This window comes from Acartia tonsa, chromosome 5 (assembly GCF_053477335.1).
Source record: "Acartia tonsa isolate MP-2025a chromosome 5, ASM5347733v1, whole genome shotgun sequence".
Lineage (NCBI taxonomy): Eukaryota > Metazoa > Arthropoda > Copepoda > Calanoida > Acartiidae > Acartia > Acartia tonsa.
In genome coordinates this window covers 3122627-3194715 of record NC_137264.1, presented here as the reverse complement: position 1 = coordinate 3194715, position 72089 = coordinate 3122627, and the positions used below count along the sequence as shown (strand labels likewise).

Here is a 72089-nt window from a genome sequence, read left to right as displayed (position 1 = left end):
AGTAGTGTTCTAACCTTTCGACTAATTACTCTAATCAACAGAAGGGTTAATCATTGGTTATGGTTATATATTTATCGTCCATTGTCTTATCCCATAAGTTTCCTTGCTTTAATATTTATTTTTTTCCTACTTAATACTTTCCCCCGACCACAACCAAGGACAATTATCTTGAGGAAAAAGGGAATTTACCATAAATATAAAGGCAGGGAAATAACTGAGTTGCTAAGTTGTAGGCAGAAATAGAGATTGTTATTCACCAATTTTAATTTTATAATACTTGTGTGCAATAATGGTAGCACCTATGGGTTTGTCTGTCCGTTTGTCTGTCTGTTTGAGTTGCAAATAAGTAATTTTTTAAATAAAAAAATCTGTTTTGACAGTCACTTCATAAAGATACACAAAAATAACATAAGAATACCATTGCAACGTTTAATTTACTTACATACATAACATGATTATAATATCTGAATATCTGTCACTTGCTCCTAGTTGTAAAGTAGTGAAAACTTTCATTGCGTCATCAATTTTCTATATAAATAGTTTTACAAATTATTTTTAATGCCTTGGTGCTTCGGTAATATAATTAGAGAAACAAGGAAGACTTTGTCCATTGGATAGCATATCTTACAAAGCTATTGAATATCATCATATTTAATTCATGTACTATATCTTAATTTTTTTTGGGTTTTGGCACTTATATTCTTATTGTCATAACTGTATTACTTTCTTATTTAGTAGCACAACTACTCTTCAGTATGTCCATGAGTCAAAGAGGTATTTTTTGGCCTAGACTCAAAGCCATGACCGTTTGACAATAAGCAGATGCACTTTGTGTCATGAAACAGTTGATTTTAAGGAACAGCCTTCAAGTAGTTCCTAAATTCTATAGGTAAGATTATCAGGTGCCATTTTCTTTCATTTGATGTTTTTAAGCCATGGAAAGGGATAAAATGGTTATAAAACTTTGGATACCATTGTAATTTACAGTCCATTGCCCCCTCCCTACCCCTTGAGTTAAGAGTTTATTATAAATAATATTTTGACAATTTGATAAGGAAAGCTAAAATAAATTATCTATTTTTACAATAAATGTGCAGTGCAAATTATTTATTTTAAAACAAAACAAAACATTAATAATGAAAGGACTTTAATTAACAACAAAAAAGAATATTACCATTAAAACATTGTTTGCATTATTACAGACCAATAAAGAAACCAGAAAAGTAGATTTTTACCAGAATAAAAAAACCTTACCTCCAACATAATTATTGTAGCCATTATTATTCCATGATCCATATTGATGCATGTACAACAACTGTTTGTACTGCCAGTACCTATAATATTTGATATATCTATTATTACAATTCCATGATCTATAGATGCATGTACAGCAACTGTTTGTACTGCCAGTACCAATAATATTTGATATATCTATTATTATAATTCCATGATCCATAGATGCATGTACAACAACTGTTTGTACTACCAGTATTTAGTATTTATAGTATTTAATACGTCTATCATAAATCCATGATCAGTCTTGATGCATGTACATTGTACAACAACTGTTTGTACTGCCAGTACCTATAATATTTAATTCATTTAATATTACTACTCCAAGATCCATATTGATGCATGTACGTACAGTAAATGTTTGTACTGCAAGTACCTATAATATTCAATAAATCCATTTTTATAACTCCATGATCAGTATTGATGCATCAATAGCAACTGTTTGTACTGCCAGTACCATAATCCAAGATCCATATTGATGCATGTACAACAATTTTTGTACTTTGGTTGGGCCGGATACCAGAAATCCGGCTGATTTCTAATGCTGGATATCTAGTATCTGGCTGGAGAAATGATAAGTAGGATTCTTTAATAAACGCAGGAAGATTTTATTCTTCAAAAATGTTATGAAAATTTTAAAAATGCCTACCTGTGATAAACACTCATGGCTGCAACACTGCCTGCAACACCTAGAGCTGCTCCTCCAAGAAAACCAGCACCTACAAAATGATGAAGGTTGAGTTCTGTCTATTCAGGAAAACAATGAAATTTAAACATTAGGTAATTACAGAGATCTTAAGGGGTAGGATTATTAATGATAAATTGATACAACTCCTATTACGATAATCAAAATTAACCCTTATGTAGATTTAAAGATGGGAAGGGGTTATGGATTAGATACTTTTCATAACCATATATAAAACACAAAAGAACAGTACAAGTGTTAAAGCAATAAAATTTTGCATGTAAGTTGTTTTAATGAGGTAATATGTGTAACATTGGAAAAACAGTGAAATTACCGCTGCCGCCAAAAAAACACTTTTGTTTTCTTCTTATAGGGCAGAAATTTTTTATTTTCCATTTACACTTCAAGAAAGATGTATAAAAAGAAAATTTTATAAAAACTCATATTACATCACTTTTAGAAATATTAAAAGTTGAAGGTTTCTTTACCATAAATTTTTTAAATATTTGATTATAGATTTGAGAACTTTTCCAAATGTCAAAATAGATTATGAAATAAAATCATGCAATATTTTATTTTTAATTTTAATAACTCAACTGATTTTAATACTTATTATAAAAATCTATACATATATGTACATAAAATAAACTTAAATTCTGAAGGTTGCACCCGTAGTTCTTCTTAGGATCGTTTTGGTAAGGTAACGAAGACGTTTTTTGTAAGGGACGGTATGAATGATAGGAATTTTAACCTGGCACCCAATAAATAGCCTAAAACCATAATAGACTGATCAGCAATGTGGTTACTGAGAACCTAATGGACAGTTAATTGGCATACATAGAATACAATAAGGTGTTTAAGATTAAAGAAGTTCAACAAAACGTATACAGAATATGTTACTTATTATGCATCGCTCTTTGATGTATGTTTATATATGTACATACTTGTTATGAAAGTTAAAATAAAGAAGCCAATTTGATATCATGTTAAATAATAAGACAGATGTAAGATTTCATCCATCATATTTGATGCATTCAGACACACATGTCTTAAAGGGAAAAAGTAGCTAGTTATTTTTTATTTTTTAAAGGTATTATAATAAAAAGTACACCGTTGTTCAAAATTATAAAAATAGTTTAATTTGCCCATTTAACTTTGCCATTTAATATACAAAAAAAAAGCTTGACATTACTGCATAACTTCATTTTGTTCCTTCTTAATCCCCCCATTAAGATTTTTTTTTTAAAGTCAATTAAAAATGTTTGGCATTTGTAATACTTAGTCAATGACGATTTTATTGGGAGACTATTATCGTAAATAGAAAAACAAGCATGAAAACATTAAAACAGCTCTGAAACGGGAGGACAAACGAACATTAACACTTGTAGAGTGTCAGAACTGAATAATCAAATAATAATTGTCGAAACAAAATGGTGAGTAAATTTGTTGAAAAACTGCTTAAATACAGGATAACAAAGGACATACTTACATTTTCACTACTTAATTATAGAGATGCTTCGTTATAACATTTTACTTTGTTGTCCTAGGATTCAGTATTCCAAAAATCAGATCAATCGGAAAATTTATCACATAAAATGTTTTGTTAAAAAGGTTAAAAATCAAAAGGTTCAAAATGGACGTACGGACATTCTGGTAATGATTATAGAGGACAATGCCTAAAACTATCCGTTCCAGGCGTACGGACGGACTGGACCTAATTATAGAAAAACTTCGCTTTTAAAAACTTTCTGGGAACCATATTGTTTCGACAGATAGATAGACATCCTATCTTTTTACAAAGTGATAATCATGGATTCCTTACCAACACCAAGTCCAAGCTTTTTCTTAGTTAGTCCAGATCCAGCAGATCCATATCTACCAACTCCTCCTGAATAAACAAATTATACGGGGGTGCTTTCACTCGTAGTGCTTCTTGAGCATGGATCCCCCCCCCCCCTATTTTTGAAATAAATTGAAAATAAAGGGGGGTGAGTGAAATAAGGGGGGTGGGTTGTCCTACAGTACACTAACCCTGCGGGGCTACCTACTCTTAATTAGACTTATTATAGATACCTACAGTAAACTAACCTTGCGGGGGTACCTACTCTTAAATAAAGACATATTATAGGGGGCTTTCACTCAAAGAACCTGTTGAACACTGATACCCCCCCCCCCTTTAATTTTAAAATTGATTGAAAATAAAGGGGGGTGAGTGAAAATAAGGGTGGTGGGTTGTCCTACTGTGCCTATAAATACCTACAGTACACTAACCTTGCGGGGCTACCTACTCTTAATTAGACATATTATAGGGTGTTGAACACTGATAACCCCCCCCCCCCCTTAATTTTGTAATAAACTAAAAATAAAGGATTGGGGGGTTGTCCAATGCATAACCTTTACGAGGGGCCTAAACATGTCGTGCACTAACCCTGCAGAGCTACTCAGTACCTAATTTAACCTAACCTGACCTGGAATAATAAACAAGCAAACAAAGAACTACCCCTTTACCTCATTTTCAATTTAATAGCATATAATGAATCAAACTAAATTATACAACTGTGTAAACATTTTCTTATGTAATCTTTTCAAAGAAAAATGCTTGGCAGTTTCCTTTAATTTCAATTTTTGACATTTAACTCAAATATCTTTCATGACGGCTGAAACTCTCCCCCCTCCTCCCTTAATTCAAACTTAAAAATAAAATTATATTTTAGCCAATGGAGTAAGGGAGGGGACAATGGGCAATTAATTCAATTTCAATTCAAAATGCCGCGCTGTGAAATATATTTGAGTTAAATGAAATTAAAGGAAACTGCCAAGCATTTTTCTTTGAAAAGATTACATAAGAAAATGTTTACAGAGTTGTATAATTTAGTTTAGCTGGATCTTTAAATCATTTTAGTGGTGAGCCAGATCGGGGTGAGCCGAATTTCAGCCAATCACAGCGCGGCATTTTGAATTGAAATTGAATTAATTGCCCATTGTCCCCTCCCTTACTCCATTGGCTAAAATATAATTTTATTTTTAAGTTTAAATTAAGGGAGGAGGGGGGAGAGCTCAGGTTTACCTGCAAAATTAGTTCCAAAGTTTGTTCCATAACCTGGAGCTGAGTAGCTGTACTTAGAAGCACTAGAGCCGGCGGCAGCACTACCATAGCTACCATATGTTCCTGGTATAATAAGAAAATAATATAAGTTCTACAAGACAAGGATGATAACATACATAAAATCAAAGTATGTAATCATATGATACAATTGCAAGATTGCCATTTCAAATAACAAATCAATACTGCTACTTAAAATATTATTTTTTTTTTTTGTCTGAAGCTTAAGATCGCAATAACTGTTGAAATTATTGAGTTCTTTTTTAAAGAGAAGATTCCCATAGGTTTTAGACTATTTTAACTTTAAATTTAGTCCTATGGATGGTGCTAGGCTATTATGCCCCTTCACCTTTGATAGTATTATGTATAAAAGTATACATTTTTAAATTTACGCGCTACATATTTTTATAAAAAATGGGTATAAATTGTTACTTTTATCACAAAAGAAATCTTGAATTACATATAAGATTTATAATTAATGCGACGATTATCATAAACTTGAATATATCTTACTGACGAATGGAAGGACAAGGATAAAATTTAGAATATTCTGTTTAATAAATACTTTTTAATAATTTTACCTGGCCTGGCAAAACCGCCACCTCCGATACCTCCAGTTCCATAAGAACCTTAATATAATTTAAATTACATATAAGCTCTCATCCACTACCATCTTGAAAGTTAAATTAATTATAATATGAAGTATGATATTCAAACAGGACCCATTTAGGGCTTCCAGGTTTATTGTATAGCTAACATAAGTACACCTGTATTTGAACAGTTCTCATATATAAGATTTTAACAAGATGCCCATGCTGTTAAAAAATAGTTCAATAGTTAATGCTATAAGTTTTACAAGTACTATAAATAAATAAAGATGTAGTTGTACGAAGTGCATTTAAACTTGAATTTAGTGAACTGCTTTTTTTTCTGTTCATAGCTTAAACTACATGTTTAAGAAATATATTTAAAAGAATTTCAATTTTCTACCAGGTAGTTTAAAAATATCAAGACTTGAAAATCATATTTTTTGAATATATGCAATATAAATTGCTGTCCTGTTTTATCAAAAACAGCATGATGACTATTTGAGTGGTGCCTCATTGTTTGCTATTTATTGTAATAAAAAATAAAAAAATATTAGATGGTATTCTTGTAACTTATGCTTGCAATCAAACTTGTTAAATGCACTTCGTGAAACTACCCTAAGTACAGTATTATGGCATATTAACCAAATGCCTAAAAATTCATGACTGTCAAAAGTACAACCTTAATATGAATGTTCATACATAAACGTCCAAGGCCTCAGAATTATAGTTGTCATAAGCACAAAATGTTTTTCATTGAGGTAAACATTAAAAAAAGTACATTCCTTTATCAGATATCAGCAAGAAAATACCAGCTTTTTTATCTGAATCATAGTTGATTTTGGTGCAGTTAAAAAGTAGAACAAAACTCGTTACAAACTGTTCCTAGGCTAAAACCTGCAATAACTATCATAATCACCTGAGCCGTAATAATTGCTACCATACTGTTGTTTAGGATAGCTGCCGCCTACATTGCTGCCACCCGCAGCTGAACCGCCCCACTGTTGTTTAGGATAGCTGCTGCCACCACTGCTGCCTAGTGTTAGTAAAAAATATTTTTTAAACATGCATATTTTATAAAACTTCTGTTTTAAATCTCTCCAACATTTAATTGACTAGGAAAGGAGTAAAACCACCTCAAACATTCATAATTCTACTATAATCATTCTCAAAAAAATCAACACAATAAAGCATTCACTGTACCAACTTAACAAAACAACCATTGAAAGATAAAGCCATCCATTAATATTAGCTCACTAAATATATTTAATTAAAGTACCTAATATTTTGTTAAATGTTGTAAACTGTACTTAAGCAAGCTGTACCATTGCTATATATTATATCATACATAGACTAGAATAAGTTTATTTACTGCTCTAGATTATAAAATTGTCCAAAAAAAACCTTATTATTTAAACAGTCACAAAAAAAACGTTGTAGAGTTTATGGTACAGTTCCTTTGTGTTTTAGGTACGTTTTTTACCAAAAAATGCTCCGTACATCGGGAATAGTCCCTTTCGTGGCAACGCCCCTTAAGGGGCGATTCGTCGTATTTTTAAAATGGCTTTTTATAGGTTATTTTAGGTTAGGTTAGGTTATATTTGGTTTTGCTAGAAATAGGAGAAAACCTACTGTGAAAAATACAAAGAATCGCCCCTTAAGCACGAAAAGGATTATACCCCATCCATCCCCTCACCCCATTTTTTTCTGGGATAATAAGTAAGAAGACATAGGACGATAAATGAAATTATTATTCATCCCCTATGAAAATAAACAAATTAACCCTTCTGTGGATTAATATCATTAGTTTAAAAATTTGGTACTAAACAGTAATTAGTAGCGAAGCTACTCTATAGTTCGAAATGTCCGTCCGTCCGTATGAGACAGAAAGGGGGAAACGTGATTTTCTCGGCTCCTATAAAAGATAGAGTTTCATTAAGATCTGTCAGTTGGTTGGGGTGCAAGATCGATTCCTACATTCTTAAGTTTTCATAATTTTCTAAACTCCTATTCAACAAAGACAGCTAAAATTTTAAGGGAATGAATACTTTTAATTCTGCATACTTTTATCAAATTTTATCGAGATTTACTTCTGGTTGGTGTGCTAGTTCAATTCCTAGATTTTTAGGTTTTCATGATTTTCTTTACTCCTATTTGAGATAGACGGCTGATATTTTTAGGGATAAAATAAGTTCACAATTTACATATCCCCACAAAGTTTCAATAATATTTGCTGAGGTGCTAGATCAATTCCTAGATTTTCACGTTATAAATCTTACAAGGTTTTGTGATTTTTATATTTTAATGTTTTTTATGAAACTGCAATAAAGTTCATTTTTTCCGGATACCAAATCATAATTTTTGAGCTTCGCTACTTATGGATGTTGTCATCCTTGTTTCATTATAAGTACCCGAAGTTTTTTTTAGCCAAAAAATAAGAAAACTTGGTTATAAAACCAGTAATACCAGTGTAAAATACATCCAAACGGTCCCTCCTGCCTTTTATTCTTCAATGATTTAGCTATGAATACGTTGCTGCGTTCTTGCATATAGCAGATTTAACGTCCAACTGAACATGAAACGAGTCAATAACCTGTTTTGATAAAAAAAAATATTGTTTACCTCCCGTGTTAGTTCCCCACTGTTGTTTTGGGTAGCTGCTACCACTGCTGGAAGCTCCCCATCCCCGGCTACTGCTGCTACTTGATCTGAAGTTAGAACAAATGTGTCAAATTATATAGTATAGCGTTAATAGCCTTAAACCTGCCTGAACAAATGCTAATAAGAGTGGAATAATAATACATGAAGATTAGGCTTTAATTCAAAATTTGACTTTTAAAATTTTAGAATATCAATTAGTTTGCAAATTAAAAATTGATAAAAATGAATAAAAAAGCACTACAACACGCAATCAAAATTATTCATGCAATAAAATCTTTTAAAAGATATATTAGAAAATAGATTAATTTACCTCTTTCTTTTTCCCCTTTAAAAATCTTATAGAATAGGAAAACCACAAGAGTTTGTTACATGTTGTATAACAAAAGATTTCTTTATAGCATCCCTGTTCCCTGGAATTTAAGGGATAGAAACTGCTTTCTCGTATTCATTCGAATCAAGTGGATAGGAACCGGTTCTCATCCATACGAAAAAACTATGTCTAGCATCGTATTATAAACCGCTTTCTACGAATACAAAAATGTACAATCATAAGATTAAAACCAGCTTTTTTAGCCCGTGCCTTCGGCACCTCGGGGCTAAAAAAACTGGTTTTATTCCTATAATTGTACATTCTTTATCCGCGGAAAGCGGTTTATAATACGATGAAAGAAATAACTATTACACCCCCACTCACTCCAATAAAGTATTAACGTTTCCTTATAATAAAGTAACAGGATGTTTATCCGCCCCGGCCACATTCCATAAAGAAAAAAATCTCTTCCAAATTTTTTTTTTACTTTTTCTTTTGAAATATAATATTAAAATTTCGAATTCAGCTCCGCCCTCCTCAAGCGCCCACTAAGGGGGGCGTAGCCGCTAGTAGATATTATTTGGTTAAACTAATTGGGTATAGTCCCTTTCGTGACATCGCACCTTAAGGGGCGATTCTTCGTATTTTTCACACTAGGTTTTCTCCTATTCAAACCCCTGCAGGGGGGCTCTAACCCTGCGGGGCCAATTACCTAACCCTTTGGGGCAATCAGCTAACCCAATATAACCTAACCTAACCTAAAATAACCTATAAAAAGCCATTTTAAAAATACGACAAATCGCCCTCTTAAAGTGCGATGTCACGAAAGGGACTATTCCCAACTAATTTACTATCTATTGCCCTGTACCTATAAAAATCGAAGTATTCTGAACAGTTTATTATTTTTAGATTTACCTGCTGCGGCTGAAAAATCCTCCAGATGAGGATGAGCGGCCAAAGCCGCCGCCGCCACCAGACCTTCTTGAGTCCACTAGACTGCTGCTCAGAAATATTCCCAGTAGAAGGGCAAAGGCCACATAAAGCCTCATTTTAATATTTATTTTGTCTGAAAAAAAATTAAATGCAATCCCAGAACCTGAAAAAGTAACTTTTTGAATGAAACGAATTTTTTTTTAGCAAAATTAAGTAAAAAATTATTTTAGATTTGCTACTTTGGCCCTAAAAAATCTCCGTTGATACACTGGAATTAAATGTTTTTCTTTAGAGAACAAGAACATAGTATGCTACTTTAGATGATTAGTTAAGAAATAGGGGCTGTAAAACCTAAAAAATACTTTTTTGTGGGTCTCACTGTAACAAACATCGACATTTGCTATTGAAAATCAGAGAAGCAACTACCTAGTTAATTCTTATCAATCTTATCTTTCAATAAATCACAAATTAATTTATCATTAATTATTAATGAGTAATCTAAGCTTTAATAAAAACAAGTCAATGGGATCTTTCAGTCTAATTAAAATGCACCTCTAGGGGCATAGCCGGTAGTATAATTATCAACAAAAGCTTCCCCAACTTTATTGATTAAAAGAAATACTGTAATTAGCAGAAAAGTAAAATTTCTTAAAACACAATTCATACATGGCAATTAATCTTAAAGGACACAAATTCAATTATCAACGTTTTTTAAGCATATGAGATTAGGATTATAACCTTTTTAGTAGCGAAGCTACTCTATAATTCACAATGTCCGTCCGTCCGTCTGTCCGTCTGTCCGTCTGTCCGTCTGTCCGTCTGTCCGTCCGTCTGTCCGTCCGTCTGTCCGTCCGTCCGTCCGTCCGTCCGTAATTAATGAATTGGGGGAAACGTGATTTTCTCGGCTCCTATAAAAGATAGAGAGCTGAAATTTTTTGACAACATTCCCATCATTAAGGAGCACAATTAACTATAAAACATCAATGGCGGTCGGACTGCTTTTTAGCAGGTTTAAGGCTATTTTTTATATTTTCCAAATTTTCCCCATATCTTTGGTGTTTATGGTCCGATTTTCAAAATTTTTTCAGTTAAAGATATCAAAATTAAATTTCCCATCATTTGAAGAAAACAAAAATGACGGCCAGACTGCCTTTTGCAGGTTTTTGGCTATTTTTATATTTTTCACATTTTTCCCCATATCTTTGGTGTTTATGGTCCGATTTTCGAAATTTTTTCAGTTAATGATATCAAAATTAAATTTCCTGTCATTTGAAGAAAACAACAATGACTGTCAGACTGCCTTTTTGCAGGTTTTTGGCTATTTTTGTATTTATCACATTTTTACCCACATCTTTGGTGTTTATAGTCCAATTTTCAAAAATTGTTCAGTTAAAGATATTAACATTAAATTTCTGGTGTTTTAAGAAAAGAAACAATGGCGGCCAAACTGCCTTTTAGCAGGTTTTTGGCTATTTTCATATGTTTGACATATTTCCCCATATCTTTGGTATTTTTGGTCCAATTTTAAAACTTTTTTGCATTAACAGTTTCAAATTTTTTTCCCCCATTGTTATGTGCATCTAGTATGTAATTTACTTTAACCGTCTTCATCATACAAAATAAAACAAGGTTTTGTGTTTATTTTCTCCAATAAATCTATTCTTGATTTTAATAAATACACTTTAAATCTACTTCTACGTATTCCCATCCACAATTTTTTGTGCTTCGCTACTTATGGATGTTGTCATCCTTGTTCTAGTTTGATATTAAAAAAAGTTGTGCGTCTAGGTTGATATTTGTAAAGGACACAAATTCAATTATCCACATTTTTTTTAAAGCATATGAGATTAGAATTATAACCTTTTTCTAATTAAAAAAAGTTGTGCGTCTAGGTTGATATTTGTAAAGGACACAAATTCAATTATCCACATTTTTTTAAAGCATATGAGATTAGAATTATAACCTTTTTCCATTTTGATATTAAAAATAATGTGCGTCTATGTTGATATTTGTAAAGGATTGTGTATAAAAGATATTTAAACATCAGCCAGGAAATGCCAATATTCCAAGACTGATCCTCCAGGTTTAATAAAAAAAAAATTTCAATCATGTCAGCAAACAAATTAAAATCTTTTTACTTTTTACAACGTAGCACAGCTACTTTTCAATCCTTATATCTTTATAATACAATGTATTATAATTTATAAATATAAATCCGAGGATAACAAACTTAGGATTCCTGTGATGTTGGCCCCGAGGCTGGGTCAACAAATTATTGGGTATGTAGACACGATGAAAAATGATATTATCTAAAAGATGTTTGGTCAAAGTCATATATTTAAGTAAAGGGGTAGTTTTACGAAATGCATTTGAACTTTATTTAGTGAACCGCATATTTTATCCTGGTTAAATGGTCAAACTACATTTATATGGCATATATTTGAAAGAATTTCAATTTTTCTACCATGTAGTTTTTGAAATATCAAGACTTGACAATCGTCTTTTTAAATTGCATATATCACAAAAAGACAATTTTCAAGTCTTGATATTTTAAAAACTACGTGGTAGAAAATTGAATTTATTTCAAATATATGCTATTTAAATGTAGTTTAACCCATTAACTAGGAAAAAATATGCGGTTCACTAAATTAAGTTCAAATGCATTTCGTGAAACTACCCCTTTGGACCAAAAAAAGGATTGAATAAAAGATGCTTAAAAACAGTTAGAGAGCCATCCGACAGCAAAAGTTGTTGTATTCTTGAGCACCTTCATAAACAAATGCTATTAAAACAAGGATGACAACATCCATAAGTAGCGAAGCACAAACAATCGTGGATGGGAATACTTAAAAGTAGATTTAAAGTGTATTTATTACAATCAAGAATAGATTTATTGGAGAGAAAAAACACGAAACCTTGTTTTATTTTTTATGATGACGACGGTCAAAGTAAATTACATATAAGATTCTCATAACAATGGGAAAAATTATTTAGATACTGATATCCCAAAAAAGTTTGAAAATTGGACCAAAAACACCAAATATGTGGGGAAATATGTAAAACATATGAAAATAGCCAAAAACCTGATAAAAGGCAGTCTGCCATTAAACGACGGGTAATTTAATTTTGATATCTATAACTGAAAAAAAAATTGAAAATTGGACCATAAACACTGAAGATATGGTGAAAAATGTGAAAAATACAAAAATAGCCTAAAACATGCAATATGGCAGTGTGGCCGACATGGTTGTTTTCTGTAAACGAGAGGAAATTTCATTTTGATATCAATAACTGAAAAAATTTGAAAATCGGACCATAAACACTGAAGATATGGAGAAAAATGTGAAAAATACAAAAATAGCCTAAAACCTGCTAAAAAGCGGTCCAACCGCCCTTAATGTTTTATAGTTAATTGTGCTCCTTAATAATGGGAATGTTGTCAGCTGTCTATCTTTAATAGGAGCCGAGAAAATCACATTTCCCCTATTCTGTCTCAGACGGACGGACGGGCGGATGGACGGACAGACGGACGGACGGACAGACGGACAGACGGACATTTCGAATTATAGAGTAGCTTCGCTACTAAAAATGCTGCAACGCATTAATCCCATATTTTTTTTATAAAAATTATGACTAACAGACAGACCATGTTATGGTGCAAAACTTGGTCTGATATGGTTGATTAATCACTAGTTTTTCTCGTATTCATTCGAATCCGGTGGATAGGAACCGGTTCTCATCCATACGAAAAAACTATGTCTAGCATCGTATTATATCCAGCTTTCTGCGAATATAAAAATGTACAATCATAAGATTAAAACCAGTTTATTTAGCCCGTGCCGTCGGCACCTCGGGGATAAAAAAAACTGGTTTTAATCTTATAATTGTACATTCTATATCCGCGGAAAGCTGTTTATAATACGATACGAGAAATAACTATTACAATTTGCGTCATCATCTCTAAAACTGGTAAATTACCAATTGAAAGATCTCAGTTTTTTGCCTGTAAGTCAAAAATTTCTATAATCTTAAAATGTAAGTATGTCCGTATAAATGTACTTAAGGATATTGTTTAATATTGAATGCTATTTTAATTTTCATATATATGCCAATGTGCTTCGCTTTTATTGATGATTTAATAGTTGTTTTAATAATCTGTTAGAAAATCAATTTTTACATTTTTTATCTATTGAATGAGTCAGAGGAAGTGATATGAAATAAATGATTTAATTTTAAACTGATTGTTATTATTCATACTGAAATTTAAAAATAATGTTTTCAGTATGGCTTCAAAACCGATTAATATCCGCTGGATTAGGACCAGTTCTCAGTCATACTTAAAAGTCATGTAAAGCATCTTATAACAGACAATTTTCTAGAATATTAATCATAAAATAATCATAAAACTTATAATTTTTCATTTTGATATCCACGGAAAGCTGTCTCTAATACCTTGCGATAAATAACTATTCCAAGGAAGGTGGGTGGGACCTCCCCCCGCATCAGGTAACGATTGGAGGGGACCCATCCCAGAAACAAATAAATCTATATTTCTATTTCTCGTACTCATTCGAATCCAGTGGATAGGAACCGGTTCTCATCCATACGAAAAAAACTATGTCTAGCATGTATCCAGCTTTCTACGAATATAAAAATGTACAATCCTAAGATTAAAACCAGTTGAGTAGATAGCGAAGCACGTAAAAATCATGATTGGAAATACGAACGAAGTGTTTTATATTACAGAAAATGTTCATTGCTCAGTTGACTAAGAAAGAGGATGTCTTTTATGGCATTACTTAGAGACTGTCAGAGCAAGTAAATGCTATACTGTATGCTCATTGGTGCAGAGAATCTTTACAAAAAAGTTCAGCTGTTTAGATAAAATAGCAGCCAAGAAAATCATAGTTTCCCCATCGCTCTAGAGAATGTTGGACAAAATGAATTATACATTAGCTTCGCTACTAAAAAGTATGTATTGTTCATAAAAAAAAGGATGACAACATCCATAAAAGCGAAGCCCTGAAACGGTAGGACAAACGGACATTAACACTTGTATAGTGTTAAAACTGAAAAATCAGAATATAAATGAAGCAAAATTGTAATAGGGGTACAATATGGAACTGTGAAGAAACGGCGGCGCAACCGCCGAAAACCGCCGTTTCCCGCCGAAATTTTTTTGCCTTTTCTCGGCGGTTTTCGGCGGTTGCGCCGCCGTTTCTTCACAGTTCCATATTGTACCCCTATAAAGCAACTGCCATGCAAAATCTCAGACCTGTAACTCTTTTTTTAGTTGAGTTCCTTTGACTTTTAGTTTTGGTTTCAAAAAGTGTCACTTTCGCCCCCCCCCCTTTGTTGAAAAAAAACTTCTTGATACAGGATAATGTTTATGGACATACTTAGATTTTTAGGACTTGATTATAGAGTTGCTTTGCTTAAAATATTGTATTTTGTTGTCCTAGGAATCAGTATACCAAATATCAGAACAATCGGATAATTAGATCACATAAAAATTTGTTGTTAAAAATGTAAAAATCAACATGTTTAAAATGGGCGTACGGAGTACGGACATTCTAGTAACGATTATAGAGTTGATACGCTTTCTAAATCGTACCTAACTGCTACAGGAATCACCATGCAAAAGAGGACTATCCACGAACAAGAGCATGTGATTCTAAGTATCTTCCAGCATTGATCCTGAGTATTTTCTGTCAGAATATAATAGGTCACTATAAATAAATAATATATTGACGAGAAAATTTATGTTTCACCACTTCAAGTTGAAGTAAAGTAAAGAAATGTCCACCATTTTTCATTAAAATTATATCAAACGTTTTGTTGAGTTCGGGGTGTCTTTAATTGTCCATGTTGTCAAATAATAAAAATAAAAAAAAGTCAAAAGCACATTTACTATATCTCATATGTATGTTTAAATTAATGCTAATATGGATTAATTTACAATCTATATAACACGAGTATTTGCATATGTATCATCAAATATCCATTTTATTAAAAGAATTAGCTTCATAAAATTTTTCAAAATCAATTAAAATACCTAAAAAAACATGGTGAAACATAAATTTTCTCGTCAATATATTAATAATATATGGTGTCCTATTATATTCTGAAAGAAAATACTTAGGATCAATGCTGGAAGGTACTTAGAATTGTGTGCTCTCGTTCGTGGATAGTCCTCTTTAAAATCGATAGGACAATTCTAACATGCCTAAATTAACGAAAAAAGATATCTGTTACAGACGTACGGACGGACCCTAATAAAAGAAAAGCTTAGCTTTAAAAAAAAGTAATTTAAAGGAATAGGCATTAATGCAATTGTAATAAATTGCGGATTTGATTGCTCATCCTATTATATAAAGTTGTAAGCGTTTATTGTCTGTCCCGAAGGATCTCGCTAACCGCTGAACCGATATTGTTCTCCTTTACAGTGAAGCTTCTTATAGGTCCTGGGAAGGTTTTAACTATTTTTGGGGAGGGTGTCTTCACCCCCTCCCCTACAAAAAATGTTTTTTTTAGTCTTTTGAAACTCCAATTTAAAATCGGATGAGGTCCACTTTTCCCCCTCCTACCTTAAGTGCCCCTAGAGCTCTAGGGGCGTAGCCGCTAGTGACAATATAAAACAATAAAAATCAACTTATGCGGAATTAAGGGTCCAACAATTTCGTCACTTAACATATGTTAGAACTAGTAGCTACCAGATAGTACGTTATCCGTTTAGTTATGTTTATACAATACATAATATTAGGCGGCTTCCCTCAAAATGCTTCTGAATCAAAAACATGATTTTTGTAAGAATTTTAGGTTAAGTAAAGGTTAAAACTAAGAACACTTAGAAATAACGTAGATTATGTAATAGCAGTTCGGTTTTAGCTTCCCATAAACAAAGTGATTGCGCTTTTAAAAATAATTTTAGCAAAATTCAAAAGAAATTTTGTAATCAAACAATGTTTTTTTTCAGACAAATAAAATTTTTTTTTCGAAAAATTTAAACAAAAAAGGCCTCAAAAATAGGTTAGCCTATATCTAAAGGATACGCATTTTTAGATTATTTGTCATTAAACCGTAGGTGTGCTATTCTACTATTTGTTGTCTGTATGAATGTATGTACGTTCTTGGTGTAGCAGGGCGACTAAGCAAGCGTTACGAAATAGTACGTATGTCCAATGACCTGACCACACTAGGGGTTTCACGTGCATTAACTAAATTAATAGCATATTAATATATAGAAATCTGAATAAAATTCGATCTTAATTTGTCTTTAACTTGCTTTAAAACGGGGGTTTAATATGGACGGTTTAAACCAATTGAAAGCTTACCATAAAATTGCTGTTGATAAACATCTAGCTACTATAAACATTTTTTTCTCTCTCAAAAATTCTCAAATGAATGATTATCTCAAATTTCAAACATGATTCTACTTCTAGTCAACATCTAAAAATGACTAGTAAAAGATTTTTAAAAGCAAAACTTTTCTATAGTTAGGTTACGTCAGTCCGTACATCATTGTTTTACAGATAATCCCCTCAATTTCTATAGTAAAAAAAGGTAACACCTTAGACTATGAAGTGTTGTAACTCCATAGTCTATTTTTACGGTAATTAAGCTAAATATTTAGATATTGAGAACATATTTTTATAATATAGAATAATCTCAAAAATTATCTTGGTGATTAATAAGACAATTAGGAAAAATAAGGAATCTCTATAATCTGAAATAGTAAGTACCTCCACAATTGAAAAAGTTTGCTACATCAAAAATCGTTTTATAGTTTGAGCTTGTAAGTTATATTCAGTTTCGCGTCTTTACTAGATATTGAAAATTCGCTTCGCTTTTATGTACAAGCTTGTATACGTGTCCTTGTTTTTAATTTGTTTTCACTTAAATAACAAATACAAACAATTAAAATCATTTATATGTTAATAACTACTTTATGTTGGCAAATTTTCATTAATAAGACTGAAAAAATAAATTAGTGTACAGAAGAAAGTTACAAAACAAACGTTTAATTCAGGTTTTTAATGCTTAATTTTTTGTAAACTTTTTGATAAATTGTAAAGTAGAGGCATTTTTACCTTATTTATCCATTTTTGAAAAAAAAACAATGTTATAAGTTAGTAAAATAACCCAACCCCCCTCTTATTTCTGTGGATTTCTTGGAATATTTTCGAAGATTTTTAATTAAAATGATTTTACAAAACAATATAATATCATAGACGCTATCCTTAATCAAATAAACGAGGTGGATTTTAACAAAAAAAAAAAAAATAAACAATGAATCACTAAAAAAATATTTAACATATGAATTGTGTAACAATTGTTAAACTATATAATTTTATACACTATACGTCATTTTAACAACTGGATAAAAATAACTAAATAAATATAGAATAAATCTATATTTATTTTAATAAAAAGTATATAAATAAGGAGAAAAAACGGCACTCCACCGGATAGACTGAAAGGTTGTTTGATACTGAATTATTTTTATTTTTGTAGTTTCCACTTACGATATGGTATTTAACAGTGGAATATTTTTAGAAATTTTAAAAAATGAGATAATACAAATTAAGATTAAGTAACAGATATTTTTTATCAACAGATCAAGTCAATAATAAAAAACCATAAAAGAAAGAATACTTTATTTAATGCAAAAATTGTTAGAGGTTAAAAATTAATTATCAAAATTAGACAAAATGTTTTTATTAACGAAGATGAGGGGGTGAAAATACTGTTTTTAAGTAAATAAATTATAAACAAGTTCTGTGTTAAATATAAAGAGGCAGTTAGCTAATTTTTTTTATATTTGTTATATTTATTAACATTAACATTAACATTAAAACAAAACATTTTTGGAATATTAGCTAAACAGTATAATACTACATATTAGCCATTTGCTTTGAATTATCAAAATCTATTTAATTGATCTTTCTACAAGAAACGCTTAACACACCTGAGGATTGTTTTAGGCCACTTTCCGGTCCCCCCTATCCTTCATAATCAAGCTAATATTTTAACAATGCTTCTTATTGTACTTTTAACAATGTTTTTAAAATCTCCAGCATATGAAATATAATTTTACTGTGCGCATAACACTAGTTAACATGGTTATAGGGTTTCCAGTATTTGGGAAAGCTGCTCCAAACTCGTACTGACGTATTTTTTTCATAATTTACATGCTTATGAAATATTATTTTAATGAAAAATATGGGGGGAAATTTTGAAATTAATAAGTATTAACACAAATTGTTGTCAATGTTTTATAGTTTTGTCTATTTCAGGAGTTTTAAGCATGTTTTTTTTTATTTTGATTTTGTAATAAACTGAAGAAGAAAAAAATTTCTAATCAACATATAGGGTAAAGAATTAATATAAAAATATATAATCTTCCAAATTCTATGAAAAAATTCATTTTCAATGGAAAGTCTATCTACATCACCTATCCCTATTATAATTTCCATGATTTTTTGGATCAAAGTATCACAATTCAATCACAGCTCGAGTAATAGGCTAATAAGATGTGGGAATTGTTTTTTAAATCGTTTCAGAACCATCCTTTTGTATGTGTGTGTGTGTGTGTGTGTGTGTATGTGTGTGTGTGTGTGTGTGACATGCTATTTTATCTACCTTGCTTTGTATGCTTTCAGTGCTACTATAGAAGGTTAAGGTGTGTGTGTGTGCGTGTGCGTGTGTGTGTGTGTGTGTGTGTGCCTTAGAAGAGCGTATAGAGGTATTTTGGGAGAAAACTTTTCTAGAAAACACTTGTTTACAAAAGTACTGCAGACAATTATGTCCATGCGTGGCATAGCAAAATACACTAGTCCTTATTTTCTTATTCGTTGGCTTAACAACTTTATGGACTATATTGAATTTTGATAGGTTGGTTCAAGGGGTCCAGAGTTCCAAACGTTTCAACCACTAATTGTATTCTACAAAAAGGGTTATTTTGTGTATTATCAATGATCATAGAGGATATTTATCAGCCATTGTCTTATCCTTTTAGATCTCTGAAAAACAGAACATTAAATTCTTCATCCCCCATGATGCTACACAAAATTACCCATTCTGTAGTTAAATTAGTGATTAGGATATTCAACTTAATGAACCAACCAATCAAAATCCAACAAAAGTCAGTCCGCAAACGAATTTGAACTTATAAAACTTTGGAGACTAGGGTAATAAACAGCCCAATGTCTCCTCCCTCCTTGCTAATTAACATGTTTATAAAAACTTTCATACTAATATCTTTCCTAGCAGCCCAGAAAATAACCCACAAAGTTACTTACAGATATATGGATTGAAGACAAAGTTAGTTAAAGAGTAGAATCACTTGTAATGAATCTACACATGTACACCATTTTGCACATCCTGTCAAATATTATAATACTAGTGGCTTCGCCCCTAGCCTCTAGGGGCTTTGCCCCAAGAGGTTTGATCAACCTTTTTTTTGTGTTATTTAAATTTAAAAAAGAAAAATATAAAGAAATTTGGAGTGGGGGAGGGTGAATTTTTTTTTCTTTTGGGGGGGGGGGTAGGAACTCGACCCGTCCTCACTTTTTAATTTTGATTTTAAAAAGAAAACATTTTTTTGGGGGGGGGTTGGGTTATTTTTAATTTTTTGGGGGGGTTGGGGGTGTCCCAATCCACAAGAAAATAGCTTAAAACCATCACAGGACCAGTAGGTATACAGACAGAGAAACAGACGGACAGACAGACATCGTACTACTTTGTATTATAGATATCTAAATTATGTTTTTAACATCAATAGGTTTTATACATACAGATAATATAATGTAATAATGTCGTATGGTTGAGTTGCACCTGGATTGAACAGCTCAACTTGTCAACCCAAGGCTAGACTCTAGGTCCTTCACCTCATACCCGTAGTAATGTACATAGCAGACAACCAAACCTTTGATTGCACGATCTTTTTCTGGAGATCCTAACTGTGCATTAAGAGATATAAGTTTTCCGGAATTTTAATGTAGGGAGCAGATTTGAAATCTGCATCAAATTTTAAGGATTTTTTATAAAATTCGTTTTTTGTAAAATTTTTTATCTAAAAGCGAAAATACATTTTAAGTTAATTAATTTTGACCAATAGGATAGGTGGATTTTAAACTACCTGCGCTCTAATTGGTTGAATGATGTACAACATCAAATCAGAGCGCAGATTTTTTAAATCCACCAATCACAGATGCCAAAATTAATCAACTTAATTTGTATTTCCGCTTTTAGATAAAGAATTATACAAAAAACGAATTTTATAAAAAATCCTTAAAATTTGATGCAGATTTCAAATCTACTCCCTACATTACAATTCCGGAAAACTTATATCTCATACTGTGCATGGGTGTGAGTTGCACCTGTTTGGGGCCAAGGTATTCCCTCTACTCAAACTTTTTGATGTCCTGTGCCGAACAAAGCAGGTAGGTACCATTTTTAACATCTTTGGTATGACGCGGATTCGAGTTTGCATCCTTCCCATCTATTCCCTTGACACTTTAATTAGGACTTGTGGGTAATTTACACGTCAACCTTATGAGTGGTGAGTTAAGGTTTCGTGATTATTTGTCACGATGTTATTGAGACTTTTTAGTGCAACCAAAGCACAGAATATTACTCCCAGTAGATGAACTAACAAGCGCCACTAATACACTAGATAGCTACTATTCAACAAGGACTTTTCAGTCAACCTATGGCCTAGTAAAGTTTTTCGTTCACTAGTGCACCTTTTAAAGGACCACACATACACGATTTAGGGACAAGGCTTCCCCCCTAAATCTCTAACGCCTGAAAGAGCAGCAATAGGTACTAATATTTACATCTTTAGTATTGATGCGGTCTGAGTGTGGTATTCGGCAACTGTGAGCCATGCCTATGGCAACCCTGACCTGGGTTCGGGGAAGGGCCGAGGGCCCTCCCCCGAGTCCTGGGGAAGGGGTCTGCCGACCCCCTCCCTATGCCTAAAATTAATGATAGATTCTGACAGCCTTATTATGGTTAAGCTGTATTGTTAATTCCCCCCCACCCTTTCCAGGGATGGGGGATCATTATTGCCCAAACTGACTATTGTATATGTATTATATTGATTCTGTTTATGATTATTTATTCCTATCTGTGTATTTATTGTTTGTTGTATATAACGTTAGTAAACCTTAGACCCTGAATAAAGAAACAACTGAATAGACTCTGTTTATTATTTAGTGATTGCTAGAGAAGTGTAGCTTCTCTATAGTATAGGTGTCCACGTCTGTTCACACTGCCGTAGTCATTTGAACTCTGGTGTCTGCCATTTATCCTAGGCGGATACCACAACTTTTGGTGACAGCTGTGTGAGATTACGGCAAACCACAAGTGTAGAGCAGACGCGCAGCTGAGGCTAAGGTACTCCCAGCAGTGAAACTGGCAAAACTGACACAAGCAACCTGAATTACCCACCCTGGATAGCAAGGTCTAACTCTGCATCCAGCAGTTGTGGAAGTGAAACCTAGCGAAAGACCACTAAGTGTGGCGGAACCCGAGCTGCGGAGAGTAGCGAAATCGGACGAGAGACTGCGGAGAGCAGCGAAACTTGACGGAGAACCGCGAGAAGCGCCGACATCTAACGGAGAATTGAGCGCTCAAGGGCTGAAACAGGCCTGCGGACGGGCTGAAACAGGCCAAATAAGTGCAAACGGCTGAAAATAGGCCAACATTTACTGCAAGAGATAGCAGGATCCGAACCAGCGGCGCTGCAGGAAGGGACATTCCCTGCCGCCACCAGCCGGATTCGGATACACGGCGCTGCAGGACGGGACATTCCCTGCCGCCGACAGGCTGAAACAAGCCAAATAGCTGCGAGCTGCGAGCAAACATACGAGTGTAGTGTACCAAGCAGAAGAAAACTACGTTAACTCCAAGTATCCTGAGAGGCTACAGCGCAGCCACCCATCTAGAAAAACAGATATTATATCACATTTTAGGGATTACCACCCTAGTGTGAAGGCTGAACAATAGATTTATGAGCAAGGCTTGGTAAACAAATTTGTTGTGTATTGTGATAAAACTAAAAATAGAACAGGCTTGGTAAGCAAATCTGTTGTGTATTGTGATAAAGCCAAAAAATAGAACCTAGATGTAATATAACAATGCATTGATAAACAATCTAACCCCCCAAGCCTTCAGCACAACAAATACACCCCTTATCCCAACGGAAGGGGAGGGGCCCACCATCAATTGAAGAAAATACAATCGAGGTGACATAACAATAAGCTCAGGATTAAGGAAAGGGCACAATTACCTCACCACACAGTTACTTCAAACCTACAGCACCCCCCCCTCCCCATAGGGGGGAACGGACGGTTTTACCCCGTCCCCTCACGCGCTCCCCCTTCCTACCCACACTTGAATAAGTCCGCCCACGGTGTGGAGATAGCGACCGGGAGAACAGAGCGCCATTTACGGGTCGCGCAGCAGAGCTCGGGACGCATAACAAAATTCAACGGACGAATAAGACAAAGCGGACCAATGAGAGAGCGGGTTGAGGGATAGGTGCGCGTTTTACCTGTGTGCGCGAATCTGCCGGTGCGTAAGCGCGTTGCAAGGAAAGGATATTTCACGCACACACACACACACAGGAGCGGAGCTACTCCATAGCATCCAACAGAGATATTTTTAGAAAAAAAGACTTGCAAGCTCCTCCCTCCTATCTATAGTGTGATAAGGAAAACCCAATCAGTTCCTGACAGCAGTTCAGACCCTCAACAGCTATCTACACCTACCAGCCTACTCTACAACTCAGAAACTAGTGACAAGTACTTTAGGTACACCTAATTTAAATCTTTGTAGTTAAACTACCAACCTAGTGATAAACAGTGTTGGCTGCTAGGCTAGAAAGCCTCAAGTGTAAACCATTTATAGTATTGACTTAAAACTTCGTGTCCCGCCGCTGAACCTTTGACCCGATGGAGCAGCCGCAAGCGCCAGGAGGCGACCAGCTCCAAGGATGGCTCCAGGATGATCCCCAGCCGGCTCCAGCCGAGTACCGCAAGCTGATGCTGAGTAACCTGCCGGAGTATCGAGGACCGCCCAAGCAATCCTGGAATTCCCACATCCGGAGACTCGAAATGTCATGGGCGGCTTACAGTGTGCCTCCCCATGACACACTAAACCGCCGCAACGCCCTTTTACTATCCCTGATGGGGCAAGCGGCGGAGATGGCCTCTCATCTGTTTGGCGAGGCAGGCCAAGCCTTGACATACGAACAAGTCAAGGCCGAGTGTGAAATGTTATTTCGTCCAGCCTTTGAATCCCAGACCCTGAAGCAAGCCTTCAGGGATTATAGGCAACACTCGACAGAACCTATACAAGCATACATATCCACAAAGTGTGCATTGTATAGGGAGGCCTATAGCCATGAGGACCTTGAATTGTTGATAGACGAATTAAATCGTGGCATTCGTAACGCTAATGTGAAACATGAAATGATGGGTCATGAGATCGCCTCGGTACCTGAGTACACGAGGCGAGCCATGTTTACCGTCACAATGATCACCAAGCAGCTGAAGGAGGGTGTGTGCCTAGTGGACGCCACCGACTGGCTCACAGGATCAGCCAGCGTCCAGTTGCCCCAATATGATGAGTCGGAGCCAATGGAGATTGGCGCCTTGGCTCCGGGTCTCCACCAGATGGGGAAGGTCGCCCCAGATGACAAGATTCCAGGTCGCTGCTACCGCTGCCATGGGAAAGGCCACCGAGTCCGAGACTGTCCGACGCCTATGGAGGTCAGCCTAGAAGAGAGACGCACCCAGCCACGCCGTGACCGTCCTGCCAATGCGACCGTTGCCACTATGCAGGCCATACGGAGGCCGAGTGCAAAGCCGACTGGGACCAGGTAGCCGGCCGGAGACGCGTCGCTGACAAGGGCGCTCCCTCAGGAAAGCCCAGCAGAGTAGCCAACATGGAAGGGAGCGCGCCCCCAGCAACACTCCAGCAAGCAGCCGCCCCCAACGCAGCGGGCTGAGCTGACGGAATGCCGCAGTTTGGAACCGTCCCAGCTAGGATCAACGTGCTGGGAGGAGCGGCTGAACCCAACCGGGTTGGTCTGGGCTTCAGCCTCAATCACCTGGGACCGGAGTTCGTGCAGCCCACCAACATTGCAGAGCCAGAAATCCTGAGGCCTCAACCCTTCAGCCTCAACATGATGGGGCCTGCCAGACCGAGTCTACCCAGCAAGAGTGGAGGGGCGCTACCCAGCACCACTGAGACGGTGTACGGGGCGGCCCTGGCGGCCGCTGAGCGAGAGAGGCAGGAGGCGCTAGCCAGCGCATCGGAGTCGATGTATGGGGCGCCATCCGGCGCCGCCACCTGGGAAGGACGAGAGGTGCGCCCCCGCACCCCCAACCTGATGTCTGGGGCGGCAACCGCCGCCGCCACCTGCGATGACTGGGGGGTGCTATCCAGCGCCCCCACCCTGGTGCCTGGGGTGACAACCGTCGCCGCCACCGAGATACCTGGATCCTGGAACGAGCCAGCAGCCCCAGAGGGAGGGGTGACATCCGTCACCCCCAGTCAGCCAGCGCCACCAGCCCGTAGGGAGAGCCCAGCCATACACCATCCAGCGCCCCCTGCCAGCCGAGGGAACCCAGCTGCCCACCATTCCCAACCGAGCCAGGATAAGTTAAATTTGACAAATGTATTGTATCCAAAGTATTGTAACCCTCCAGCCTTGCCTGTGCCTCCCGCACCAGAGGCTGGGGAGATTGAAATTTGGGGATATAAGGACTTGCCTGTGCCACATGCACCTGAGTTCCTAGGGCAGGGGAGGGACATAATCCAGGGCGAGCCTGTGCCACACGCACTCCAGCCCCATGCCACTGGGCATGCCATGGACAAGGGAAGGGACCCCTTGGGGCTAGGGGAGCCGACACCCAGGCAGGCGCCAGTCGCCTGTCAGTCTGTCATTGGGGAGGGTATCGGGATGCCCCGGGCACCCAAAGATAACGCTCAATGGAAATTTGTATCTAGCCAGGAGCAGCCTAGCAGTGTCCAGCCCCAAGAAGCAGCTGTGGCCCGAGCCGAGGATCCCCAGCCGCGTGCGCGAGGTCGATGGCTGTCTGGTAGATTCTCACACTGGTGGATGGTTCTGTGGGGACTACTGCTCGCAGCCGTGTGGCCTACAACTAGCTACGTCCTGGTAGGGTGGGACTGTGCCAACCCCACCCATATCACAGCCTACAACAAGGAGAAGATGTGTAGCACGGAGCCGCTACACCAGGAGGTGCCCTTGGGCCATGAGGTACATGTCCTGCAGCAAGTCAAGATTAGGGAAACAACGGGATATAGCTGTCAACTCACCGTGTCCCAGTGGACATTTAGGTGTGGAGTATGGGGCCACCTCAAGGTGACCTCGGTCCCCACCCTCATGCGGCCAACCAAGATTGATCCAGAAACGTGCCGAGACCTGGCCAGGAACCGAGTCTACACGCTGCCAGGCAAGACCCAGCCACTGACGTTTCAGCTGAACCATCCCCTGTTCTTCACCCTCGATATGGTGGGCGCCTTGGTCAACAGCCCCGAGGGGGTGGGTTGTGAAGGGGAGGACGTCCATTTCGAGGGCCAGCTGTACCGCAATGAATTAGTGCTCCAGGAACGACGGCTGCTGGTCAAGGAAGAGACCTATGTAGTCGAGAATGGACGGGTGGAGTCCCAGTCTGACCACCTGACCCTAGAGTGTCCCCATTCTGAGCTGTCCTGCATCACTGGGGAGGCCACCTACGTGTGGGACCACCTGGGGAGAGATTGCCCCTTGAGGCTGATCCGCAGCCTCCAGCCTAGCCTAGTGATGGATGCGTTTCTGGTTGACCATCAAGCCCAATTCTTCATCAACATGACTACCCCCACCTCAATAGTGAACTGCGACTTTGAGGCCCATGCCACCAACCACCCAGCATTGTTCGTGGCAGCTGACCCGGCCGCGGCAGCGCTGCCCAGAGTATCGGCCAGGGACGTGGATGTCCCCCTGCAGGCCCAGATACATGCAGGTTACATCGGATTTACCCTGGAGACTCGAATGAGAAGCACCGCAGCAGAAGAAGTAGCGGCCAATTGCTGGAAGCTCCAGCAACTAGACCCGGCCCATCCGGTGCGTGTCCAGGGGAGCACGTTCTCTGTGTTGAGGGGAGATGTACTGCTCCAGCTTACCTGCCAACGCAATAAATATGTAATGAATGTTGGGACAAGGTGCCGGTGGAGCCCACAGGATTCGTAGATGCCGTGACAAAGGTGTATAGCGGCCACGCCACCAAAATTCCCTGCTCCTCCACCTACCCCCTAACTGTGCACGCTGAGGAAGGCTGGATAGAGCTAACCCCCGCACCTAAGAAGAGGCCACCCCCGCTGGATACGCCCAAGCAGCTGCTGACAGAGCCCTTGGATGACTTTAGTTCGGGAGGCTTGTATTCGCAGGCTGAGCTGAACGACTGGCAGCAGCTGCTAGCGTTCCCAGCGTATAAGGCCGCCATGCTGACCGGCCTGTCGTATGGCTCATGCGTTCAGCAAGGTAGCTGTTCAGCCACCGGAGACCATGGGATCGTGTCCTACGATATCGACCGACTGGCGGAGGAAGGAGAAGCAGCCCTGGATGTCTGGGCTGGGTTCAGACAGGCTATTCACGAGTGGGGAGATGGCGCAGCCATACTGTGTTTGCTGTTGTTGATTCTCAAGCTGCTGGGAGACTTAACCATCATTTCCCTGGCAGCCGCACAAGGAGGTGTACGGGCCGCCATGAACGCGATGTCACAAGTGTTCCTGTACCACCCAACCTTGTATCGTAAGGCCTTGGCCAGAGCCAGACTCACCCATGCCAAGTCCCGGGACTTTTCAGTAGACTGGGATGCCATTCCTATCGGCCGGGAAGCAGCCGAGGAAATGGTGTCCATGCAATCAGCCGATAGTGGGAATGACCGCCCAGGCAGGCCTGGGCCACACTCTGGAAAGCCCCGCGGCCCCTCGGGAGGCCAGGCTGTCGCTCAGACGGTCAACCTGGTAACCAGTGCTCCAGCCGCTGCCAACAACAACCAGAATGCCCCGCTACTGACCGGCCCCGCAGCGGCTGTGCCCCACGCCAACCTGACACCTGCTGGCGCCGAGCTACGTGTCCAACAAAAGCCAGCCTCTACCTTCTATCCCACGTTGGGAGCCCATCAGCCCTGAAAATCACCACTAGGATTCAATTGAATCATTATCGCTTGTATATAAATTAGCCCTAAGGAGCGGGCCGAAGGCCTCAACCACTGTCGGAAGTCTGGCAGGGAGACCCCCTCCCAGCCTTCCGTGGGGAGAGTTGTGGTATTCGGCAACCGTGAGCCATGCCTATGGCAACCCTGACCTGGGTTCGGGGAAGGGCCGAGGGCCCTCCCCCGAGTCCTGGGGAAGGGGTCTGCCGACCCCCTCTCTATGCCTAAAATTAATGATAGATTCTGACAGCCTTATTATGGTTAAGCTGTATTGTTAATTCCCCCCCACCCTTTCCAGGGATGGGGGATCATTATTGCCCAAACTGACTATTGTATATGTATTATATTGATTCTGTTTATGATTATTTATTCCTATCTGTGTATTTATTGTTTGTTGTATATAACGTTAGTAAACCTTAGACCCTGAATAAAGAAACAACTGAATAGGCTCTGTTTATTATTTAGTGATTGCTAGAGAAGCGTAGCTTCTCTATAGTATAGGTGTCCACGTCTGTTCACACTGCCGTAGTCATTTGAACTCTGGTGTCTGCCATTTATCCTAGGCGGATACCACATGAGGACTCGAACCCGACACCTCCTTAACAGATAAGCGGACGTTGAACCACTGAGCCATATCTGCTGGTTATAAATATACAGATACAACAATTTCTAAAAGATCCCTAAGAAAATATATTGTATATTTCTGGTACATAATGGTAACATTTATTTGAAAATGGAAATTAAATTTTAAATTGCAAACAAAATGTGCTTGCTATCTATAATACAAAGTAGAACGATGTCTGTCTGTTTGTTTGTCTGTCTGTTTGTTTGTAGCGAAGGATATCGCTGAACCGATCGGGTTCTCCTTTACATGGTAGCTTCTCATAGGTCCCGGGAAGGTTTATAACTATTTTCTTGGGGGGTGGGACACCCTCAACCCCCCCAAAAAATGAAAAATACCCCCCCCAAAAAAAAAAAATTTTCTTTTTAAAACTAAAATTAAAATAGTGGGGTCGTCTACCCTCCCAAAAAAAAAATTTCTTCCCCCCCAAAAAAATTTTTTTTATTTTTATTTTCCTTTAAATCTAAAAGACGAAAAATTCGTTTGTTCAAACCTCGTGGGGAAAAAAAGCCCCTAAGGGCTAGGGGCGAAGCCGCTAATTACTATTAATGCAATACAAAAGTGAAAACAGTTGTCCTTCTCATCTCAATATTTTAAAATTATTTTGAAGGTTGTTTGTAAGCTCTATTAAATAGTTAATTGTACATTCTAAAACCTGTACTGTATCTTTTTTTTGAAAATTAAGGAGTGGCATATCAAATGATTAACAAAAATAAAATCTTCATAGATGGGCAACGTAAAATTGGGAAATTCAACACTTAAGATAGGAAGAAAAGGCTTTTATCAACAGCAAAAATTTTAGGCTTTTAAAACTGAAATATACAAATATAAGAATGACAACATCCATAAAAGCGAAGCTATGAAACTAAGACAAACGAACATTTTTAGGACTTGATTATAGAGATGATTTGCTTATAATATTGTACTATTGTTGATCTAGGAATCAGTAATTTAAAAATCAGATCAATAGGATAATTATATCATATAAAAACTATAAAAACTTGTTGTAAAAAAAAAGTTAAAAAGAATCATGTTTAAAATAGACGTACGGGCATTCTGGTAATGATTATAGAGTTGCTACGCTTTCTAAATCGTACCTAACTACTACAGGAATCAATCACTCTGCAAAGTTAAAAATGTATAGGATAATTCTAACATGCCTAAATTGCCTTAAAAGCTATCCGTTCCGGACGGACGGACCTACTCTAATTATAGAAAAGCTTCGATTTTAAAACATTTTGTAGAAGGTAGGCTAGGGCCGTTGACCATTCTTCCACAAAGTGATAAAAAGTCTGCTTCTTGGCATTATGAAGCTTCCTAGAAAAGCAGAGATAATATTTCAAAACTTGTATTTGCTAAAATTGTTTTTTGTGCGTTTTTACTTACTTATAAGAAAAAAAGATTTAAATAATTCAAGCTGTATTATTCTCTTCCTCTAATATAATATTAGAGAAAGCTAAAAATATTAATTCGCTAAAAGAAAGTAACATAGTTATTCTTGTTAGCTGGTCCCCGGTGAATTAACCTAATACCTATAGAGATGTAGCACATATAAAAATATCTAATTGGTCTGTTGAAACATGTTTTCCCGGGTGTACTATCACTACCGGTCAAAACTCAGAATAGACTGAAATTGATTTATCAGTTTATAAGAGACAAACGCACAATAACATTCATGTAAAGGATTGGGCTAATTATTACACAGATTTATGACACAATTATTGATATTGGAAAAGGGCAGGATTTAGGCTAATTGACAGAGTGATACAAATATTATGGAGATTATCCCCCCCCCCCTTTCCCTCACTAAAAAATACATCTTTCTTTGATGAGAAAAAATTACAAGTAGCACTCTTAACCTAAAGGGTGTGCAAAAAAAAATGCGGACATTTTTAAAATTTAGATTGCGCGGCTTGTGTTAATAGTAGAAAAACGTTATGCATATCATTAGAACCGCTATAAAGTCTATTTTTTGGAAATATAAAAACGATTCCTGTGCTATGTATAGTTTAGGAGCGATGTGGTAAAATATCCCAACTGCCTTAAAACTTGACTTGCAAAAAAATCATTAAAGATTAAAGTATATAAAAAAATATGTACCTTTTTAAAATTTAGATTGCTCAGCTTGTGTTAATAGTAGAACAACGTTATGCATACCGTTAGAACCACTATGAAGTCTATTTTTTGGAAATATAAAAACGATACCTGTGCTACGTATAGTTTAGGAGCTTTGTGGTAAAATGTCCTAACTGACTTAAAACTTGACTTGCGAGTAAATCATTAAAGATAAAAGAAAGGGTGTGCGGACATATTTAAAATTCAAACTGCTCGGCTTGTGTGAATAGTAGAAAAATGCTATGTATATCGTTATTTTTGGAAATATAAGTATGACTTTTGTGCTATTTTTAGTTTAGGAGCTGTATTGATAAATGTGAGAAAAGTGGAATTTTTTTTTTGAGTTTGAAGTCAGTTGGGACATTCTATCACAGAGCTCATTAATTATACGTAGCACATGAATGGTTCTTATACTTCCAAAAATAGAGTTTATAGCAATTCCATAAGTATGCAAACCATTTTTCTACCATTAACACAAGCCAAACAATTAAAATTTTAAAAATGTACGTATTTTTATTTGCATACCCTTTAATTTAATCTTCAATGATTTACTCGCAAGTCAAGTTTTAAGCCAGTTGGGACATTTTACCACATAGCTCCTAAACTATACGTAGCACAGGAATCGTTTTTATATTTCCAAAAAATAGACTTCATAGCGATTCTAATGATATGCATAACGTTTTTCTACTATTATCACAAGCCGCGCAATTTAAATTTTAAAAATGTCCGCATTTTTTTTGCACACCCTTTAAGACCTCTGGAGGAATAGTTTTTAAAAGCGAAGCTTTTATTTAATTAGGGTCGGTCCGTCCGTCCGAAACGGTTTGCTCTTTTCGTTTTATTTAAACTGGTTAGAATTGTCCTATCGATTTTAAACTTTGCATGATGATTCCTATAACATTTAGATACGATTTCGAAAGCGCAGCAACTAATAATCGTTGTTTGTCCGTACGTCCATTTAAAACAAGTTGTTTTTTTTGCTCTTTTGACAACAAATTTTTGTATGTTAAAATAATCCTATTCATCTGATTTTTAAAAGTGAAGCTTTTCTATAATTAGGATTGTTCCGTACGTCAATTCGTCCGTTCGTCTGTAACAGATAGCTTTTGTCGTTAATTTAGGCATGTGTAGTGAAAGTGCAGTAACTCTATAATCGTTACTAGAATGTCCGTACGTGCATTTTAAACAGTTTTTTAACATTTTTAACAGCAATATTTATGTGATATAAGCATCCGATAGATCTGATTTTTGGAGTTCTGATTCCTATTACAATAAGTTACATTATTTTAAGCAAAGTATCTTTTTAATCAAGTCCGAAAAATGCCAGTATGTCCTTAAACAGAATTCTGTATTTTAGAAGTTTTGCAACAAACGTATAATTTAGTCAAAACTTAAATATTTATATTTTTTGATCTGACACTCTACAAGAGTTAATGTTCGTCTGTCGTAGTGTTTTAGAGCTTCGCTTTTATGGATATTTTCATCCTTGTTATGCTATAATTGATTCTATAATTTTTAGTTTATAATATAATAGAAAGCTAAAAAGAAGAGCAATTTTTATATCTAGATCTTATACAGTTAAAAATATTTAATTTCCATTATATTGATTTTCAATTAAAAACATCTAATTTACATTCTAAAAAAACATTGTTGTTAAGATACTTAATATGTAATATAAATAACATACATGTTTAAAAAAAAATATTTCTTAAAGTTTTTTAATAAAAAAAACATTCATAACAAATCTATAATACTAGAGGTCGCGGGCTATTATTATCCTGCTATTAGCTAGAATTATTTAATGTTTTATTTTCTTTTTTTGGTTTTTCAATATGAAAAAAAAACTTTATTACTGTAAAAATCTTTTCTAAAATTGTACTTTTATCATAATACCCGCATATTATTGCATATTATCAGAGATAACTCTTTTATCAATGCTCTCGCTCTTTGCCTTACAAATTTTATTCTCTTATTCTTTAATTGTTTCATATTATTATTTCTTTTAATTGCTTATTCACATTTTTCTCGATTTTAATTTTCAAATAATATATTAAGAAGTCGTTTTGTTTATGAAGTGCGTATATTGCTATTATTTATTTTGTGTAAATTGTGATAACTTTCATTTTTCTAATTTGATATTTTCGCCCCTAAGGGGTTAAATTTAATAGTTCCCGTAGCTACCACAAAAGACTTTTGTCGCTCTGGTCTAATTCTTCAAAATATCCATTTCTTTAAAAATACAACATTATATACTAATATTTTTTTTAAATAGTCAAAATTATATTATTTAGGGCATTTACATTAAATTAAAAACTTTACCTAGTCCGTGATAAATAGTATAATTGGATTTAACTAAGCAGTCAATGCGAGTTATTAGAGAATGGTTTAACCACTATGAGTTTTAAACACTTTATATTTGGAAAACTTGAGCTCAAATATGGACATTTATTTCCTACTAGCGGCTTTGCCCCAAGCTTCTAGGGGCTTTGCCCTAAGAGGTGATCAAAAAAAAATTTGGCAATTTTCGTAAAAGGACCAAGGAAATCTTCAGCAAAAAAAAAGGGACCAAGGAAATCTTCAGCAAAAAAAATGGGAGGATTTTGTTTTTGGGGGGGTTGGGGGTGTCCCACACCCCAAGAAAATAGCCTAAAATCACCACAGGACTAGTAGGTATATTCCCTGAAGAGTTACCGAGTTCAGTGGTTACCAAGATCTTAAGGGACGGACAGACATCATTCTACTTTGTATTATAGATATAGATCTGACATGGATCTTGAAACAATGTAGCAGGCTGTTTTGTAAATGTTAAAAATTGGAATATTCTATAAAACAAAAGTTATTGCAAATATAGTATATACAGTAGGACAAATGAACATTAACACTTGTACAGTGTCAGAACTTAAAAGCAGAGTCTTAATTTATAAAACAAAAGTCTAAATAAAATTGTATATACATAAATATATTGCAAAATCGCTTAAATACATTAATTTTTAAGGACTTACTTATCATTTTAGGATATGATCATAGAGATGTTTTGCTTATAATTTTTTACCTTGTTGTCCTAGGAATCATTATTCCAAAAATCGGATAAATAGGATAATTGTATCATACAAAAATGGTTGTTAAAACCTATCCTGTATTACATGTAATAATTATGGAGTTGGTTTGCTTTTTATATTGTACCTAAATGTTATAAGAATCATCATGCAAAGTTTTGAATCAGAAGAACAATTATAACAAACCCAAAAATAAGATTCTTCAAATCTTCAATGATCTTTTATCTTAGACATGGATGTTTAAATAAAAAAAAATATTTTCATATCGCTCTTAATTTTAACGAAATTAGTTCTTCCTAATCTAAATCAATAATAAATTTAATGCGTTTGAATATAATTAGTTAGCTAAGAAACAGGAAGCTATTAAATTAGAAAAGCTAAAATATTTTTTTAATTGTGAAATCAGTAATCTACCATGGATAAAAAGTTTATCTGTACTTTGAGCTTTGTAATAATCCTAGCTGCTATTAACCTACCAATGATTTCTGGGACAATAAGGATAGTCAGCTACTCATTGTTATCATTGCCTAGCTTAGGTACTTCTGGAATGTTGTTCCATCACTACGACAGTGTTCCTGATACTCAGACTTCACTGATGACTACCGCTTGCAAGTCAACAATTGCCTGGCATATGATTCACACAGCTTCAACATACGCCTATGTGGCTGTGTCACATGTATTGGCAGGTGGAATGGCGGCTTTCTGGGAGATGGATAGCCAGCTCACGTGAACATTGACTCCATGGCTCAATGTTCCTTACTTTACAACTTCTTTAGTTGAATTCAAAGTAATGACAGCTCTGTTTGAAAAGCATCCTTACAGGTAGAGTTGGGCCGGATATCTGGCAACAAAAATCTCTGTTAACAAACAGTCACAAGCATTATTTCTTAAATTCTTAGTACTACAGCATGACCCTCAAAAAAGTATTTTTAAGCATCTGCAGCCCTTATTTCTCAATGAATTATTAAAAAATGCATATGTCCTTGTTCTCCAAAGTATTCCACGTAAGTAGATATAAAAATATTTTTTTTACCTCCATTAACACCGGAGATTTTTAGAGCTAAAGTTTTGAAAAAGTGACTGAGAAAAAGTATTTTTTTTGTTTCTCTTATTTATTGGATGGTTATATTATGTTTTTCTGGCAACTGAATAATGAGACACAAAGAAAAACAAGTTAACTAAATATTTCTTTTTTATTCCACCAAAAAATATAAATTTTTAATGGCAAAAAATACTACTGAATGAATTGATTATTTGCAAATTTTAGGTTATATATTAACCCTTATTTATAGAAAAGGATTAATTATGACAGTTGCTCCGCCTACTTTTCTGACATCTCAATTATTTAATAGGGGGTAAATTAAGCTTTTTAGACTAAAAAATCATTATGTTTATTTTTATTTTCTTTATAACTTTTTTGTTATTAAAGTTAGGATTGTGAAACAAAAACAATTTTCCTGCTATATTCATAGAGATTTATTTGGTTTTTTAATCTTAAACAATTTTGCCTAATAAGTAAGTTTTTCAAAATATCATTAAACTAAAAAGACTCAAAAAATATGTGTAAAAAAATGCTTTTTACTCAAAAACTAAATTTTTTATTTCATTTTTGTATAAAGTTTCTGCTAGTAACAAAAATAAAAGGATTTCTAGCTTAATTTTGCTAAAAAAGTCGTTTCATGTTAAAAGTTACTTTTTCCTCAGTCACTTTTTCAAAACTTTAGCACTAAAAATCTCCGGTGTTAATGGAGGTAAAAAAAATATTTTTATATCTACTTACGTGGAATACTATAGAGAACAAGGACATATGCATTTTTAAATAATTCATTGAGAAATAAGGGCTGCAGATGCTTAAAAATACTTTTTTGAGGGTCATGCTGTATATTATTGAACTAGCGGCTACGCCCCCTAGAAACCTCTAGGGGCACTTAAGGTAGGAGGGGGAAAAGTCGACCTCATTCGATTTTAAATTTGAGTTTCAAAGTAGTAAAAAAAAAATTTGGGGGGAGGGAGGGGGGTGAAGACATCCTCCCCAAAAATAGTTTAAAACCTTCCCAGGACCTATAAGAAGCTTCACTGTAAAGGAGAACAATATCAGTTCAGCGGTTAGCTAGATCATTCGGGACAGACAAAAAAACGCTTACTACTTTATATAATAGGACAAGTAACACATTATTGATATTACTTAATACACTTAATGGTTACTTAATTTTTAATTTTTAACCTTTTTTTATGTAATAAAATACAATTTATGAGGAAATCTTTTTTTCTACTTCAATATCCTGTCATCCGGCCGGATATCCAGTTTTATAAATCAGCTGGATATCAAGTATTATAAATCAGCTGGATATCTGGCATTAGCCGTATATCAATTAAGTATTAGAAAACAGACGAATATCCGGTATCTGGCCAAATATGTATCCAGCCCAACCCTACTTACAGATTTCTGACCTTAGTCTATCTGACATATTCTCTGGTGGTATCAATACCTGTGTTTCTGACTCTTGACTATTTGACCAGGGATAAGGGATAGGAAACCTGGCCATAAATTAGGTCTCGGCCTGGTTTTGAAAGGGATCATGCAACTTTTACCATTTGCCTAATTTAATGACCTTACTGGCGGACGGCTCATATTGGCTACCGCTCTAAACCAATAGTGTTCTGTGATTTGGGCTTGTTTTGTATCAACCAATCACCAATTGGCGGAAATTTTAGAAGCAGAAAAAAATAAATATAAATGGTGTTAGATCACATTAGTTTAATTATTAAATCTGCTTAGAGTTAAACATTAAAAAGGGCCATATAGAAAAAAACAAAAATAACGGGATTATTTTTTTGGAAAGAAGGTAGCTACGAATTTTCATTTGGTAGTTTATAAATTAGATGTTGTATTTTGAATTTTAAAAATTTAGTACGGAATTGATACAACACCTTAACCCTAATTTTTGTACAATACAACACAGTACAGATATATCATTACATTATAGTATCCAAAGAACTTGATAGAATGTTACCCAAGTGCATATGTATTTATTTATTTTGAATTTTAATTAGCAATGAAATTTTCAAATAAAATTTTTACTCATTAATAAAAATGCAAATAATACAAACTAAAATCTGTCTGAGGGAAACCCAACGATAGCTTTCTGACAGTTCAAATTACCAAAGTAAAAGAAAAAAAAATTTTGGGAGAGAAAAAACTTCATTTTAACAAAAGCCATTAATCTATATGTAGGTTTATAAAAAGTTATGTTTTTTACATTAAACTAGCTACCTGAATTTGATTCTATACTTTATCTACACACACACACAGCTTTTTCATTAGCGTTTAGGACGAACCACTGCGTCATCCCAAAACTGGTTTATTAGGCCTAGGCCTGAAATAGGCCTGAAATAATATTTTCCTACATTTCCCATCCCTTATCCCTGTATTTGACATATCCTCTGGTGGTATCAATACCTGTGTTTCTGACTCTTGACTATCTGACATATCCTCTGGTGGTATCAATACCTGTGTTTCTGACTCTTGACTATCTGACATATCCTCTGGTGGTATCAATAGAAATAGAAGAGTAGAAGAATATTCTGAACCCTTTTTTCGTCAAATCTAAGAGAGAACATTCCTAGCAGACAGAAGTATTGTTTACTTTCGACTCAAGCTGATGTGGATTCTTAAAAAATTATAGACTCGCTATTCGATAGTGAGGCAAAATTATTTTTGTGAAAAATCATCCAAAAGCGCATTAAAAATCTACAAAAATTAAACAAAATCATATGTTAATAACCCTCTTAAGATTTTATTTCATTTTTGTAAATTTTTTTATTCGATTTTGGAGGATTTTTCACAAAAATAATTTTGCCTCACCAGCGAGTTGCCAGCCTAACTTTTTTTTTAAGAATCCAACTTTGTTTCAAGCTTTCAAATTGTAAACGAAATTTTTGGGCAATTAATTCTGATTCCGCAAAGCTTTCTACTAAGAAAATATACTGTTAACAGCTGACTTTTATGTATGTATGAAATGAAAAAAAACATGCCTTCGTAGGAAAATGTGTACATAATTTCAACCAATGAGATCCAATGTAAATTCCGATGCGATTCTCCTATTGGCTCAATCAGACATTCCCTCTCTTTCTTAGTACCTTTATTGTGGTATCAATACCTGTGTTTCTGACTCTTGACTATCTGACATATCCTCTGGTGGTATCAATACCTGTCTTTCTGACTCTTGACTATCTGACATATCCTCTGGTGGTATCAATACCTGTGTTTCTGACTCTTGACTATCTGACATATCCTCATCATCATCATCAGACGCATCTCTCTTTTTGACTGTGAAGGCCAGAGAATACGGACACCTTGTTCCTCCATGAATTCTTGCTGTCTTTGGCAAGTTTCTCAGCTTCTCCCCATGTTAATTCCAAATTAAAGAGGTCCTTTTCAGTGCTCCGCCTCCAGGTCATTTTTGGTTGTCCCCGATTACGTTTACCAGTGGTGGGGTTCCATTTTAAGCACTTTTTTTGAAACCTATTTTGTTCCATTCTGAGCACATGTCCTAGCCACCTTAGTCTTTTATATTTCACTTCTGCTTCAATACTATTGCACTTGGTCTTAGCATACAGCTCAAGGTTTGATATTTTGTTTGGCCAGAATATTTTGCAAATTCTTCTTAGGCAGCTATTGTGAAATGCATTAAGTTGATTTGTTTCAGTTTTCACAGTTCTCCAGCATTCCGCTCCATAGAGAAGAACTGATTTCACATTACTGTTGTAAAGTCTGATTTTTGTTTTCAGAGCAAGTTTCTTTGAATTCCAAACGTTGTGTAGACTGTTGAAAGCAACCCTAGCCTTATCAATCCTGGTTTTAATATCAGCTTTTGAGCCATTTTCACTGCTGATAACACTCCCCAGATAGGTGAATTTGTTGCTTTGTTTCAATTGTTCACCATTTATTGTTATAGTTTGATCAGGGTTTGTAGGTATATTCATAATTTCAGTCTTCTTGACATTAACAAAGAGCCCGACTTGTCCTGCATATTTGACTAGTCTATCTGTCTTAGCTTGTAGATGTTTAATTGTTTCTGAAATCAGTGCCAGGTCATCAGCAAAGTCCAGATCTTCTAGGTGTCCTAGTATGCCCAGCTGGAGACCACGTTTTTTGTCCTCTGTGGTTTTCTTCATCACCCAGTCAATGACCAATATAAATAGAATAGGTGATAAAATGCATCCCTGTCTAACTCCAGTGCTTATTTTAAAGAAATCAGATGTCTTATTGTTTCCAACTGAAACACAGGCTTGGAAGTTGTCATAAAATTTAGTTATCATAATTATCATCTTTTCTGGTATACCATAACTTCTTAGTATTTTCCAGAGTGTTTGTCTGTGTATGGAGTCAAAGGCCTTAGAGAAATCAACAAAATTCACGTGAAGTGGCTTGTTAAATTCAACACATTGTTCAATAACTGTCCTAAGGGTGAAAATTTGGTCAACACAGCCCCTTCCAGCACGGAATCCAGCTTGTTCTTCTCTCAGTTTATTGTCAATTTTCTCATCAATTCTGTTTAAAATAACTTTACATAGGACCTTGCTTGGGATAGAAAGCAGCATAATTCCTCTCCAATTATCACAATTGTTCAAATCTCCCTTCTTAGGTAGTTTTATGATTATACCTTTAGACCAGTCCGTTGGTATCTTTTCTTGCCTCCAAATTTTATCAAAAAGATCAGTTAGAGTCCTAGCAGAAAGATCTATGTCTGCCTTAAGCATTTCGGCAGTTATCAAGTCAGGTCCTGGTGCTTTGTCATTCTTTAGGCTATGTATAGCAGCTTTAACTTCTTGAATAGTTGGTGGTCTTATATCTATGTCTATTTCATGTCCTGGTTCTGGTTCAGCAGTAATTTCTGGTTCAGGTCTGTTCAACACTTCTTCAAAATGTGATTTCCACCTTTCAGCAATTTCTTTTTCTGTAGTGAGTAATTTACCATCTTTAGCCTTGATAGTTTCACCACTCTTTTTGCTATATTTGCCACTTAATTGCTTGGTTATGTTGTATACTGTTTTCATGTTACCAAAGTCAGCTGCTCTCTGGGCCTTTTCAGCCAGATTGTCAATGAAATCTCTCTTGTCTTTCCTTGTGCACTTTTTGACTTCTTTGTCTTTAGCAGTATATTCAGCTTTTAAATTGCTCATGTCAGCCAAGTGTTGAGCATTATGGATTTTGTTTTTGAGCTTCTTACTCTCTTCTATTTTGATCCATGTTTCTTCAGAGATCCAGTCCTTTTTCTCTGGTTTCTTGTGTCCTAGGGTTTCCTTAGCAGTAGATTGAAAGTTTTCTTTAATTGAAGTCCATGTGATCTCAGTCTCGTCATTTAGGTCCTCTAAGACTTGAAATCTATTTCTGAGTTTTAAAACAAATTCATTCTTTATCACAGGGTCCTTTAATCTTGAAGAATCATATTGTCTACCAATCTCACTCTTTTTATCATGGCCAGTACGCTTCAGCTTTAATTTAATCTTACTGACATATCCTCTGGTGGTATCAATACCTGTCTTTCTGACTCTTGACTATCTGACATATCCTCTGGTGGTATCAATACCTGTGTTTCTGACTCTTGACTATCTGACATATCCTCTGGTGGTATCAATACCTGTGTTTCTGACTCTTGACTATCTGACATATCCTCAGGTGGTATCAATACCTGGGTTTCTGACTCTTGACTATCCGACATATCCTCTGGTGGTATCAATACCTGTGTTTCTGACTCTTGACTATCTGACATATCCTCTGGTGGTATCAATACCTGTGTTTCTGACTCTTGACTACCTGACTTATCCTCTGGTGGTATAAATACCTGTGTTTCTGACTCTTGACTACCTGACTTATCCTCTGGTGGTATAAATACCTGTGTTTCTGACTCTTGACTACCTGACTTATCCTCTGGTGGTATCAATACCTGTGTTTCTGACTCTTGACTATCTGACATATCCTCTGGTGGTATCAATACCTGCGTTGACAGCTGTTGGTCAAATGATAATCTGGAATTATTTTGGAACTCTTTGTGAAAACAGATAGCCATGCAATGCTGTATCTATTCAAAGTAGATCTAGATGTTGAATTAGGCTCAGAAATAAAAAGTGTACCAATACATTTAAAAATGATGGTAATGTTATTCATCCTTGGCTTAGAAGTTTTGATGAGGATAAGGAAAGCTACAAAAAATATAATCTTTAGAAATCAAGTTGCTCCACTTAACATGCCAAATACCCAAGCTCCACTAGTAGTTGAAATAATCAAATCCAACAATATCAAGATTCTACTTGCTCTATTTCTGATCCTCCAAAGTTCTTACCTGCTGTTTGGTTCAACTCTCGTGCTAATCTACTTCCAGTCTATCATGACTGATTTTCTGCTATTGGAGTTTCCATTCTATTGGGTGATGTCCAGTGAAGACATTAAAACTTTTATCAAACTTAAATTTAACCAAATCAAACTAAGACTTGGACAATTTTAGAGGTGTTATTAATGTTTGTATCAAATGTTATTGTTTAATATATTGTACAGTATACAATTTACCATTGGTCAATTACAATGTATACTGGCCTATCATTAGTCATTTGTATTGTATGGCGTCATTTTTTAAAGGACAAAAATATACGCTGTTTTACATTTAATTTGTAATTTTTTTCTCATGTTCATTCGATCCTGTGGATAGGAACCGGTTCTTTTCCATACGAAAAAACTATGTCTAGCATCGTATTATATCCAGCTTTCTACGAAAATAAAAATGTACAATCTTAAGATTAAAACCAGTTTTTTAAGCCCGTGCTTACAGGAAAGGCCTTGGGGAGTAGAATCAGGAACTTTTGTCAAGAAAAATAAAAAAAAACTCTACAAATTGGACAATTCTAAAAAATGGTATTGTTTTTAGTCATTTCTAAGGCTCGGTACGAGATATTTTGAAACGGACAAAGTTTCCTGATTCTACTCCGAAAGAAATAGGGGGCAGGGGCTTCCCAGAAGTCTGCTATGGGGAGTTGAACTAATCGGTTTTTTTTTTGTAAAATCCTTATTGAGAATACGACATTTTATTTTGAGCTTTAGTCAATTTGGTAATGGAAGTTTGTTTGTGTGTCAAGTAAGATCCCGGAAACTGCCACTAGTAGTTGTACAGCTATTTGGAGTGTGAGAAGTTTTATCCAAACACCCCACCTCACCCTTACCCCCCCCCCCCCTCAATTCTACAATAAGTTTAAATAGAAGAAAACATAAGATTAAACGTTGGCAGAAAAGGTTATAAAATGTTGCTTACATATAACTTTAAGTATTTTAAAGATTTTAACATAAGAAAATTTCATAAGTAGTAAGGGTTTTTGTTTATTAGTTAAGATCTAGCTAACTACTAAACTAATTGAGTTCTACATTTTATGCTATAGCGAGGCTTCACTTAGGTCCCAATATCGTTTCAGACAGTTTTATTTATAAGTTTAATTCTTTAGATTGGTTTTGCTTTGTATTTTACAGCCGCTAGTTCTTATTAGATAATGTAATAGGATTTTTTTTACTGTTGCTTAAGATTTCGGTAACTGCTGATTTGATATAGTACTTCGTTTTATGGAAGCTTCTTTGAGGTTTCTGGGCTGTTTAATTTTTATATCCGAGATTGGTTTTAAGTTAATTTCTTATTTTACTTTCTCCTTCAAATATTTAGCTAATAGATGCTAGAAGTGCCGCCGCTAGTTCTTATATAAAATACTGATTATTTATTTTCAATCACAACACTTACCCGCAACCGTGGCTCAACACGTAGCGCATCCGCTCGTCGTCGGGGAGGTGAAAGATTCGAATCTCAGCCCGACACCGCGTCATAACTAAGTACGTTAAAAATGGTTCCTACTGCTACAATGTTTTAGAGTATGGTGTAATACACTGGCACATTAACAGGCGCAACTCATTACCAGTTAGGACTTCTCGGACAAAGGTCGTGCAATCAAAGGGTTGGTTGTAAGTTGGATGTTACTTAACCTTATATCTTTGGATGTAAGAGTATCACATCCCATTACAAGAGGATTATGATCTGAATTCTCTAGATGATCACTTTAAAACAAGGATAACAACATCCATAAAAGCGAAACATTACGGACATTATTACTTATATAGTGTTAGAACTGAATAATCAGAATATAAATGTATAAGAGTCGAAGAAAAATTGTGAATAAATTTGTTAAAAAACTGCTTGATACAGAATAATGTTTAAGGACATACTTACATTTTTAGGACTCGATTATAGAGTTGCTTCGCTTAAAACATTATACTTTGTTGTCCTAGGAATCAACATATCAAAAATCAGATCAATCGGATGATTAGATCACATAAAAATTTGTTGTTAAAAAGTAAAACAATCAACATGTTTAAAATAGACGTACGGCCATTCTTGTAATAATTATAGAGTTGCTACGCTTTCTAAATCGTACCTAACTACTAAAGGAATCACCATGCAAAGTTTGAACTCGATAGGACAATTCTAACATGCCTAAATTAACGAAAAAAGCTATCCGTGTGTGACGGACGGACGGACGTACGGACCTACCCTAATTATAGAAAAGCTTCGCTTTTAAAAGACGAAGGAGAATCCACCCGCCTTTACGATGTAAGGTAAGGTATTACAACACCTAACAGTGTTGCTTCAAAAAGCTATCTCGAACAGTTGAAGTGCAAAAAAGTATGTGAAGAAACTTATCAAAATTAAAAATTATGATTTGACTAAAGAACTTTTTAAAGTATTAACTTTTTCAGTCATTTTTTGAAGATATAGAATATTTAAGTTTTAGGATAAATCAAAGACAAAACCATTACATAGCTAAACGTTTATGACAAATTTATGTAAAGATGTCAAATTTATTTTGAAAAAGCGACACCAATTAAGCATATTTTTACTTAATTAAACTCCTTTTTAAATATTTATTTGTTTACACGTCAAAATATTCCTAATTCTATATTACAAGAACAATATTGTTCATTGTAGCACTAACCTGACAATATGTTAATTTTAGAGAAAAAAATAAATTTAAAATTGAATAGGTTTATTAGAGAAATTTTTTTTAAAATTTTATATAACACTAGCGGCTTCGCCCCTAGCATTTAGGGGCTTTACCCCAGGAGGTTTGATCAACCTAAATAGTCGTATTTTATAATTAAAAGAAAAATTTAAAAAGATAAGTTTTGGGGTGTCAAACCCCTCAAGAAAATAGTTATAAACCTTCCCGGGACATATGAGAATCTACCCTGTAATGGAGAACTCGATCGGTTCAGTGGTTAACGAGATCCTTTGGGACAGACAAAAAAAGCTTACTACTTTATATAATAGGATATAAATAGCCAATCCTTAATGAGCATATAAAATAGCATCATACATAGATAATCTAAAATAAAATTTTTATTGTCAATCAGACTTTAACTTTTCGTGGTCTTTGCAAGTGCAGTGATGGAACATCTCAGTGGCGACACAGGCTTTTGCCAGGCCAGGAGGAGGTATTAGGATTCAGCCGCAGCCGCAGCCGCGCGGCTGATAGCGCGGCTTCCGAACCCTGGTATTTATTAAGGAGTTAAAAGATGGTTTACACCTAATTATTACCTGATCATCAAGAGGGAAGCAAGAGTATCATCTATATGTAATGATGCGTTACTCTAACGATTACTGTAAGATATCAGGTTAAGTAGCATCTAACAGACAACCAACACTTTTATTGCACAACTTTTGTCTGGAAAGTCCTAACTGTGCTTGGTTATCAGTCTCACCTGTTTATGGCCCAAGGCACTCCGCATACTCTCACTATTAGTATCATGTACCAAGCAGTTGTATACCGCAGGTTTTGACCCAATACATCCCCCATACACAAGCTAATGGATGAACTTTAAACAAAAAGGTTATTTTAATGATGTGGTGCCATGATATTTATAACACATATGGAGGGTACTTGTTTCATCTTTATACATCTATTAAAAAAAATGTCAGGGCAAGCGACGGACATGCCACATTTATAGAGATAAGCTGAAATACTTAAAATATAACAAATATTAATTTAACAAATATTGTGTATTAATTTCTTATTTACACATTGCAGGAATTTTTGGTAGTTTGATATTAGTAAAGCTTTTAATAGATAGAACAAAGAAATAAAATATTTCAGATTTCTTAGTCTAAACATTTCTAAGTTAGTTATATTGACGCGGGAAAGAATAACAGTAGATAAATTATACTAAATCCACATCTACTATTGAATATTTACCAAAGACAGAACTTATAAAATTAAGATCAATAAAATAAATTTGTCGTTTATTATTTTATTGAAGCTTCGCCATAGTTTTACGGAATTGGCTTTAGAAGAAAACAGAAAATGGCATAAAACCACCTAGGTTGCGTTCTAAAAAGCACCTCCAGATTGACTTGACTATGACTTTTTTTTAGAGATTTTTGTTGCAGACAAAAATCCTTCTTTTTAATCTAATCTAAAATAATTTTTAATAATGGGTAACTATGCTTACCTATAATTGATTATTTAGGCGTGTCTGAATTGTTCTATTAATGTGAAACTTTGCAGGATGATTCTTGTAATTTGTAGAAATCTTTGTATTTCTTTAATCATTAACAAAAAGAATCCATTAAAACACACTAAGTTATACATAAAGTATCTTTTTAATTAAGTATTAAGGATTCATTCGGCATCTTGCATTCAGGCAATTTTACGAAAGCTTTTCTTAAGTTTTTTACCTTCAGATTTTTAAACATTTTTCTGAATTATTGACACAATTTTGTTAATGCTCTTTTGTCTAACTAATATGTTAAACTTTGCTTTTATGGTTGTTGTCATCCTTGTTTAAAGAAAAAACTTGTTAATTTGATAATATTTATTATTTACACATAACATTATTTTTCCTTTTCTTTTCAAACAAAAAATAATTTTCATAAAGTAAAATGTTTAATACAATAATAATAATATAATAATTCATAACATAATAAATCAATTATCACAGTAATTCAAATTTTCAACAAATTTTTTAGAAACTTTTTACACAAATAAAGTCGTAGATATATATAAATGTAATATATAGTTTTTTTATTAAGCGTGGTGCATTGCTGTGACGGACGGAGTCGTTTTTGTAGTCATGTTTTTTTTATATGAGATCTAAAAAAGCATTTTTACAACAGCAAATTTGGAGGATTTTTTAAATAAGTAATTTAAAAAGTTTCTTGTAAATTAACACATTATATAAAAGAAAATAGTCTGTGCTATATTTTATGAGATCTAATTGTACAGCTATTTTAAGACTAATATAAAATGTTATTTTACTATAAATTAAAATCAAATTATAGAAGGGAAAAAAAGAGTATTTTGATTTAATAGCCACGTTGAAACTGTTGCTTTTTTCACCATTTTAATTTTTCTTGTAAAAATTACAAAATTGGCACATCACATCATAATAATTTTCAAAACTATTCCTTTAACTTTATAATTCCACATTTGAGATCAATTTTCTTCAATTTGAGATCGGAGTTTTAAGTGGCCAAAATTAATTCATACAAGTTTTATAAAAATTTATGAAGCAACTTATTTGAATAAATTTTGGGGTTTCTTTTAGGAACATTTCAAGGGGATATGTTAGTTGTTAATTTCTAAAATCTAAATTAAAAATATAATTTGAAAAGCTCTGGGGGCTAATTTTTCTAAAAAGGGTCATAAGTTTCTTTTTTTTAATTTGTACAATCTCCTGTATTGATAGAAAGATAGATGATAGCATAGATTTGAGCAATATGAGATCAAGAAAGAAGCATTTAAATTCACTTAAAATTCACTAAAAATCCAAATCATGGTTACACTAAGCTAATATTTTGCTTGCAAGCATGAGTTGACTATGTAAAAAGAGTACAGGGCGTTTTTTTAAGTCACCCTTTTATATAACACTTGACTCTAGTTTATAATAAGGCACAACTTTTTTATGACAACTTAGGATACAATACATTTTTTTTCGATTAAAACATGCTGTTAATACAAAATCACTAAAACACAAGAACTAAAAATCTTGCAGTGTGAAAACAGAAAAAAATCAATTTTTTGTGACTAAATGATTTTTTTTCCTGTGATGTCTAACATAATTTGTAATGCAAATTGCAAGATATTTTTCTTCCAAAATTACAAACAATAATACTGAAAAACAGTCAAAAGTCAATTAAAATGGACGGATTATGTTCATCAGTCTTTCAAAGTCAAAAGTCAAACTTTACTGTCATTAAACAGAATTTTAAGGCTAAAGTTTTTTTTTGAGTCACTTAGTACTATGTTTGTTTGTTTTTATTGTAGGATTTCTGTTGTTGGAAAAGCATGTTCTTGATTAAATTGTTCTATGTTTGAAAATGTATATTCTAGATGTTTTTAATCTTTGATAAGCTTGTAAATATGATGTTGTGCTCCAGCTTCACTTGTAGACACCTGAAATTAATAAAACAAATTAAAATCTTAATTTTAGAAAACATTAATATTGAATTAATTCCTAAGATACTTTTACATTTAATAAACAGAAGACTTAAAAACCATTATATAACATAAAATATTATCCAAAAGTAGTGGAGCAAAAAATAAGATGCAAAATTTTTTTCAGCCAGATATCGCTAATAAGTCAGAAAATGAGAAATATAATTTATAAATTTAGTCAATTGATGTTCTTAAATGAATATCATTATTGGCTATAGATTTTCTACGGCTATTTGAGAAGAAAAAAATGTTTACCTCAAAAACATAAGCAATGCAAAGTAATGTCTCTCCTGTATCACGGTTGGTTATGCACTGAAATAAAAGAAAATATTTGTCTTGAAAAGTTTTTTGCTAAAATATTTTATTGAAGTTTTAGTGTTCCTGTGATGAAAGTAGCTGAATATCTTATGTATGTCTGTATGCTCAGTAAGATCTCTCATATGCTTCATAGAAATCCCCCTAAATGTTACAGAAAAAAATATTATTAGCCCCCCCCCCCCCCATCCAAACAAAAAAAAATAATTGTTTGGGAGTGTAACCCACCCTCCCCTCTAAAAAAAGAATGAGAAAACAAAGAGCCAATCATACCTGGAGGATTGTAAAGTTTTCTAGGACACTGTTCATCATATACTTTTCTGGCAATCTTTTCAATTTCAGGATAAAATTAATCATATATTCACACAGAGGGGATCTGTGCATCTTGTACACGTATCTGCCACCTTCATATCTAAAAAAACAAAACAATATTAAACTTAAAATTGTCTAACTATGTAGGTAGGAAAAAAAGAACATAATAACTTAATGAGTACTCGAGTTAAAAGACGACATTCAAAATTAAATCAAAGTACAATGCCGCATTGTTTTTTAACTTGGCAAACTCAATATTAGACTAAAAATTGTCAAACTATGTGGGTAGGAAACATTATGTAGCGGGACAAAGTGTCTCAAAAATAAGCTATGTGACGTCATAAAAATGTGGGAGATAAGAGGTACAGTGGGAAAGAAAACCCCTAAAAATGAGATGGATTATGCCTCAGTATTATAATCTTACACGGCTGATTTTTGAGACACTTTGTCCCGCTATAGTATTATTAAAATACGACATTCAAGACGACGAGTGCAATGCCGCGTTATTTTTTTTACCTGGCAAACTCCTGTTCCACCTTCTCCACGACCATCTTGCCGAATGAACAAACTTTGGTGCTGCACTGTATTACCATGTTCTCACTGCTCTCATACCTACACAACAAATTATATTAACTATTATGCAAGAATACTGAAATTTATAAAAATATAATATTTTTTCAAGTTAATTTGTTTACAGTTATAATTAATACTTACGTTGTGTTGACTCCAAAGAAAGCATTAGGATCCTCAGGTAGGTTGCTGTTCAAATCTCCCCAGAATTTCACAAGGAAGAAGGCATCCCGGGGTCCCTTGTCAAACAGCTCTCTCAAACCGCCGGACTTCTCGGGGAATTTGTCTTGAATCTGACGAATGTCCACGGGCTAAAAAATAAAAAGTTAAGTTACAGAAGTCTTTTGTTATCAAAAAATCACACAACCTAGATACGATAAAATTATTTTAAAATCACGCAACCTTGATATTTACTAAATAAGCAATGCCACTTCATAATAAAAGAAAACTGTTCATACCTCTAGTAAAGGATCCGTGAAAGAAACATTATTGGCTATATGAACAAATTGGTGCTTATTGTATCCCTCGCCCTCTCCATCCTCCACATACACTTCGTGGTCCAGCAGGCGGATCCGGCTGGTGGCGATGCAACGGCCGACCCAGTGCGGCGACATTGGCGGGGTAGGACCGCCGTTAGGGAAGCTTGGCGGGACGCCCATCAGGGAGAGCGGCGGCTTCGAGTCAGCCATAGAGAATGGTGGTTGGTGAATAAAAGGTTTGACACTGAAAAAAAATATTATAAATTCTTAATGAAAAAATAAGATACGAGTTAAATTAAAAGAAATAGAAAGTAAAATATGCTAAAAAATGTAAATTATTGTAGTAATTATAAATCAAATACATACACAAATTATCAAAATAATCAGGAATAAACAGTATTTAGTATGTATAACAAAATTATTAAGAAAAATTGAAAGTTTTTCTTTTTTTTCTATTGTAATTTACTTCTTTATGGAAAAGGTGGCATGCACATATATTCCCTGTAATTCATGACAAGAATGTGTAAACAAAAAGCATAAATATGTCCTACCTACTACTACCCCCTACCAGTTATACCATAATTAAAAGAAGCTTTAATTGTTGGAAAAATCAATTAAATCATAATTTACTGCTCTTAATGAATATAATTAATTTACAAGGAAATTGTCCAAGTCAGGCAAGAAAAAGCTTTACCTGCCCTTTTTTTTAAGGGGGGGGGGGAAGGTGGGTGGGTTATAAGATTTAGTGTTTTAGTTAAGTCAGGCTAATTAAAAGCAAGGTTGATAAGTTAAAGTTTTTATGCTGATGTCCTTTCACCCCCCCCCCCCCCCAATCTAAATTTGATTTGATTTTAAATACTGAGATTTATGATAAATTTAGGAGGGGGAGGAAGTTATAGAGACCCTTTTCTTAGGGTTGGCATTATCCCCCCCCCCCTCCCCCCTTTGAAGAAATATCCTGCCAATGCCTCAAATGAGACATCTTTGTAAAGAATAAGTGAAAATTTCTTAGAGTCCTAATTAATCAACCTCACAAGATATAGCCCTGATTACTAGTGGTCAATTGCTCATACGGGTTTGATGAGGTGTGCACTCATTTCCGTCAAGTATCACTACAGCACTGTCTTTTTCAATTGCCAATTATAATTTATAATGGCAATTATATTTGAGTGGGTATAAATGATAAAAATAAGTCAAAGGGACTTTTAGTACTATTACAATAAAATACAGCTATGATAATGCAGTTAATTCCAAATGTGATTCATATGCGGAAATGAATACACACCCATATGTGTCTGATGATTAATAATCATTTCTGAGGAATTTTTGATTTAAGGATAATTTATTGCAAACATAATAATTAATCATCAATACGAATTTACAAAAAGAATTGTTCTTTTGTTTTAGCTTTTTTTTAAATTTCAAAATAAAACCATTAAAACTTAAAATGGAATAAATAGAATACTTACTCTTCAGGAGTAGGTGGGGCGTGGTGGAGTTGCGGTTGCCAAAAATGATGCGGCGGGTAGGCAGAACTGACTGGCGGCGGCGGCAACGCGGGATGGTGATGCGGCGACAATCCGCCGCCGTGCGAATGGTGCTGCGGCGACAGCGGATGGTTGGGGTGCATGCCGGGATGGCCGGCGTGCGGGTGGTGCGGATGCATGAGCCCGGCCGCCATGCGGTTTTGCAGCGCGGACGCGGAGACAATTTGAGCGGATGACATTTGCTGCATCTGTTGCAGCGCTTTCTCTTTGTGAGCCTGCTCGAGATAGCTGCTGGGGCCGCCGTGGTGGTTTGGCACCTTTAGCTTTGCTTGGATTTCGCGAACTTTTCTACGGGCCAGCACTTGAATGTGTGAGCTAACTTGCTTACGTGTACGTGTCTTCCCAGTTCGAAGTTTAATATATCTGAAAATTTAAAAATGTTACATTTTTACAGAAAAAAAGAGTCATAAAACATGCAAATTGATATAATATTTATTTTTAACATGTGGAAAAAGTGCATTATTGTTAAAAGTATTTTCTTAAATAAAAAGATATTTTTTTTGGAGCAACCTTTTATTATTTTGTCATATTGTGTATTGATGGACGGACGGATGGACACAATTATAGAGTAGCCCTAATATTATTTTTCATCAAACAGATGCTCTTAGAAAGCAGCTTACCTAGCTATCAGTTCATTTCTTCCATACATCTTTCCCTCGTCCGAGAGAATAATCTTCCTGCGGCCGCATGGCGGGTAGATGGCCAGGGCCTCCTGGAAGCTTTGCTCAATGTCCGGGGACCAGACGCCCTCCGCGTCCTGGTTCTGCTGCTCCTTGTCGTCGTCAAACTCGCTGGAGTCATACTTGGCTATCTGCTGGTTGATGGCCTCGGACACACCCTGCAGTCTCACTGCATCCGTACCCTGCAAAAGAAAAAATTAATTATCACATGATATTATTAATTGTTAGGCAGGTTTTATGCTACCTTAACCCCTTCCCCTCATTTTTACAGAAACTGCATATGGTTAAGAAGTCAACAAGACATGAGCTAATTTTTTTATGGAAAATAAATAATTTTCATTTAAGGGAAACCATATTTGTACGATTAAAAGTATAATAATAGTTGTATATTAGCAATGAATATGGTCATTAAAAAAAACTAAAGTTAGACCCTGGTTAATTATGTTGAGTGGAGAAAATTACTATAATTTCCCTGTCAAATTGTTAATACTTCAATATAAACATGCATATTTCTCTATACTACGGTGCTACAAATTAAGATATTTTAAAATTAAATAATTCTTAAAATGTAAAAATGATTCTTAAAAAACAAAAATGTTTGTATCCATAGCTAATTCAAAATAGCAGGTATAATAAAGCAATATTTGAAACAATCTGTGCTTTTTTCAATTTTAAATTCGCTAGATATTAAATAAGGAAAAAAGTAACAATATTTTGCTTTTTTTATCACCACTATTTATACTTTCGAAGCTGTGTATGATTTTTAAGGGTAAAGATAATTTACATTTCCAGCCATTTATTGAGAATTTTTCTGACACTAATTTAGGTTTAATCATATATTTAATGTTAGGATCAAGTCTAGAAAAAGAAAAAAGGCCCTATTAAAAATTTAGTTTATTAATTGACGAATAATTAGGCTTTTTTTCTTGTGTTAATGTTGAAACACAATCTGTTATGCTATCGTATTATAAAAAGCTTTTCGCTGACAGTAAAATGAGAAATTATAAAGTTAATTCCAGTTTTGTTAACCCTCAGGGTCCAAAGGACCAGGCTAACAAAGCTTGGATGAATTCTAAGATTTTTTTATATTATTATTCGTGGAAAATTCTGTGTAATACAATACGATACATTAATTTTCAATATGTCTCAGAACCGGTTCTAATCCAGCGAATATCAAACGGATTGAAAGTCATACTTTGTTTTCCCCTACCTGATCCTACTCTTTAATATTTGAGTATGGAATTGGAAATATGTACCGAGGTTTTTTTTCCAAACAAATTAACATAGTGGTGAAAAGAGTCATTAGTAAAATAAATATGTAAAAAAAAATTTTATAGGTATATTTGTACTTAAATTTGTTATAAACCAATTTATAACATTTTAGGATGGGTAAATTTAAAAAGTAAAATAAAATCGAAAGGAAAGATATCTTTTACTTTGTTATAATGCATAGACTTAAACTGCGTTTTCATATTTTTTTGTTTTACAAAAATTTAATCCTAGCCCCTTGCAGGGGCTCTTCTAACTATTACTTAACCTAACCAATTGTCTATCTTGGCTGCAATGTCGTTTGGGTCCAATAAAATAACACACAAATATGGTTGAATAAAATTCTTAGGTTTGTTAAAGAAATGTTTGTCTATTATATGTGTGGTAGCTGGAAGGAAGGTGTGTAAAACTTAATAGGTTCTATATTTAATGTAGCATCATTACTAAGAAAAACTGGAGCCCATTTCCTTCTTGACACTCAACAAGGTTGTGTGTCAAGGTGAATTATTCAAGATTTTTTTCTGTAAATTAAAAGTAAATAACTTAATTTTTGAAAAGGAAGAAAAATAAATTAGAAGATGATTAAAGTCACTCGACAGATTATGACGTCATACGATACAATAGCCAATGAGAGGCCATTATACACTGTAATTGACAAATGGTAAAATTTATGCTAGCCTCTCATTGTTTTTTTATCGTATGACGTCATAATCTGTTGAGGGACTTTAATCATCTTCTTTAAATTACCCTGAAAATCTAGATATACGAACAAATTACAAATATTCGACCGCAATAAACAACCTTGACAAGGGGCTACGAAAAAGGCCATCAACGTTAATATGTATCTCATCTAGTGGCTGTATTAGCGATAATAACTTAGTGGATATTAGTGCTATTAACTTGCTAAAATTCTAAACATTAATCATAGATTTCTCTCTCAGTAATTTGTGTGTTCAAATTGGGCGCGCCATCCTAGCGGCCAAATAGACATTTAAAGCAGCGTAGCTGCTCAAAAAGACATAAATACCTTTTTGTACAAATTAAAAACCATTAACATTTTAAGTATTATTAAAATGCGCTTCGGATTTATAAAAACTATTTTTTAAAGCAACACACAAAAAAAAACTTTCTACTGCCATAAATAATTTTGTTCTTGATAATGGTTGAGATATCTGTTGCTAATTTTGTCTGAGCATTAATTTTAATGCACAGGGGGTAATTATCCTCAATTATATCTTAATACGAGATGCGCAGCATCCCCCCCCCCCCCCCCCCAACAATAATTTATGGGATTATGAAAAGATTGGAGGGAAGGGGGGGGGTATAGTGTGATATCTTAATTTAATGAGGTGCTTATTATTATTAGCAATTTTGTCCACTACTCAAAGTGCTATAATTACATCGTTTCACCGTTTTAGACCTCCCCAATCATTTTTTCTTCTTCTATTTTTATAATCATTTAACAATGACAAGTATTCTGATGAATAAAGCAGATAGAATAATGTCTGTTTGTCCGTCTGTAAAGATATCTATGTTCTGCTTTTTAGGGAATCTTAAAACTACTTCTATTATATTTCTGTCCCCCCACCCAAAAAAAATGCTCAAGAATCAAATATGCTTGCATATGTTAGGAATGGTTAAGTCCCTAATTTTAAAAGAATCCCGTAGGGGCTAAAGCTAACAGTCACTAAAGAACTGTACCTGCATGATTAAGGTTGGCGCTAACGGCGATTTTGGTTCTTCCGTGCTGCTATGTCTGCCGCCGAGGCTGTCGTGCGACGGGCTGTAACGGGACATCGGCGAGCCGATGGGCGACAGGCCGGCGTGGCGCATCATGGCCTCGTGCGGCGAGCCAAAGTGGCCGCCGCCAAAATGGCCGCCCGGCGCCATCGGCAGATTGTGGATTCTGTGCAGTGCCTCCATAACGGCGGGATTGTGGTGGTGGTGGGACGACGGCGGATAGTCTAGCTCGTGTTGGGGCGGAATTTTGACGCCGATTGTTTGAGGGGTGGGGGTGTAAGCCCCAAATATCTTTTATTCACTTGGTTGTACACAATACTACTAGTAATGTTGTCAAGAATTTCATGTCCCTTCAAGTAACAAAACGAACCTGAAAAAATATAAACAATTTTAAAAATGACCAGATTTTATATTTTTTTTAAATAAAAATGTAGCACAATAAAAAATCATAGATGGGTGAACTAAATAAAACTATAAAGACGCTGCACTTATAATCAAATAATAAAAATGATTGAAAAATATTTTCTTTTCAAAGAAAATATTTTGATTAACTCTTTGGACACACAAACACACATGTTATTAACGTCATATCCCTTTAGCTTTTCAGAATAGGAAAAAATAAACTTTCATTAATATATGAAAAATATTTAATTAAGATCTAAAATATAAACAAAAATTTAAGAACAATGTTAAGAAAAAATCACGCAACCTTTCAGGAATAATGTTTTTTTTAAATTTGTTTACATTTTTAAAAGTCAGTTAAAAATGCAATTTTTATTTGTATACAGATAAGAAATGTATTAATTTTGGCGCCGGAATTTTTAGGCTTAAATTTAGAAGATTTTTTTTGTGGGAAATTAGGTTTTACAAAGTTCTCTACCCCCTGCTTTAGAATTTGAAAAATGCTACCCCAAGCTTGCAATTTTCTTAATTCAAACAATTTATTAACATTTTTTAGTTGTTTCTATGACGTCTGCAATAAAGTGGGGTGTTGGACTTTGTTTGCAGTAAAAAACATCTATAACGGCTATACTGATTGAATCCTGTTCTTTAAAGAAAGGCATGCGATGGTTTAGGCATCTTTTTAGATGGAAAAATTTAAAACCATTTTAAAATTTTTCTATGTAAAACTAAATAAAAATTTATTGTTCAATGTAAACAAAATAGACTACTTTATATGGATATATCCTAAAATGCTCATAATGTCCCCTGCAAAGAAATATTATTTTTATATTCATGAGAAAAAAATTTAATAATTTCTTTCTGGGGGTTATTTTTGTTATTGACTTGCATCTCGAAAATTTAAGGAATTTCTAAATGAATAGTGAGAAATATGATGGAATTCCGGAGATGTTTTAACAAGGATATATGTGTCCAAAAGAAAGACAAAAAAATATATTTAAAAAACTGATTAGAGCACAAAATTGCAATGAGAAATTAAATAACAGATTTTTTTTTGCATGAATTTTGGACAAAGCCCTAATTATGTAATTTTCCTAATAAGAAAATATATACACAATTCTAATCAACCCACTATCGTCGGACAATCTAACGATGAAGCGTACAGAAAAATGTAACCTTAACTTAAATACCTATTTTTGAAAATATCAAATATTTTCACAGAAATAAATCTATTTAATGCCGTTTGAAATAAAAAAATATAATCAAAAAACACTTTTCTTATCTTGGTAACCTTTCAATCTACCAAATAATCAAATCATTAAAACCAAAAAACCTGAATTGAACGGTTATAGAATTGAAAGAAAATATAAAATATTTTTATTACCTTTTATTTGATTTTAGTAAACATCACAAAACTAAGAAATAATTTCACTTTTGGTTTTGTTAACTTTTTTTTAAAAATCACTATAATATGAAATTTAAAAGTTTTTATTTAAAACAGGTAAATTTTAAAAATTTAAATAATCACTATTTGAACTAATATAGTTTCTGCTCGGAGTATTAGAGTACAACTGAGTCCGTCCGTCCGTAGGTAGTGACGTCATACGGGGGGTGGGGGGGGGGTGCATGGGGCGGTATGGCATTTACATTAACAAGGGAAGGACCCCAAGACTCATTATTAAGTTGGGGGCAGTTACAGAGGGGGTGGGGGGAAGATTAAGAGGTGGATCAAGAAAAAAAATTAAGGGACAAAATGATGGGGGGAGGGAGGGGATGGGAGGTGAGGTGTGCTTGTTGAATAGGTGGGTATAGGGGGTCTGGGAAGGGTGTTTTTTCAAAAAATATATAAAAAACCTATTCTAAAAATTAGTCAAATAGGTATTTTTTATAAATAAAGAAATAAAAACTATATAAAAAAAACTACATTTTAGTCAAAATATACATTTCATTGTGTTTTTTTTTCGTGGGGGAAGGGGAAGAATTTTACAATACAGAAAAGAAGGTTTAAACAAACCACCTCCAAAAAATAGAAGGAATCAATGTCAAGATTCTCTTTAAGTAGAACAGAATCTGTCAAACAGTTTCTTAGATATTGAAGGACATGCAAATGCAGACGCACATTCAGCTACTTTGGCATGCAGGATTTGTTGAATTTGAAAAATACTCCAAGGTGGGCATCGGTCGACAGAGGGTTGTGCTTGGACACACAATGCACCTTGTAGTAGTAGTAGTAATATGGGAAAGGGGAGTGGGCAAAAGATTGGGGTATTAAAAGAGATGGGGATATTAGAGGGGTAACTAGAAGTGGGGAGGGGTGTAGTAAAATGGGGTCGATGACAAATTAATGCCACGCTGTATCATGGGATGGGGGCGTGATTGAAATGTGTAGTATACTCCTTTGATTAAACTCAATTTACGGGTTTTTATATAATTGCAACGTAGTTATAAGACTTTTGGTAGCAATAAATTGAGACGTTGGGTATCCCTCTAACTGAACCGATTTTTGATTAGTCAACGGTCTAAATTTGTCTCGGCCAGGATATGATTAAAAGCCTAAATCGGCCAAGGAATAGCCGAGTACAATATTTTTAAACTTAAAAAATTAAAAATAAAGAGCTAAATGATTTATTGCGTCTTTCTCTTTTTATCGACAGACGCACTTAATTTATTATTTTCATAATTAATTATATGTATTTCCCATGTTAACGTCACCTTATGTGTAAATTTGGTGAGCTACATTATTGAATAGCGTTGTTAAGTTAGGATGGAAGAATTTTGTAATGAAAGCAAAAGTGGGGTAGAGGATAAGGGATGGGGTAAAACGGGTTATCATAATGTTTTATTTTCTTGACTTTAAGTTAAACTCTATCGTAAAATGGTCCATCATTCCTGAGCGGGGGAAGAGAAAATTTGTGGAGTTATGAGAAAAATGCCAAGACTTTGGGGAGAAATATTATTATTGCTTGGCTTGTGTTCAGTTAGGGGCACTCAGACATGCATACACGGACACACACACTCACACACACACACACAAACTACTATACTACTCGACAATACAAAATAAAGCCTTAATTTTCTCCCCGCCCAGATTTTTTTGGCCTTAATTTTTTTTCCCAGTGAATTAATTTATTGAAAGGGTTAAAATTTATTGTAGAATGTCTAATTATAATAACAAATATTATCAAAATTAGCATATTTTCAATAAATTCTACACAAAATATTTTGAAACAAACGGGAAAATTTCAAAAATTCCCAAACACAAAAACTGGACTTCATGGTGTGTCATCAAATCCGCATAAATCATTTACATAAATGCAAAAATATAAACAGTTAATCGTTAAAACAGTAGACAAGAATACAATTACAAGATCAACATTTTCAAAAAAGAAATTTTTGGCTAAAACGATATTTTGAAGGCATTATATTTATCACTAGCGGCTGCACCTCTTGAATCTAGGGGAGGGAGGGAATCAAATTAGCCTAAAACCATCCTGATAATTAAATCTTAAAATTATATTACTTACTCTGGGATATATAAACTTCCTTTAAATGGAAAACTAAATCGTTGCAGAAGTAAGCAAGATCTAATCGAGAAAAAAATTATGAAACAAATTTATAAAATAATATGCTTTTTATATAAATATAAGCGGTAACATTTATTTTGATATTTTTACGGTTATTATGGCACACTTTACCTTTTTTTCCTTTCTCCCACCCTTTTTTTCTTTTCCCTGTGTAAAAAAAATGGTTGCGTTGCGCGTTACTTCCTTTTTAAAAGAGAAATTTTAAATATGGTCTGTGTATACAAAGGACTTTGTGTTTTACAGGCAGGGGACGATTATTCCAAAAATGTAATTATTTTAATAATAAATTTTGTTGTTATTACATCAACATTTTACAGTTGCTTCGCCCCTTGCCCCTAGAGAAGGGCGGGGATGTTATAAAAGTAGCCTAAAACCACCCTAAGACATTTTTTTCGGACCACTTATTTTTGAGATCTTTAGCTTTAGACAAAAAAACCTAACTACTTTTTATTAAAGGATAGGTCGTTATGTAAGCTACGGCAACTTTTTTACAAGGTCTGTCCGTTTGTACGCTAATTTGTAAAAGTAAGTTAAGAATATTGATTATTTCTTCTTTTCTAATTGACTGGCTATAAAAACCAATATTTATAAACAAATTTATGTTTTATTGATATTTAATTGTAACTGTTGATAGAATGCTTATTGCTGCGCTACTTTGAACATATTTATCTTTTACTACTTTAGAATTTATCCTAGAAATTTATAATTCAAGATTTTTTTTACCAATAATACAATAGTTATTGTTTGGGTTTTGTTTGATGTTTTAAATTTTATCATAAATTTTTTAAAGCATCTCAAAAAGATAGGATGTGAAATATTTATAAATTAGGGGAAGGGAATGGGATAGTGTTTCCTTTGATGGGAAATTGTCATTTGATCGGAAAAAGCTTCAATAGAAATAATAGTTTGGTCGTTTCCGAGATTTTAATTGTCTTAACCTCTTTTCGAGGAAGCTTTGTGTTTATCAAGTTCGAAATTAAATTCCTTATCATTAAACCAAAAACAAAGCGCAAATGTCGTCTTTTAGGGCTTTCCTTTCATAATGTGGCGCGGCATAGAGTGTTTGTTTATTTTGAAGCGCACGTTCTTTTTACTTTTGAATGAGATATGAGAGTGTGAAGATTGCGGAGAACAAAATTGGGCCTATCATTGGTCTCATTGAGTGTGAACTACCCTAGTATATCAGGGATTTGAAACCATAAGAGCTTCAGGTAGAATTTGTTAATTTGATTAAGAAGTATGGTGTATAGGACGATTATATGTAGTTTTAAAAAAAGGCTTTAGCCAGCTAAGCATGAAACTTAATTATGATTAATATATGTTTTAGTAATTTTTATATGCCTTAATGTTGCATTTAACAATGATTTATTAAACCAAATAATTTTCCTTTAAAAGCCAAAGTTTCCAAAGATTCTTTAACCATAAGAAAAGAAAAAAGATTTTTTTTTAGTGCTCAAAGTTTTAAGATAACGAATAATATTTTATTCTGTTTATTAATTGATCTTGTAATTTCAGGTCTTTTGAAATAATTTCATCAATAAATCTATATTCAAACCTGCTGTTGAATCTTGATGGTTCCTGGTATTGGGGGTTTTGTCTGTTCACCAACTGATCTCGTGAACTTCCCGCTAATTCGGAAGTCCAAGCTCAACCAAAGTGTCATGGTTGAGACAATTTCAAAATATCTGATGAATAGGCGTTAGCATTCATCAAGAGATCAATAGCATCTAGTGAATTATTGATGCAATAAACTGTGACAATTTTTCTGTGAAATAAGTACCTAGTGAATCAATATGCCACTAACCAAAAAGCAGAAAATTGAGCGAGCAATCGCTATTGGCAGTGAAAGGCTAGAAGTTTTTGATGAACAGTTAAAATTGTTTTATGACAATCTAAAAGCCTGCCAAAGTTTTAGTTCATGTGAAAATGTGAATGTAAAATCAATTCGTGACATTTTTAGTGAGGTCAAGGACCAATCTGACCTAATAAAAAGTCTAAAACCTGCCGTGGAGACTAGTGAGCTGCGCGAGTTCAAGCGTGATTTGGATGAAGCTAGTGAGCAGAAAACTGTTGCAGATAAAGTTTATGCGTCGTTGGAGCAGTGTACAAAAATTCTGTACTGGCTTGACAATGATTCAGACGACGCGAGGTCAAGCACTGTCGCCAGGAACCTCGACGTCATTGAGAAGGTGAAGATGGACATGGGAGTTCTTAAAATTTCCGTGGAGTTGCGCCAAGAAGTACGTGATATGTACCGAAGGCTTAGAGAGATGGAACGTCGTTCATCTAATCTGGATGAGAGTGGGACACCTGCCATGCTCTCCAGAAGTATGTCTGCTGTGGATATTCGGAGTTCCAACCCGCAGTATGGGCGCTGGGATAACAGTTTGTTGCCGTCGTTCGACGGTACTGACACGGATTACCCAAACTTTAAACAGGTCTTTAAGGATCTTTGCTCTGGTTATGGATTTGCTGACCAGAGGTTAAGTCTGATGTTGTGTATGGAGAAGGTGATAACCAACCCGGAACTACGCAAGCAAGTGTCAGCGATTAGAGATCACAATGAACAATGGGCGTTTCTTGACCAGATGTTTTTATCAAACACTCGCCGGTTCATGAGGATTTTAACTAAGTTGAACAAGATGAAACCTGTGGATAAACCTGTGGACGTGGTTAGCGCAATTGCTACCTTCAAGAGCATGATGCAGGAGGTAGAAGCCATCGTTGGTTCTGCAGCTAAGGATTACAACCACCTAACTCTCATTCATATTTTTAAAGACAAGTGCCCTGAAAATTTGAGGGACAAAATTATGATGGAGCTTGGTAGCATGAACCAACCAAACATCCCGAAGATTGTTGAACTGCTGGAGAGGACCAGGGGTGCCATGTTGGCCGGTGATATGTCTTATGATAATGGCGCCGGCAAGAGAAATCGTGATAGAGCTGCCGCCGCGCAAGTATCTGGCCGCAGCGACGATAAGAATGGGAAGGCTGGAAAGGGCAAGGCTTCCAAGTGGAACAGTGCATGTCCTGTGGAGAGCTGCAAGGAGAAACACCCGATTTTCCGTTGCCTCACGTTTAAGAAGATGGATGTGGTTGACCGAAAGAAAATTGTCCAGCAGAAGAAGTTATGTGAACTCTGCTTGTGCGACGGCCATACTGCTGACAAGTGTAATAAATCTGAGAAGCTTGGTGTTTGTGGTACTAATAATTGCGACAGATACCATTCCAGGTTACTCCATGAGGCTAGTGCTGGTGTGAATACAGTCTACAAGTCAAGTTCTGCACCCAGCCCCTGTACCTTCTTGCTTCAGTTAGTTCCTGTTGTAGCACCTGGCGGCGGCACCTGCCACGCCACGGTAATGTTTGACTCCGGGGCAAATTTGCCACTTGTGTCTGAGAAGTTATCCAACAAGTTGAAGCTGAAATCTACTGGCAGATATACAACCATTTCTGTAGCTGATGGCAGTGAGTCTTCCTGCCGCAATGTTGTGTTTTATCTGAAGGATAGGGACGGCAATCTGAGGGAGTTTGAGGCAGCTGTCATGCCTACCCTCGGCGGGGCCAACGAGATGCGCTCGGTCCACCCCGAAACTGCCGCCGAGATATTTAAAATGCCACCAGAAAGGTTTACATATGTTAGTGGAGGCTTAGATATCATCATTGGAAATACACATCCTGACGTGTTTCCTTCAACCTACCAGAAAGTGGGCCAGTCTATGTTGTGGCGAACCATTTTTGGTAGTGGTTTTATCTGTACGAGTGCTGATGGTGGAGCTGGAGATCAAAAGTCGGCTTATAAGGCTGTCAGTGTCAGTGGAGGCACCTTGCCAGACTTTTTGACGTCTGAATCGTTTGGCATACAGCCGCAGGCACTTTGTCCAGGATGTACTGCTTGTCAAGAGTGCAAGGCTATGGCCGACGGCACTACCTGGGACCAGCGTGAGAGGCAGAGGATAATTGAGGCAGGTTTAACCCTAGACTTGCAGTCCAACAAGTGGACAGGTCAATATGCTTATATTGAAGATCCTCACACCTTACCCTACAATGAAAGTTTAGCCCGCAAAATTGCTGAAAAGGATCGTGCCAGGATGGTCAAGGAAGGTACCTATGGAATGTATGTGGAGGTATTCAACGACGCCATAAGAAGAGGCGTTTTCCAAAAAGCCACGCCTGAAGAGTTGCAGTATGAAGGACCTAAGTCTTGTTCATCAATAGTGGTTGCTTTCAAGGAGGATTCAAGTTCCACACCCATGCGATTGTGTGCAAATAGTTCTCTGACGTTCAAGGGTACCAGTTTTAATAACATAATGCTGGGAGGCCCGCCGCCAATGCAGAAGATTTTTTATCATTTGATGCTTTTCCGCGGTTACAAGGTTGGTATAACCGCGGATATCTCCAAGTTTTATAACTCCATCCTGGCCACAGATTTTGACAGCCAGATGAAGAGAGTTTTATTTTCCCCGACGCCAGATGGTCCACTTGAAATTTACCTGACCAAAGTTGTAAATTTCGGCGAGTTAGCTGCGGGAAATTTGGCAGTTACAGCCCTGAAGTTGACGTCCCGCCTGTTCGGCGGAAAGAGTGAAGCAGAGGTCAAGGAGATGTATGGAGAAGGACAAATAAACGGTAGTGAAATTGTTGCCAAACCTGAATTATGGAAGGAGCCACAAATACCTACCTACCCTGATGAGGAATTCAAGTTACCTCAGATTCCAGTTGCAGTCAAGCTTGAGAAGCACAGCTTCATAGATGACGTTATTTCGGGAGCAGGATCGAAGCCAGAAGCCAAGGAGATGATGAAAGAGGCCGACAGGATTATCGGCAAAGGTAGTTTTTCCTTCAAACAAGTCATTTATTCTGGAGATGATTGCCAGCATACCAAGGTTCTCGGGCTGATATGGAAGCCAGCCACCGATGTGTTGTCCATTGCCACAAGAGTCAACCAAGATGGTAAAGTCAAGGGAAGGAAGGTGAAAGAGGATGCTGATTTGTACAACCTCCAGGACGCCTTGGACGAGAATCTGACGAAGAAGATGGTCCACAGGTTCGCCGCCCAAACCTTCGACCCGATCGGGCTTTGCAGCCCTATTCTGTTGAGAATTAAACTTGTCCTGCGGAAAACCTGTTTGCTGAATTTGGGCTGGCAAGATTTCATTCCAAAAAGTCTACGGGATGAACTTGTTCAGTCGCTGGAGGACAGAGCTGAGGTCGCTAAATTGGAGTTTGACCGTTGTGTGGTCCCGGATGAACCAACTGGCCTTCCATCCTTGATGATGTTTTCGGATGGATCATCAGAGGCTTATGCATCTAATGCATATTTGAGGTGGCCAACTAGACAAGGGTTTGAAACGTTTCTGCTAGCCACTAAGTCTAGAGTTGCGCCGGTCAAGTGTGAATCAATTCCACGCCTTGAGTTGATGGGATGCCAAATGTCCACAAGGTTGGCAAAGTCCGTCAGAGATGCCCTGCCTTTTGATATTATCAGAGTGATGTATTTTACTGATTCATCGTGTGTTTTATCACAAATAGTTTCCAACAGTGCTATGTTGAACACATTTAATTCTCATCGTATTGGAGAAATTCAATCTGCGACCAACAAGGATGACTGGAGGTGGGTCCCGGGGACGCAAAACGTTGCAGATTTGGGCACCAGAAGCACCTGCAAAGTATCAGATTTGGGACCAGGTTCCAGGTACAGATTGGGCCCAGAATGGTTGCGCCAGGATGAAAGTGCGTGGCCGGTGAAAACTGCCGAAGAAGTCAAGCAGGTTTTACCCCCTGAGGAGTTGAATACCAAAATGGTTAAGTTATGTTCAATGAAAGTTGCCGGAGAAGCCGCTGAAGATGTCTTTAGGTTTAAGCACAGGAGGTCATTTGGACAGGCCAAACGTATTATGGCAGCTGTCCTGCAAGTTGCGAACACCTGGTTGAAGAAGCTAAAGAGCAGACAAGAAGGTAAGGCTACAGCCGCTGGTAGTCATGTAGCAGCCGCAGATGTTGTGTACAAGCCGTCTTTGTACAATTTTATGGCGGCGGCGGAACTTTTCATTGTGTCACGAAGCCAAGAGGATGAGTGGATAAATGATGCTAAAGGCAATTATGCGTCATTAAATCCATTAGTGCATGAAGTATCATTGACCTGGCCTGTCGTTGGTCCCGGTGGAAAGTATGTGACCAGGGAGATGAGGATTCTTAAGATGGTTGGTCGTGGACAGCCAGTCATTGACGCCATTACTGGCGGCCGTAAAATGATATTTGAAGACATGCCAGGTTTAATAATTTTGGAGCCTGGTAATTGGTTAGCTGCTGTTTTTATGAGAGAAGCGCATGTTGAGCTTCACTCTGGTGTCCGTGGAACTTTAGCTGAGAGCCGCCGTTGGTGCTGGATTGTGAAGGCAAGGAGGTTGGCCATCATGGAAGTGAAGAAGTGTTGGCCCTGCAGTGTTGAGAGGGCTAAGGAATGTCGTGCTACCATGAAGGAGGTGTTACCTGACAAGTTGGTCCCGAGCAGGCCTTTTGAAGCTGTACAAGTCGACCTGATGGGTCCGCTGGTTACGAGGAGAGCTGCCGCCAAAACGAGGAGTCAGACAGCAACGAAGAAAGTGTGGGTGTTCGTGGTGGTCTGCAGATTCTCAGGGGCGTTGTGGTTAGATGCCTTGGAAAAGTATGATACCAGCAGTATCCTGTTGTCCCTGCGCAAGTTGGAAGCTGTTCATTGTCTGCCGAAGATCATAGTAAGCGACATGGGCACACAATTATCCGGTGCTCGCAAGGTTTTAGAGCAGAAGTTGGGCAGCCAGGTAGAGTTTTCTTGGTCTCAGATCCCGGCCCGAGCCCACCATTATATTGGGCAGGCTGAGAAAATGGTGGGATTAACCAAGAGATTGCTGTCCAAGAAGTTGGTGAATAGTTCTGTTAATTTCAACGAGCTCCTGGTGCTGTTGGCGGAGGTCAGTAAAATTATGAATAGCAGACCACTGACGATTGAAGCTGCGAATGACGTGGAGAATTGGCGGCTAATTACCCCTGGCCAGCTGCTGGGAAATGTTGACCGCCAGCCGTTGTGCAATGTGGCGATGAAACCGGAGGACCAAATTTCCTCCAGGTTGAAGTTGTTGGAAGATTTATCTGCCCAGTTTTGGACTGCCTACCGCCAGGAGATCCTACCGAAGATATTACGGATGTCCAAGTGGAAGGATGAGATGGCGGAGCCACTAACTGATGGAGACATAGTTCTGGTTACGAGTACCAATCCGCTGATGAGATGTTTGAGGATGGGCCGAGTGACGAGAATTGAGGATGGAAGAAAGACGGCAAGAGTCTTGTTCAGACTGACAGATAAATCTCCCCTAGAAGAACATGCTGTATCAGTCAGGCAGTTGTTAAAAATTATGATCAATAATTGATTCTTATTTTATGGAAATTGAGATTTTTTTAGTAAAAAGCCACATTTTTCATATGCCTATTTTTATGCCTAAAATAAGAATCAAATGAAATGCGATTAAATATTCTTCTATTTCATATGCTCAAATTTAATTTTTTGAGTTTAATTTCTTTTCAAAAGTACAATTCATTTTAAAACTTACCTGAAAAGTTTAACAAAAAGGAATAAATGTGTCGAGGTTGCGTGATTCGATATTTATTCTAAGAAAAAATCAAGTATTTTTTTAGCAGATTTTTAAAATTATATATGAATTTCAATCAAGTAAAACATTTTATTCAGATCAAGGAATGATTGAAAATTCATATTTAAAGTTTTTTTTTTACAAAGAAAAATTGGTATTTTTTTTATAATTTCAATGAAAATTCTAACGAAGATATTATTATTTTGCTATTCTTTAAGTATTAAAAAGTTTTATTTTTTGATTAAGATATTACAGTTCTTATTCATTAGGTTTGAAAAACTTTCTGCCCAAGGATTTTGAAAAATTTTTTCTTACTACTCTTTTTGATGCTTAACAAATTTAGTTTTAAGTACCTATAAATCTTAAATTTCTTGTCTAAGATTTATTTCGTTTTATTTTTACCATTATTGTTTACATTTACATTTCAACCTGATTTCGTAGGTACTTATTGATTTATTAATAATGATTTATTACCTATTGATTATGAAATGATTATTATTTAATATAGTTGTTATATTTACAACATCATGATTAATAGGATTATCTATTTTAGGATTGTGTATGTGATCTTGTGATTGTCATGTGCATAGAATGTTGTATGGTACAAACCAATCCCCATCCTTCTATCCTAAAATGTGAGGTATTATGAGTCCTAGTGAGGAGTATAATATTGTGTATGCATTTCACGGGGTTTCATTTAGTTAGGAGCAAAATTGTCACGTTTTCGGGATGTGGCCATTCTCATGTGATTATGGTGAGTTGAGTTTAGTGAGAAATGTTGCTAGTGCTCAGCGCGAAAAAAAACCTTGAATCTCGTTAAGGAAGTTAATTTGACTTTCAAACGGGGGGTGTGTCTTAACCTCTTTTCGAGGAAGCTTTGTGTTTATCAAGTTCGAAATTAAATTCCTTATCATTAAACCAAAAACAAAGCGCAAATGTCGTCTTTTAGGGCTTTCCTTTCATAATGTGGCGCGGCATAGAGTGTTTGTTTATTTTGAAGCGCACGTTCTTTTTACTTTTGAATGAGATATGAGAGTGTGAAGATTGCGGAGAACAAAATTGGGCCTATCATTGGTCTCATTGAGTGTGAACTACCCTAGTATATCAGGGATTTGAAACCATAAGAGCTTCAGGTAGAATTTGTTAATTTGATTAAGAAGTATGGTGTATAGGACGATTATATGTAGTTTTAAAAAAAGGCTTTAGCCAGCTAAGCATGAAACTTAATTATGATTAATATATGTTTTAGTAATTTTTATATGCCTTAATGTTGCATTTAACAATGATTTATTAAACCAAATAATTTTCCTTTAAAAGCCAAAGTTTCCAAAGATTCTTTAACCATAAGAAAAGAAAAAAGATTTTTTTTTAGTGCTCAAAGTTTTAAGATAACGAATAATATTTTATTCTGTTTATTAATTGATCTTGTAATTTCAGGTCTTTTGAAATAATTTCATCAATAAATCTATATTCAAACCTGCTGTTGAATCTTGATGGTTCCTGGTATTGGGGGTTTTGTCTGTTCACCAACTGATCTCGTGAACTTCCCGCTAATTCGGAAGTCCAAGCTCAACCAAAGTGTCATGGTTGAGACATTAATAGACACACATATTCAGTTACTTTAATATATATAATTACACAACTACACATATTATTTAATTTGTTTATTGCATACTAGCGGCTACGCCCCTAGAGGCCTCTAGGGGCACTTGAGGAGGAGAGAGTCGAATTTAATAATTTTATTTCTTATTTTATATTTCAAAAGAAAAAGCAAAAAAAAAATTTTTTTTTTTTGAGGGGGGGGTCCCACCCCCCAAGAAAATAGTTATAAACCTTCCCGGGACCTATGATAAGCTACTCTGTTAAGGAGAACCCGATCGGTTCAGCGGTTAGTGAGATCCTTCGGTACAAACACACAGACATCCTATTACTTTAGTATAAGGATTTTAAAGGATGTAATACTTAAATTTGCGTAAGCTACGAATATGTAATTTGTTTCGTGAATTTTAACACATCAATTGCTTTAAAAAACATACGTACAGAAATTATTGATTGTTGTTAATTATTGTTGTTTTTGCTTTGCTACTTATGGACAAAATTGGCCTTGTTATTGAATGACGCACAGAAAATTCATAGAATTTTTCTCAATTTCTCCAAGCACAGAAAAATACACACAACACACATTAACTAATACCTATTGTAATTTACTAAAATACTAAAAATGTTCAAAATATTTAAGAATTCAGAATTAAATTTTTATAATTGATTAAAAAAATACGTTTAAAGAAAAGAAAAAATGTTTTACACTGGTTACTTAAAAATTACTCATTAACTTTTGCATTTTTTTCTTATGTTAATTTTTATATAAACTTTTGTTTAAAAACAGGGGCGTCCAAGCTTTTTTATTTGGGAGGGGTAAAATTTTTTAAAGGGGTTGGTAATTTGTACTTTGAAGGGTAGGGTAAAATGGCGCGCGAAGCACGCCGCAAATTTTTTTTACCCCCCCAAAAAATCTTTTACCCACGGGGGTAAAATTTGCTTAGGAGGGGTAATTATTTTGCTCGGAGGGGTAATTATTTTTACTCCCCCCCCCCCAAAAAAAAAAAATATCCTATTCTAGTAAAGCTACACATCCAAAAAAAAATTCAAGTGTACAAAACTGTTATTTACTATTTAGATTATTCAATAAATGTTTCTAATAAAAGTTTTTGTTAAATTTGTTGACTTTTAGTTTTTAGAATTTGACGCAAGTAATAAATTAATTAAACAAAGATAAAGTAGCAAAGCAAGGGAATAAAGAATTGTTTAAAGGCGTATGGTAAGTATTAATTTCAGAAGTCTATCTTATACAGCAGTAGAGTAAACGTTGTGAACAGACAGGTCCACAGTTGATTTATAGAGTTTTATTGCAGCCAAGACATTTATATTTACGTTATAATTATTATTTTATTAGCATTATGAACAGACAAACTGTATTGTTGAGCAGCTTTCATTCACTTCTAATAAAATAATAGTTATTTCTCGCATCGTATTATAAACACCTTTCCGCGGATATAAAATGTACAATTGTCAGATTAAAACCAGTTTTTTTAGCCCCGACATGCCGAAGGCACGGGCTAAAGAACTGGTTTTAATCATATGATTGTACATTTTTATATTCGTAGAAAGCTGGATATAATACGACGCTAGGCATAGTTTTTTCGTATGGATGAGAACCGGTTCCTATCCACCGGATTCGAATGAATACGAGAAAGTTATTTAAATTTATTTATCAATGATAAGTTTAAAGAAGACTTAAATTGAAAAACAAATATTAATAGTTATATGCATATATTTTGAAAAAAACAAGGATGACAACATCTATAACAAGCGATAGGTTTCTAGTAAATATTATTAGTGTTTGATTATAAAGCCAATAGGATCCTTGTGATTATTATTACTGCAAGGAAAATACCTTTAAAATATAACGCTATTCCAATAATGGTATATTGCCATAAGTGTTATCTATCTATTTGTCCATGAGAAAATGTGTGGGGGCCCCCTAATCAAGACAATCACTCTATAGATGTCCCTATTTCAAACTAGAAGAGATAGTTAATGCCTTTTATAAAGGTATACATTGTAGAGGAATACTCAGTAATTCTAATCATTAGACTATAAAAGTTTTAAAGATTTTTAATCAATATAATAGATTTGAAATCTGCATAAATTTTAAGGATTTTTTATAAAATTCGTTTTTTATATAACTCTTTATTTAAAGGCGCAAATACGATTTAAGTTAATAAATTTTGACCAATAGGATAGCTGGATTGGAAACTACCTACGCTCTAATTGGTTGAATGATGTACGTCACTTAAGCTTCTCCAATCAGAGCGCAGATAGTTTTCAATCCACCAATCACAGATCTCAAAATTATTTAACTCAATTTGTATTTGCGCCTTTAAATAAAGAATTATATAAAAAACTAATTTTATAAAAAATCCTTAAAATTTTATGCAGATTTCAAATCTATTATATTGATTAAAAATCTTTAAAACTTTTATAGTCTACTAATCATGTATGTACGTCTAAATTCAGGGTAAGGGAAGTCAGGAAAATAGCCTTAAACCAAACCAAGACATTATAAATCTTTCCATGTAAGTACAGCCAGCAATTTTTGAGATCTATAGCTATTTGCTACAAACAAAATAAATACAATATATTATAGGATTGGTTATTTTGTGACTTTACTTATTGGTTGGCACATGAACAAATACTCGACACAACCCAATCTGTCCCGATTTTGTATCACTTTGAAAAGTGCGATTCCAGTTACGTCATATACGTTTTGGGAAAGAAAAAGGGAAGGGGGGAAGAAAATCTCTTTAAAAGAGATGGGAGAAAAGGGAAGAGATTTTCTTCCCCCCTTCCCTTTTTATATGACGTCACAGGAATCGTACTTTTCAAAAGTGATACAAAATCGGGACAGATTGGGTTGTGTCCAAATACTCTAATCTACCTCCAAATCAACCCTCTATTTACTTGGCCTGTAATATGCAAGTCCTTCTAAACAAAAGATAAACAATGTCTAAGATCTGAGATAAGGGCCAGATCAATGATAATGGTAATGAAAATTGGTTTGGATTGTGCAACTTGTTTCGGATGATTTATCTACATCATGGAGGGAGGGAAAATTATGTTGTTTATTAAACCAGTACCTAGTGATTTGTAATCACTTTTTTTATTTGTTGGCTTAACAACTCTGTGGACTTTCATTAAATTTTAATTGGTTGGTTCATTAATTTGAGTGTCCTAACGTTTTAACCACTAATTGTAATCTACAAAATATGTAATTTTTTTTATTGTCATTGGGGAATGTACATCACTTCATTGGAAATTGTCTTATCCCATTACATCCCTGATATAACACAATTGTTAAGTTTGTAATGATTCTGCCATGTCCGGCTAATGACATTAATTGTAAAAGTAGGGGAAATGTAAATGCCTATAAACGGCTCAACATGCTTACTTAGGACATCCAGAAAAATATCATGCAATTATGGTGGTCTGTTAATGTTTTCCTTACGATTTTCATTTGAATTTTGGAAAACATAGATCATACATTAATCCTTAATTTCCCGCTTCCATTAGCTTTTAACTTTTAGAGGAATATAGTTTTGTATTGTTTGTGTGTGTGTGTGTGTGTGTGTGTGTGAGTCATTATATGAAGGTGTCTTGGAATGTCTTAACAAACAAAATGGAGGCATTTTTTCCTGGACTATGGTATTTTTTGTCATACCTACCACATTTCTCAAATTACTTTTAAAAAGTATCTTTTAATTAGGCCATGGCTTGTCCAAGACGCTTATTTCTGATACTTGCAGATGCGCCCCTTGCATCTAGGTGCTCTACATTCGAAGGTATGGAGGAGGGGGGGGGGGGGGTGGGCAGAAAGATAGCCTAAAACCAGCGAAGGACCTCAATGAAGTTTCCATGGAATGGAGAACTCAATTAGTTCAGTAGTTATTGAAATCTTAAGCCTTAGCCAGAAAACTTACTAAATCCTATTATATAAAGTAGTAAGCGTTTTTTGTCTGTCCCGAAGGATCTCGCTAACCGCTGAACCGATATTGTTCTCCTTTACAGTGAAGCCTCTTATAGGTCCTGGGAAGTTTTTAAACTATTTTTCAAGAGGGTATCTTCACCCCCCCTTTCCCAAAAAAATAATTTTTATAATTCTTTTGAAACTCAAATTTAAAATAGGATGAGGTCGACTTTTCTTCTCCTACCAGTACAGTGCCCCTAGAGGCTTCTAGGGGCGTTGCCGCTAGTATTACATAAAACAGGATGATACACAGTGATATGGCAAAAGGAAATAAAATTAGATAGTTGGAATAAATATATCCCGACCGATTTATGGATATGGATATGTGTGACGTCCTAAAAATACATCTATTATCCATCTCTTTTTTAGGGGCTTCCTTCCCCACTTCTTCTATCGTCCTTAATCTTTAGGCGTATTTTTAAGACACTGTAGTAGTTAGATACGATTTAGAAAGCGTAGCAATTCTATAATCGTTACCAGAATGTCCGTACGGCCATTTTAAACATGTTGATTTTTACTTTTTTAATAAAAAAATTTATGTGATAAAATCATCCGATTGATCTGATTTTTTGATTACTAATTCCTATTACAATAAGGTACTATATTCTCTTTAATCAAGTCTTAAAAATGTCAGTATGTCCCTAAACAGAATTCTGTATTTAAGAAATTTTGCAACAATTTTACGTAAAATTTTGTCAAACCTTTATTTTCATATTTTGTATATTCAGTTCTGAAACTCAACAAAGGTTAACGTTCGTCCGTCATATCGTTTCAGAGCTTCGCTTCTATGGATGTTGTCATCCTTGTTATCCATTTTTTCATTTTGGATACCTTGTTATTGCTGCACTACTTATGAG

The 72089-nt window shown here is 35.3% G+C and overlaps 3 protein-coding genes across 4 annotated transcripts in view; 1 reads left to right on the top strand and 2 right to left on the bottom strand.

Moving 5' to 3' along the window:
* Window positions 1-9727, bottom strand: part of LOC145318545 (uncharacterized) — a 17832-nt gene extending 8105 nt beyond the window's left edge. The window contains exons 1-8 of one of the 2 annotated variants that reach the window (XM_080159891.1): window positions 9555-9727; window positions 8291-8376; window positions 6588-6704; window positions 5663-5710; window positions 5046-5147; window positions 3801-3866; window positions 1943-2012; window positions 1255-1334 (exon numbers count right to left, since the gene is read on the bottom strand). In XM_080159891.1, coding sequence (XP_080016017.1) covers window positions 1255-1334; window positions 1943-2012; window positions 3801-3866; window positions 5046-5147; window positions 5663-5710; window positions 6588-6704; window positions 8291-8376; window positions 9555-9688 — 703 coding nt within the window. In that variant the 5' untranslated portion in view covers window positions 9689-9727. The remainder of the gene's footprint in view (window positions 1-1254; window positions 1335-1942; window positions 2013-3800; window positions 3867-5045; window positions 5148-5662; window positions 5711-6587; window positions 6705-8290; window positions 8377-9554) is intronic. The other variant, XM_080159892.1, reaches the window with a different exon arrangement.
* A 35758-nt stretch (window positions 9728-45485) lies between these two features.
* Window positions 45486-56035, bottom strand: LOC145318544 (transcriptional enhancer factor TEF-3-like). The gene is made up of 10 exons (XM_080159890.1): window positions 55821-56035; window positions 53996-54404; window positions 50966-51207; window positions 50268-50708; window positions 48778-49042; window positions 48464-48630; window positions 48266-48361; window positions 47711-47849; window positions 47378-47434; window positions 45486-47080 (listed from the first exon to the last, which is right to left on the bottom strand). The coding sequence occupies exons 2-10, from the start codon at window positions 54215-54217 to the stop codon at window positions 47024-47026; spliced, it is 1686 nt and encodes a 561-aa protein (XP_080016016.1). The 5' UTR covers window positions 54218-54404; window positions 55821-56035; the 3' UTR covers window positions 45486-47023.
* A 2921-nt stretch (window positions 56036-58956) lies between these two features.
* Window positions 58957-65241, top strand: LOC145319899 (uncharacterized). Its single transcript, XM_080162300.1, has 3 exons — window positions 58957-59231; window positions 59536-64039; window positions 65220-65241. The coding sequence occupies exons 2-3, from the start codon at window positions 59814-59816 to the stop codon at window positions 65239-65241; spliced, it is 4248 nt and encodes a 1415-aa protein (XP_080018426.1). The 5' UTR covers window positions 58957-59231; window positions 59536-59813.
* The last annotated feature ends 6848 nt before the right edge of the window (window positions 65242-72089 follow it).

Bases quoted from the DNA above. Each gene is read 5' to 3' on its own strand.
- LOC145319899 (XM_080162300.1), top strand. From the start codon at position 59,814: ATGCCACTAACCAAAAAGCAGAAAATTGAGCGAGCAATCGCTATTGGC. The intron at 64,040-65,219 runs GTACAATTTTAT...TCCAAGTGGAAG, and splicing joins GTTGTGTACAAGCCGTCTTT to GATGAGATGGCGGAGCCACT.
- LOC145318544 (XM_080159890.1), bottom strand. From the start codon at position 54,217: ATGGAGGCACTGCACAGAATCCACAATCTGCCGATGGCGCCGGGCGGC. The intron at 47,850-48,265 runs GTAAAAAAAATA...TTGTTTTTTTAG, and splicing joins GTGGAACAGGAGTTTGCCAG to ATATGAAGGTGGCAGATACG. The intron at 47,435-47,710 runs GTATGATTGGCT...CTTTTATTTCAG, and splicing joins AAAACTTTACAATCCTCCAG to TGCATAACCAACCGTGATAC.